The sequence below is a fragment of the Linepithema humile genome, chromosome 7 (assembly GCF_040581485.1).
Source record: "Linepithema humile isolate Giens D197 chromosome 7, Lhum_UNIL_v1.0, whole genome shotgun sequence".
Taxonomy (NCBI): domain Eukaryota; kingdom Metazoa; phylum Arthropoda; class Insecta; order Hymenoptera; family Formicidae; genus Linepithema; species Linepithema humile.
In genome coordinates this window covers 14,119,908-14,191,996 of record NC_090134.1, presented here as the reverse complement: position 1 = coordinate 14,191,996, position 72,089 = coordinate 14,119,908, and the positions used below count along the sequence as shown (strand labels likewise).

The 72,089-nt window shown below is 37.1% G+C and overlaps 4 protein-coding genes across 4 annotated transcripts; 1 reads left to right on the top strand and 3 right to left on the bottom strand.

Annotated features, from left to right (window-relative positions):
* Positions 1-5,734: 5,734 nt before the first annotated feature.
* On the bottom strand, positions 5,735-15,891 carry LOC137001259 (uncharacterized). The gene is made up of 2 exons (XM_067359812.1): positions 15,133-15,891; positions 5,735-8,530 (listed from the first exon to the last, which is right to left on the bottom strand). Exon 2 carries the CDS (start codon positions 8,474-8,476, stop codon positions 7,790-7,792), a length of 687 nt encoding a protein of 228 aa, XP_067215913.1. The 5' UTR covers positions 8,477-8,530; positions 15,133-15,891; the 3' UTR covers positions 5,735-7,789.
* An 8,608-nt stretch (positions 15,892-24,499) lies between these two features.
* LOC137001023 (uncharacterized) lies at positions 24,500-30,037 on the bottom strand. Its single transcript, XM_067358927.1, has 8 exons — positions 29,124-30,037; positions 28,824-29,036; positions 27,967-28,700; positions 27,048-27,734; positions 26,418-26,805; positions 26,132-26,337; positions 25,550-25,923; positions 24,500-25,490 (listed from the first exon to the last, which is right to left on the bottom strand). Exons 3-8 carry the CDS (start codon positions 28,425-28,427, stop codon positions 24,889-24,891), a joined length of 2,718 nt encoding a protein of 905 aa, XP_067215028.1. The 5' UTR covers positions 28,428-28,700; positions 28,824-29,036; positions 29,124-30,037; the 3' UTR covers positions 24,500-24,888.
* A 2,918-nt stretch (positions 30,038-32,955) lies between these two features.
* On the bottom strand, positions 32,956-42,085 carry LOC105677363 (uncharacterized). Its single transcript, XM_067359021.1, has 11 exons — positions 41,856-42,085; positions 40,149-40,447; positions 39,304-39,562; positions 38,954-39,016; positions 38,392-38,595; positions 37,013-37,328; positions 36,802-36,943; positions 36,444-36,523; positions 35,798-36,022; positions 33,784-34,007; positions 32,956-33,670 (listed from the first exon to the last, which is right to left on the bottom strand). Exons 2-10 carry the CDS (start codon positions 40,445-40,447, stop codon positions 33,841-33,843), a joined length of 1,755 nt encoding a protein of 584 aa, XP_067215122.1. The 5' UTR covers positions 41,856-42,085; the 3' UTR covers positions 32,956-33,670; positions 33,784-33,840.
* Positions 42,086-44,313: 2,228 nt separating this feature from the next.
* LOC136996928 (uncharacterized) lies at positions 44,314-47,796 on the top strand. Its single transcript, XM_067359915.1, has 10 exons — positions 44,314-44,582; positions 44,722-44,784; positions 44,858-45,061; positions 45,177-45,501; positions 45,612-45,756; positions 45,843-45,922; positions 46,216-46,287; positions 46,493-46,588; positions 46,739-46,876; positions 47,005-47,796. The coding sequence occupies exons 1-10, from the start codon at positions 44,373-44,375 to the stop codon at positions 47,307-47,309; spliced, it is 1,638 nt and encodes a 545-aa protein (XP_067216016.1). The 5' UTR covers positions 44,314-44,372; the 3' UTR covers positions 47,310-47,796.
* Positions 47,797-72,089: the final 24,293 nt, after the last annotated feature.

Genomic DNA, 72,089 nt, shown 5'->3' with positions numbered 1-72,089 from the left:
GGATCATTTCAAAATCTGGTATAATATTTAACAACCAAATGAGCGATTTTTCACTTCCAAATAGGATAGACGCCGGTCATCTCCCTCCTGCTAAATATAATTTTCCAGAGCCAGGAAAATATCCTATCTCGTCTATTGCAACTAGTATTTTAAGTGAGTTAGACAAAAAGACTAATAAATATAATGCCAAATACGTATTAGGAGCAGCTGGAGGTCCTAAATTAATATCATCAATAGTTCAAGTGTTAAATAATATTATAAACAAAGATATGAATATAGTTGATGCTATCAAAGCTCCGAGATTTCATCATCAACTCGAGCCAAATTTATTATTCTCCGAAAGAGAATTTAGTAAAAATAATCGTGAATTATACAGAAGATATAACTACCACGAATCAATACCATATATGAGGGGAGATTATAGTGCAGTTACAGGAATAAGTATTGATAATGGTAAAATTTCTGCAACATTTGATCACAGAAGACCAGGAGGAGCATGTGTGTTCTAAAATAATTAATATTGTACATTTTTCTAGTCGTTAATCTTTAAATATTTGTATAAACATTAATAATATTAATTTATTCCAATCTTAAAACTATTTATAATTATAATATAATAAATAAAATTATTAATTTTATTAGTTATAATTTTTTCTTGTAAATCAGAACTTATTGTATTCAAAGAATCAGAACATACTGATTTAAGTCATATATATAATTACTTCAACGAAATAGATAAAATCATAACTCTTAATAATAGCTTCGATAAAAACACATTCAGATCGTATGACGATATATACAACATAACAGGATATATACTACCAGAAGGAAAGTCAAATTTTTCTGATTACAAATCCAAGTATTGGGAATATACAAATTTAGTAATGGAAACAAATAAACCAAAAATATGTATATGCCTCGGAATGGAACATGTCGTAAAATATTTTACAAACGTTACTTTTTCAAGATGTTATATATACAGAACGATGTTAGATAACGAATATCACAATCATAAATGGTGTATAAGAAAGTCATTATTACATAAAAATTTATATAAATTTAATGATAAAAACATATATATATAATATAAAAGATACTGTTACGTCCTGATAGATGTAGAATTTTTTCGTTGGGCTCGGCGATCGACGTAAACGGACCTGACCGCACGAGCCGAGCGGCACGTTTAGGACTTGCGACGGGTCAGCGACTGGAAGAGTCGTTTTTACTCCGTCAACAAGTCAACCGCTCGTGGTTCCCTTTTTGGGTCAAGGAATTGAATCCCTATTACCCGGGGCGGAACCTTTGTGCGCAATTTGAGAGGGAAGGTGTGAGGGGGGTGACGAACGAGGAGGGTGTGGTTAAATGAAAAAGAACAAAAGTTTAATTTATTAAAGACAACATTTTAATTCGATTAAATTTATAATTACGATACAAAACTCAACTCTTATTCACACGTGTTTTATATTTCTATTAGTGTATTTTTCACAAGTGTGTGTGTGTGTGTGTGTGTTATTCCTCAGGGGAGAGGACTAAGTTTAGGAAATCAAACCCTGTGAATTCAGGGTTAGGAAGATGGGGAGGAGCCGCGACGTATTCGATGGTAGTGGCTTCGGAGTTGACGGATATGTTGTCGAACTCCGGATCGTTTCGTGGGAATTCCTCCAGTTGAGCCTCTACTGGAGGAGGAATGAAGCAGACAGGCGAAGGGGGTCTGTACTCCAGGAACTCTTCAAGAGACGGAGAGATAGACCTAGGAGAAGGAAGTAGAGGAAAGTCGAACACGGGAAAGGGTTGAGGAGGTGGTTGAGGAAATTCCTGAGGAATCGGTGGTAATGGAGGAGGTTGGTCTGTTTGCGTGTGAGTGCTTGTACGGGCGTTATTAAATGGGGTGTGTCGCCTAATTCTAATGGGTCTTACGGTGACCCTCGCAGCGTATCTAACGTATGGCGGGAGGAATATAGCTAAACAGAGAGCAAATGCCGAGAGATCCGAGCGGTTCCGACGATTGTTGGGTCGCGGCGAATGTTTAGTTCTCACTGACAAATAACACAAAAAAGATTTTTAACCGAAAAAGAACGGATTACATAAAAAGAAATAAGAGAATACTAAAGAGAGGAGAAAAAAAAAACAAATGAACTAACTTACTCGTTGTAGGATAGTTTCAAGTCGGGTTGACTATGTTCGGTGGTTCTGAGCAGGCGCCCCGTTGAGGGAAAGCGTTATATGAGCGTCGGACCCCTTTTTTTTGTAAACGCGTGGGCACCCTGCTGCGGGATGGTGTCGTCAGGGTGATGGGCCTTCTACTTGAGATGCACCACGAGACGATCGCGACAAGGTATCAACTGACTTTACTCTTTGATTCGCGCCCCCGAACTACTCGAAAAACTGTTTGAGTTAAACGGAATAACTGCGCAAAACTGCTTAAAAAACTGTGTGTGATTGTGTCCGGAGCCACCAGAACACGGGTTTTTATACTTTTTCTTTGGGGTAGATCCCTTTGGAAAATCTTAGGTTTTTGGAGCGGGGATCGAATAGGAATTAGTCTTGCGAGAAAATTTTTAATGTGGGGGAGGATGGCGTCATTTTTAGCTAATAGGATTGGGTTTAGATGATTAGGTTACTTGAAATGAGATAGGAAGAAAGAGACCCTAACGAATAAGGAATAGCGTCGTTTCGGGTCCATATATGATGGGGGTAGGTTTTTGAGGTGGCGTAACCCGGTTGGTGTTAATTAGTATAGGTGGGGTGCATCTCAGTGTCTTAAGATCTGGGTGGGCGTAGTCTTTAGACCATACGATGGAATGATGGGTGGTCTATAGAAGTGCTTGCCCCGATTCTCGGCTTTCGGATTGGGTGATTAAGAATCGGTATATAAGTTCGCAAAGCCTTGGGTCACTGATCTAATAAATTTGACAGTTTACGACTGTCGCGTGCCCTTGGTGTCGCGTGGAGAGTGCGACTAATGCATCTCGGTTTCCCAGACCTACTAAACACGTGCGCCGTATCAGGTGTCGCGCCTTCTCGGCATTCGACTGCGGTCATTCCCCGATCGTTACTCGGTAAAACCCTATCTACTAGCTAGAGTTCCCGTAGGTGGAATCCAAGAGTATGACTAGTTGGTGCCAGTTTTTTCTTTTTATCTCTTACTCTAACCGTCTGGAGTCGGTTAAGGACTCCAGCTACCGCGAAGTTTTGACTTTTACGGTTTTTCTGGCGACGATAGGCACGCTGAGCGGCCAAGGTATTTTGAAATATCCATGCTATTTTTCTCCGTGAGAAGATTCGAGCTCCTGGTGTCTCATGAGAAAAACAGCTCTGGCGTTATAATATTTCTTAAGAGTTTTGTTGATTCCGCGTTTACTAGGTCTGGTATTTAATGAAAAGAAAAGAATCGTGTAGTCTGATCAGGACGTAACAATACAATAACATGACATTCTTAAACGAAATTAAAAGCTATAAACATAATATGTACGGATTCGCATACCATCCAGAAAAAAAAATTCTATCGTTAAAATCGAAACATTTAAGTTCTAAAGATAAAAATACTAAAATTAAGATTAAAAATTTTATAAAAGGAATGTAACTTACTATTTTATTCCACTAGATCCAAATCTTTTTGATCCTCTTTCTGTATTATTGATATCTAATTCATTTTTTGTAATCTCTAATAATTCAACATTTTCTATCTTCTCACATATAATTTGAGCAATTTTATCTCCTTTATTTATTACAAACGGAGCATCTCCATAGTTATACATTATTACAAATATCTCTCCTCTATAATCACTGTCTACAACGCCTCCTCCTACATGTAACAATTTTAAAGCCAGTCCAGATCTGGAAGCAATTCTTCCATAACATCCGTTTGGTATTATAACTTTCAAATTAGTCGGTATAGGATTATTTTTATTTGGAATTGGATAGATAATATGATCTGAGGACGCTCTTAAGTCATATCCAGCAGAACACATCGATGCCTTAACTGGAGCATAGGCATTATCTGAAGTCTTGTAAAACAGAAGATGTCTACAATTTGCCTTATCCATTTTACATACAGCAATAAAATTTCAAATTATAATCAAATATTAAATATATAATAAACAAAATAAAAAATTATATTTAAGATGAACAAGATTCACATAATTCCTTAGGTTTGATATATTTTGTCTCTATTCTTAAGTAATATAATCCTGTCTTTAACTTACATTTCCATGCTTTGAATATCAACCTATTTATTTTGTTATATATGTGGGAAGGAGGTAAATGGCAGAGTTGCTATCTGCACCGGCAACCAGAGAGGGAGTTAGTCGAGACTTCTTCTTTAAGTCTTCAAGAATAATGACAGACACGAGTTACTTTTCATTAATTACATTTTTGTATTTTCTTTATATTCAATAAATACTCTTTCATTTAAACGGATCCTACAATATTGGGGGCTCAGCCGGGATTTGGCCGAAGTGAAAGAGCCGACTGTAGCAGTGCCACGACGACAAGAACTTCTGACAGATTTTAAGGTTAGATTGGCGAAACGACTGACGAGAGTGAAAGCTTTTCTTTTTCTGTTTAAGGTAAAGACGATTAAGACGATGGAAAGGCTTGACCAAATAAAAGTTATAGCCAATAACCTTAAGACACATTCTAACAAGGCCGTAGGAGCGCTACATAAGTTAGTGTTTGAACAAGAAGGGGATCGTGGCAATAGGAAACGGCTACGCGAATTCAACGGCTTCGCGTTTGCTAGTGGATCGGAAGAGCACAAAAGTAAGCTAACGTACGCGGATATATACCTTGGATGGGGTGATCTAGTAGCGATCTGTAACATCTTAGCAATTGACTACGCAGGAACAAAAAAAGAGTTAAGCCAGCGAATCTGTGACTATTTAATGGACCTCGATTCGCTTAGCAAAGCAAACGAAGATAGAAGAGATGCTGAAGAGGATGCTGTAGAAGACGATAACGACAATATCAGCGAGGAAGAAGAAGTAGGAGAGGTTCGCGAAAATGAAGACGAAAATGAAGTGAATAACGACAATGAAGATGATAGACGAACAGGTAGGATGAATAACGACGATGAAGATGATAGACGAACAGGTAGGATGAATGACAACGATGAAGATGATAGACGAACAGGTAGGATGAATAACAACAATGAAGATGATAGACAAACAGGCAGGAGGAATAACGACGATGAAGATGATGAACGAGCAGGTAAGAATAGAGATCCGACGATGAAGAATAAATTCGCAATGACATTTAGGGACGTAGAGGACTCGATCCGACCTTTCACTGGGGACGAGAAGTATCCGGTGGCTCGATGGATTGTGGATTTCGAAGAGGCAGCCGAACTTTTCGGATGGACAGATATGCAAAAGATGATATTTGCCAAAAAATCACTACGAGGACTAGTTAAGCTATTTATTCAAGGAGAACGAGGCTTAGATACTGCGACGACTTTTCCGTCGGGCAGAAGTACACCCGCCGGTAAGCGTGTCAAACCTCGTTGCTCTATTTTATAGATCTTAGTAATTATCGCGAAACTTATAGTTGGGCGCCAGGCGCGGATTAACGCGCCGCACGAACAAATTACGTTAGAGTCAAATTTTTGCTTTAAAGAGCAACGGCAATAAGCGCGACTAGCCCACTCTACAAATGGCAGAGGGGCGAGGTTCTTTAGAGATGCTAACCTGGTTTGGAGAGAGGAGTCTGAAATAAACGGTTATTAAGAACACACTAATCAGTAACAAATAACATTTAATTATAAATTAGATTAAGTGAGATTGACGCCGGGTGACGGGCGTCTTAACAATTCCGCGGAGTGGAGACATGTTTTATTTCAGTGAGAGGCGTTATGATTTCACTGTTCAACTCGCGGAAATCCGCGTACTTCCGCCTCACGCGGTATAAGATTCGGCGTACAAATTCAGTAACTTTCATTCGGTGCGGTTGTTACAATTAGCTCTACTTCAATCTTTCTTCATAACGGTTAGCCTACAATACGAACTCTATCTCAGTATTATTCTGACGGTTCTGAATGTAAACGCTCGACCGAAAGCCGAGGCGAGAGATACGCGATAGGCTAACTCCACAATTCTAACACTCGGTACAGCAATACATCAATAGACGCGAAATTATCATTCATGAACGAGAGACATTACTTAATGCAAAACGACTGTCGGCTCGGCAGCCCCGAGGGGGATAGCATGGTGAAATCTTATTCTATAGAAGCGGTAGTCAGCGGGGCCCGGCCTAAATCTAACCTCGCAACATATCGCGAGACATTTCGGTACTCTTAATACACTTTCACGAAAACCAGGCGGGTTCTTATTTCCGCGAGGCTCGGGCCGCCTACTGATACCGCTCTTACCGCGAAGTCGAAGTGGTGGCCTTACAAATCGCTGGTACGCCCGTGGTAGTCCTCGAGGTTTTTCCCAGGTCGCCGACTCGCCGAACAGTGACGACAGCGAGGCTCGCCGGACAGCGGTGACCTTCCGCGCATCGTCCTGCGCATGTAGATCCGCGCTATCGATTAGCGCTACTTGATCCTTCGATATCTCTAGCGATCTCGATCCTCGCGTCGCTCCTCGATTTTTCGGCCCGCGGTGACGCTTTTCCGAGGTGACCCCGGTCTCTCTCTTTTGGCAGCTGCCGTTAACGCCCTTCGTGGCCTTCTCCGTTTCCAGATCCGAGCCTTCTTTGAATCGGTCGTGAACTGGCCGGGTTCCGACCGGATTCCTCTTTCCTGGCTCGTTACAACAGCTCCTTGTTCGGGTACTCCACCCCGGGTCTTCGGCGTGTGAGAGCGCGCTTCCCTCTCGGGCGTCATCTCTCTCGGTGCGTTCACCGGCCTCGATATGCTCCGTATCTGAAATCGTAACTGCGGTAGCGACTGTGTCTGGAATCGAATGATATTGGCAAGGGTGTTTTTACTTGCCCTTATCCTGGATCCGTCTGCACGCCGTCCGGGCCTCCGTCGTCCTGCCTGCTGAGTCCCTCGCAGGTCCCACGAAGGCTGCTCCACGGTAATTCACAATATGGGAGTTTGGCCACTCACCACGACTCGCTTAATTCGCTATAACGCAAAATCTAAAATCTCCAAAAAAAAGGAATTAAGAGGGAGAGGTCGTCGCCCCCCCGCGGTGGGGTCTCCGACCTCAAATTTCCCTCCTCGATCGGGCTTTCTCGCCCTTGTGACGGACGTCAAAAAAAGTCACGTCACAACTCCCCCTTCCCAGGAGAGGACCGAGGAGGTCTTGGACATCGACGGGCGTCGATGACCACCAATCCGACACACTAAATGCATTACGAGAAAGTCACCAAAGTCTTATGATCCTTAAAAGGACCCACAAACAGATTCCACCAGCCTGGGGGGTTTTAAAGCCACCCTCTCTCGGGTTTTGCCGCCTTGTCGTTTTTCTTATTGGATTTCTATCGAATGTGGATCGAGGGAGGATTGAAAAGGGGAAGTATTCGTAATGACTGTCTTTCGGTCATACCCTTTATTTTTGGGGCTCTTTCCCCCTTCCTCTCTAATCTTATAGTGGTACCAGAAAAAAAACAATAACAAAAGAAAACGAAATCAACAGACAAAACAACAAAACAAAAAAAAAACTCCATATTCGGTACATACAAAAAAAACGTCGGTACGACTAGAAACTTGTACGAAAAGAAATTAACGGCTCTCGGTATTATGGCCGAGCCGGCACCAGGATAGAAAAAAAAACATTGGGGGGGGGGGGAAGGAGACGTCGAATCTCCATGGCGGGGTTCTTCGGCCTCGGAGTGAGGTCTCTCAAGCCCTTCCGATGCTCCTCATCTGGGCTGAGACTCGGCCTCGGCCTCTTCCCCTCCTCGGGAGATCGATGTCTCGGGCTGGAACCCTGCCCCGGCCTCTGCCTCTCCTCGGGAGATCGCCGTTCCTCTTGCCCGGCGTCTCTTCTTCCGAGCTTGGCGGCTCCCAGTCCTCCATGACAAAGTAGACGGTCTCGGCTTCGGAGTCACTGATGGAGTCGCTGGTGGAGGCCGTTGCGGTCGTCGCCTCGACGGTGGGGCCCCGGGTGGCTCTGCGTGGCCCCTTCTGTGATTGGTGCGGGGCCTCCGGATCGTAAGTAGGGCCGCAGTTTTCGCAGGTTCTTACTGTTGCGCCCCTTGTCCCACAACCGTAACAGAACCTGGACCGGGATTCCCAACAGCGGGCGTACCTATGGGGGCCCCCGCAGTTCCAACACCCGGTTGGAAATCGGGGTTCCACCCCTGCCCTCGGTATGGGCTGTTGCCGGCTTCGTTCCTCCGTCTCGACCGTCTGGCCGGTTCGAGTTTCCGGGACGTCCGGCTCCCTTGCCTCTGGTGCGGTGGTGTTCGGCGTGACCGGCCTCCCCAAAGCCGCGGCCAGATCATCCCAGAAGTCCGGGAATCGGCGGGAGATCCAGGCCGCCAGGTTCCAATACCTGTCTATGAATTGCTTCGTCGCTTCCTCCATTCTGCCTCTTCTCGGTACCCCAAGATGTTCGGGTTTCTTCTCTTGAGCGTTGAGCTATATAGGGTCAGGAGGGTGATAAGGTTTTAATTCCTGTACATGTATTTTTCCGACAGAGGATCCGTCAAGACGGGTTAATTCATAAACTACGGAGGATAATTTCCTCCCAATCCGGAAGGGACCGTGGAATTTTGGTGCCAGCTTAGCTGCGAAATTCTGTGCGGCGGACGACAATGTGTGTTGTCGTTTTAATACAAGTTCCCCGGGGCTGAAGGCACGGTGTCTTCGCCGTAGGTTGTACCCGGTCGCCTGCTTCTGATAGGCTTTTTCCAAATTCTCCGTTACCCATGCCCTGATCGTTTCTAACTTTTTCATCCGATTTGACCAGCTGTTTCGGTCTCCCGGTTCTACCTCGGTAACCTTACCTCCCTTCTCTTTTAAGGATCTTGTCGATTTTAGTTCCCGACCTAAATTTAGGAAAGCCGGTGAGGTGCCTAACGACGAATGGGCCGCGGTATTATAAGCTAATCGGAAATCCGCGAGATGCTTATCCCAGTCTCTATGATCTTTACCAATATACGCGATAATCATTGTTTTGAGAATCCTATTTACGCGTTCGACCGGGTTAGCCTGTGGATGATACGGTGGCACGGTAGTATGAGTGATTTTATTTTCCTCCGCGAAGTCCGTCATCACGCGATTCACGAACTCGGTACCATTGTCGGTGAGGAGGAATTTGGGTGTGCCCCAACGCGTTATGACTAGATCTTCCAATGCTTCCTTGATTTTTGGACCTTTAGCCGCTCGAAGGGCCTTACATTCGATCCATTTCGTAAATAAGTCTTGTATGACTAATAAGTATTGGAAGCCATTTTTGCTACGCGGCAACGGACCGACAATGTCCGCGGCGACCACCGTCCACGGGCCCTCCACTACGCGGCGACCCATTAATCCTGCCGGACTTGCTTGTTCTACCTTCGTCCTCTGGCAGATATCGCACGACTTCAAATATTTCACAACATCTCTAAACATATTAGGCCAAAAATACGTGACAGCTAATCTCTGATAAGTCTTATCTATTCCTAAATGACCAGCCTGCGGCTCGTCGTGTGATTCGCGCAGGGCCTCTTTACGTAATTCGTACGGTAACACTAATTTCCATCTATCCAAATCTTCTACTATCTCGGATATGATCGGTTTCGGCCTTAAAAAATACATCTGTCCCTCTATTATTTTCCAATGGGCGTACCGTTTCGGGTCCGTTTCGACTTGCGCGTATCGTTTCCTATACCATAGATCTGTGGTATCAATGTCGACGGTATCTCGATTATCTGTCCCAGCGGCAGCCATTATAGTCGTATCCGTATCTTTCTCGAACATACGCGACAACGCGTCGGGAACGTGGTGTAAGGCCCCTTTTCTATGTATTACCTCGTAGTCGTATTCGAGTAACTCTAGGGCCCACCGGGCTAATCTACCGGTCGGATTCTTTAAATTGTGTAACCACCTCAGACTACTATGATCGGTAATCACCGTAAATTGATAGCCCTCTAGATACGGTCGAAATTTCTTTATGGCCCATACCACCGCCAGACATTCTTGCTCGGTAACCGAGTACCGTTTTTCCGGATCCGTTAAAGCACGTGACGCGAACGCGATCACTCTCTCCTCCCCCCCTAAGAATTGTGTTAACACAGCGCCTAACCCTACCGAACTAGCGTCCGTCTGTAAGGCAAATGGCTGCTCGAAATTAGGGCATGCTAATGTTGGGGCGGTGGTGAGGTGTTCCTTGATGCGTTCAAAGGCTAATTCCTGCTCTTCTCCCCAATCCCATCGCTTATTCTTTTTCAAGAGTCTCGTTAGTGGTTCACTCAAAGTTGCGAATTGGGGAATGAAACGACGGTACCACGACGCCATACCTAACAATCGACGCAGTTGTTTAATGTTTCGCGGAGCCGGATATTCTAAAATAGGTTGCGTTTTCTCCGGATCGACGGCGAGTCCTTCCTTTTGTACTACAAAACCTAAATATCGTACTTGCGTTCTACAAAACTCGCATTTTTCCGGGTTAATCGTAAGCCCTGCGGTAGTGATTTTTGCTAGGACTCGTTCCAACCACTGTAGGTGCTCTTCAAAAGTGGGTGTCGCTATAACGATGTCGTCTAGATACGCGAACGCGAACGGTTCCATTTCCGGTCCGATTAATTTATCTAACAGCCGTTGAAAGGTAGCTGGGGCTCCTGTTAATCCGTATGGCATACGGGTAAAGTGGTATAACCCTTTTCCCGGTACGCTGAAGGCGGTAATTTCTCGGCTTTCTCTCGCTAACGGTATCTGAAAGTAAGCTTGACTTAGGTCGATCGTTGATATGTAACTAGCCGAACGTAATTTATCCAAGATATTGTTCATATTAGGCAGTGGATACGCGTCCTTTTTCGAGATACTATTCACTTTACGGAAATCTAGACAGAACCGATATTTTCCCGTAGGTTTCTTTACCATTACAATGGGGTTCGACCATTCACTGTAGGAAGGTTCGATTACCCCTGCGGCTAACATTTTGTCTACCTCCTCTCGGATCGCTTCCTGTACTCGCGGCGAAACCACGTAGCAACGCTGTTTTATGGGCCGGTTTTGTCCTACGTCTATACGATGTTCCGTAAGGGACGTGACTCCCGGGTTCTCGGTAGCTTTCGGTACCTTATTCAGAAAGAAATTCTCAAGCCTTTGTTGCTGTTTATCTGTAAGCTCCGGTAGCCCGCTACATATGCGCTTTGCGTCATCCGCGGCATCAAAACAAGACCTAATTTCCGGCCTATCTGCGAAGTACCACTCAGAGGTAGCAAAATCCATGCCTAATCTAAATTCGTGGAGAAAGTCCACTCCAACGATGCACGGGACAGCTAATTCCTTAAGGAGTCCGACGGAAAGAGTACGTGTAGCGCCCCTAAGTCGAAGCGGTAGGTCGGCCCTTTGGCCGATTGTCGCGATTTGTCCGTTCGCCGTCCTGATACGGCTTGTTTCGTCCCGTACTATCGGTATTCCTAAGGCGCGAATTATCTTAATACCTTCGTTTCCCATTAAGGTACGGCTCGATCCGGAATCCACTAACGCAGCTAAAGGTCGCCCCTGAATATAAATAGTAAGATATTGTAAAGAGGGTTTCTTTATTGGGTTTAAGGTAACGTACGAGTGGGCGGTATGCGTGAAAAAATTTTCCTCGCGGGTCTCGGTAGCGGTGTTCAGAGTCGCTAGTGCCCGCCCTACCGACTCTCGGTCTCGTTTCCCGAACACGTGGGACACGTCCGAACCGTATGTTTCGGTTTTCCGCAACGGTAACAGTGCATTCTCCGCTCCTCCGTGCAATCTCGCGAGCGATGTCCCTTTTTCTCGCAATTCCAACATTTAATGTCGGACTCTCTACTCGGGTATTCAGCGGCGTCTTTGGATCTTGACGAGCTTCCCGTTTTGTCTCTAGTTCCCGCCGCCTTTGGCGATTTTGCTCTATCTTTTACCGGGGCTTTCCCGGGGCTTCTCGCGTTCACGCCTTTCCTCCTTACCGCTTCTCCCGGTAAGGTAAGTCCCGCGGCACTGACCGAGGTTGCCGATTTAGAGCCGCCTTTAGGCGGGCGGTAAGCTAACTCGGGAAACATGGAGCGATCCGGAGCCGGAGGGGCTCTAAAATTCTTCGCTACGCTATAACTACGCTCTACTCGCGCTGCCCAGTTTTCTAAGGACGGAAAATCGTCAATAGTTTCGCGGTGCACTGCCACCTGCAACCGCGGCAACATATTCCTATGCGCGTAATTGAGCTGCTCTTGTAGAGGCCATTGCGGGTCTAAACGATTAAACAAAGCCTGTAAGCACGTGAGATAGTCGGCTACCGATTCATTCTCACCCTGCGTTCTTCGCAATATCTCATCCCTAAGCGCAAACTGGAAATCCGGGTCGCCGAATCGAGAACGCCATGCCTCTTCGAAGGCCTTCCATGTCCGCCACCTACCCCTATTCGTTCGGAACCAGTGGAGGGCGATTCCCGTTAGGAAGAAGGGTAGACACTTAAAAATATCTTCGTCCCCTACGGGGACTAATTCACGCCCTTCCTCTATACGGATCAGAAATGCTTCCGCGTCGCCCCCGCGGGCCCCTGAGAAACTGAGGTTCCATCTCCTCATTATATTATAGACGTCGGTAGCGGAGTTATTATTATTACGGTTTCTAGTCCCGCGACTAGCTATTGGTCCTAAGCGTGACGTAGGCGGAAGTGAGATTAGGCTTTCCTTCATCTCGGTAGCCTCCTCCGCTTCGTCCCCGGACGAGGCGGTGAGTTCTGGTGTCCGGATGGGATCACGCCCGATTCGTACCGCCTCCTCGTAACGGAGCAAACGTTCGCGAAGCGTGGGCACTATTCCCTTAATCGACAGACCCCTTTCTTTAAGCTGTTCTTTAAGGGCGTCCTGTGTAAGCGCATTAATCCAACTAAAGGAGGTATTGGGTTCGGTCATCTTGCCGATATAGTTTTATGCAACACGGAAAAAAAAACTATTCTTTACACACAACAAAAAAAAATTCCGACTGTATCGCTATAATTACTGAAGAGCACCACAGAGCTCACGGTACGGGGAAGGTAGATTAGGTCAAACGCAAAAAAAAAATCCTCACAAACGCAAGAGAGATTCCCGCAAAAGCAAAAAATCCTCACAAAGTAGAAGAAAAAAAAAATTTTCTCACTAAGCGAACGAATCCTACGCGAGAAGAGATCTGGTCAATTTAAAAGTTTATTTGCCTTTATTAAGGTAACTATTATCTAGACTCTTCACGAAGGCCAAACAATATAGGAACGAAACGGTAAACACGCGCTCTAATGTACTCAATCACAACTTACTAATAAGCGTGTTATCGTATTGCGAACTTCCCGAATATTTATTTTGAGGCTTATACGCGGCTACTAAGAAGCCATCAAGGTCTCGCTCGGAATATCGGCCCTTATTTAGCGCGATTATTACTGGCGAACCCTCAAGCTACTCTATTCACCGCGAAAAACGCACAAAACGTCGTCGATAAGGAGAATATACACGAAATCACCAAAAAGCTACACCAAAAGTTCCCCCCCTATCTATTCGACGTACTTCGGTAAGGATCGCGACACGTTACTCGTAATCTCTATTCAATGGTCATAACACGAACGAACTTAGATTCGCGTCGTCTTATTATGAACGGACTTTATTCATCCGTGCGCGATGTTTACATCAGCGCGCCGCTACACACGCACAACACAATAGCGCGGCAGAAAAACAGCTGTGTGGAATTCCGACGCGAGCGGCTACACCGCGCGACGCGCTATACACACGGTAGCACCAAAATTCACGATTCCCTCGGGATCGCGCTCATTCACTAGGGGTCGGTGGAAATGCGTTAATTTCGGACCGCTGTATACGTTATCTTAATATTTTTCCCACCCACAATACACAAATAAATCAATCAGAAAAAAAAACAATAAATAAAAAGAATATATCCTGAAAGAAACGGATTACACAAAATAGCGACATACAGCAATATACATATAACACAAATATCCACATATAATCATTGATATTCAATATTATTCTTTATTTCAACTCATTTTCTTTCTCTCTCTCTCCAAAATCTCAAAATTATCTTTAAATTTTTTACGACTTCTTAATCTCGGGCCCCACGTTGGGCGCCAAAATTTTGCGACGACTTTTCCGTCGGGCAGAAGTACACCCGCCGGTAAGCGTGTCAAACCTCGTTGCTCTATTTTATAGATCTTAGTAATTATCGCGAAACTTATAGTTGGGCGCCAGGCGCGGATTAACGCGCCGCACGAACAAATTACGTTAGAGTCAAATTTTTGCTTTAAAGAGCAACGGCAATAAGCGCGACTAGCCCACTCTACAAATGGCAGAGGGGCGAGGTTCTTTAGAGATGCTAACCTGGTTTGGAGAGAGGAGTCTGAAATAAACGGTTATTAAGAACACACTAATCAGTAACAAATAACATTTAATTATAAATTAGATTAAGTGAGATTGACGCCGGGTGACGGGCGTCTTAACAATTCCGCGGAGTGGAGACATGTTTTATTTCAGTGAGAGGCGTTATGATTTCACTGTTCAACTCGCGGAAATCCGCGTACTTCCGCCTCACGCGGTATAAGATTCGGCGTACAAATTCAGTAACTTTCATTCGGTGCGGTTGTTACAATTAGCTCTACTTCAATCTTTCTTCATAACGGTTAGCCTACAATACGAACTCTATCTCAGTATTATTCTGACGGTTCTGAATGTAAACGCTCGACCGAAAGCCGAGGCGAGAGATACGCGATAGGCTAACTCCACAATTCTAACACTCGGTACAGCAATACATCAATAGACGCGAAATTATCATTCATGAACGAGAGACATTACTTAATGCAAAACGACTGTCGGCTCGGCAGCCCCGAGGGGGATAGCATGGTGAAATCTTATTCTATAGAAGCGGTAGTCAGCGGGGCCCGGCCTAAATCTAACCTCGCAACATATCGCGAGACATTTCGGTACTCTTAATACACTTTCACGAAAACCAGGCGGGTTCTTATTTCCGCGAGGCTCGGGCCGCCTACTGATACCGCTCTTACCGCGAAGTCGAAGTGGTGGCCTTACAAATCGCTGGTACGCCCGTGGTAGTCCTCGAGGTTTTTCCCAGGTCGCCGACTCGCCGAACAGTGACGACAGCGAGGCTCGCCGGACAGCGGTGACCTTCCGCGCATCGTCCTGCGCATGTAGATCCGCGCTATCGATTAGCGCTACTTGATCCTTCGATATCTCTAGCGATCTCGATCCTCGCGTCGCTCCTCGATTTTTCGGCCCGCGGTGACGCTTTTCCGAGGTGACCCCGGTCTCTCTCTTTTGGCAGCTGCCGTTAACGCCCTTCGTGGCCTTCTCCGTTTCCAGATCCGAGCCTTCTTTGAATCGGTCGTGAACTGGCCGGGTTCCGACCGGATTCCTCTTTCCTGGCTCGTTACAACAGCTCCTTGTTCGGGTACTCCACCCCGGGTCTTCGGCGTGTGAGAGCGCGCTTCCCTCTCGGGCGTCATCTCTCTCGGTGCGTTCACCGGCCTCGATATGCTCCGTATCTGAAATCGTAACTGCGGTAGCGACTGTGTCTGGAATCGAATGATATTGGCAAGGGTGTTTTTACTTGCCCTTATCCTGGATCCGTCTGCACGCCGTCCGGGCCTCCGTCGTCCTGCCTGCTGAGTCCCTCGCAGGTCCCACGAAGGCTGCTCCACGGTAATTCACAATATGGGAGTTTGGCCACTCACCACGACTCGCTTAATTCGCTATAACGCAAAATCTAAAATCTCCAAAAAAAAGGAATTAAGAGGGAGAGGTCGTCGCCCCCCCGCGGTGGGGTCTCCGACCTCAAATTTCCCTCCTCGATCGGGCTTTCTCGCCCTTGTGACGGACGTCAAAAAAAGTCACGTCACAATACATGGAAGAAACTGAAAAGGGCACTCAAGGACGAGTTTAGTGACTCGGTGAATAGTGCAGAATTGCATAGACAGATGGATAAAAGAAAAATAAAAAAAGATGAGTCAGTACGAGCATATTTTTTCGTCATGAAGGAAATAGCAGCCAGAGGAAAAATAGAAGAGGAAGCATTATTTCAGTACGTCATCGATGGCATAGATGATCAGTCAATGAATAAGAGCATTCTATACGGAGCAGAGAATATGAAGGAGTTCAAAGAAAAGTTGAAAATTTACGAAAAGGTAAAAACAAAGAGTGCAGGTATCAATAAGGCGTCGAATCTCATCACGGGTAAGAAGACCATAAAGCCGAAAGAAGAAGTTCGATGTTTCAATTGTGGCGAATTAGGTCACAAGTCGACGATGTGCGAAAGTAAGAACAAGGGCACCAAATGCTTTAGATGCAACGAGTTTGGTCACAAATCAATAGATTGTAAGAAGGAGAAGCCGAAAAAGATAAAGGATGACACCAATGAAGATACGAAGAAAATCGAAGCCGTAAATAGCCTTAGTGCTCCCAGGGGCATGTATAAGATAATAGAAATTAAAGGCGAGAAACTTAATGCTTTAGTGGACACTGGTAGCCAATTTAATATCATAAATCAAAGCTCGCATAGTAAAGTGGGTGCACCGACATTATCGAAGTCTGCACTACACTTCTCAGGATTCGGTGGAAATAAAGTAATACCGTTAGGGTGTTTCGAAGATGTTATCGCGGTTGACGGTGAGCATTTTCAGGTAATGATCTACGTGGTAGCCGACGATGTCATGTTAATGGAAGCCGTTGTCGGCAATGAACTACTATTACAAGCCGAAGTCAATATAACACAAGAAGGCATCACTATTAGTAAAACGTCCGAAGTAAGTAGAATTCTTTCTCCAAGTTACGCTATTGAAATAGATATACTTTCCGTAGGACATACCGTCTGCAAGGAAAAAAGAGAAGAAGTAAAAAAGCTTTTGGATAACTACACACCAAAGAAGATTAAAGAATCTAACGTCAAAATGACGATCACTCTAAACAACAATCAGAAGATTTTCGCGCGACCAAGACGTCTGCCATTTCCCGAAAGGAAAATTGTGACTGAACAGGTGGAAAAGTGGGTCAACGAAGGGATAGTCGAGCCGTGTTCCTCAGAATACGCTAGCCCGGTTGTAGTAACTAGGAAAAAAGATGGAACACCAAGAATTTGTATAGACTATCGTGCAATAAACAGGGTAATAATGAAGGATCGGTACCCCTTACCTCTTATAGAAGACATTTTGGATCGATTGCAGGATGCCAACGTGTATAGTTCTCTAGATCTGAAAAACGGATTTTTCCACGTTCCTGTACATAAGGATAGCCAGAAGTATACGGCGTTTGTGACGCATGGTGGGCAGTATCAATTTCGAAGGGTGCCATTTGGCCTTTGTAACTCACCAGCCGTTTTCCAGCGGTTTATCAATAAAATCTTCAGCGATATGACAGCGAAGGGAATCGTATTACCATATATTGACGACCTTATAATACCGGCAAAAAACGAAGAAGGTGCTATTGAGAGGTTAAAGCTGGTGTTGAAAAGAGCAGAAGAATACGGGTTGGAGATTAATAAAAAAAAGTGCCAATTATTAGAAAAACGTATTGAGTTTTTAGGACACATCATCGAAGACGGGAAATTGTATCCCTCGCCAGAAAAGACGAAAGCAGTTTTAAAGTTTCCGGAACCTAAGACTGTCAAGCAAATACAAAGTTTTCTTGGGTTAACTGGTTACTTTCGGAAATTTATTCCGCAGTATTCCAGAATCGCTAAGCCATTAAGTGATCTGCTAAAGAAGAATCAGGTTTTCCGATTTGGAAAAGAAGAAACAGATGCCTTTAGAAGACTGAAGCAATGTCTAACTGTAGAACCAGTTTTAAGTATCTACAATCAAGAGCACGAGACGGAAGTGCATACTGATGCCAGTCAAGATGGTTATGGAGCCGTGTTATTACAGAAACTCCCCAAGGATGGTAAACTACATCCTGTACATTTCATGAGCAAACAAACGTCGGATGCAGAACGAAAATACTCTAGCTATGAGCTTGAAGCATTGGCTATCGTGGAAGCTCTAAAGAAATTTCGAATCTATCTTTTAGGTAGGCCATTCAAGATCATTACGGATTGCGCTGCCTTCCAACAAACCATGCGGAAGAAAGACCTTACACCTCGAATAGCCAGATGGGCTCTGTTCTTAGAAGAATTCAATTATAATATTGAACACCGGCCTGGCTCACGATTAAAACATGTGGATGCACTCAGCCGCTATCCAATAATGGCAATAGAGTCTATTCATGACATCATTCCTAAAATGAAGAAGGCACAAGAAGACGACGAGACTATTAATAGCGTTAGGAAGCAGCTGGAGGAAGGACCATGCCAAGGATACGTATTACGTAACGGGTTGGTTTACAAACAAGCGCAAGGATACGAGCTGATTATGGTTCCTGGTGCTATGCAGAATGAAATCATAAAATCTGCACACGAAAAAGGACACTTCGCCGTTAAGCGAACTGAAGAGAAAGTGAAACAGGAATTCTTTATTCCCAACCTTCACACCAAAGTCGAGAAGTGTATTGCAAACTGCGTGAAATGCATTTTAATTAATAAAAAATTAGGTAAGCAAGAAGGATATTTACATCCATTAAGCAAGGGAGACACTCCACTACACACGTACCACATGGATCATCTGGGGCCATTGGAAACGACACACAAAAGTTACAGACATATTTTGGCAATTATAGACGCATTTACCAAATTTGTCTGGCTGTACCCTACGAAAACAGTAACATCAAAAGAAGTCATCGCGAAGTTGAAATCACAGAAGAATATTTTTGGCAATCCAAAACGAATTATCTCCGACCGAGGTACCGCATTTACATCAGCTGAATTCGAAGATTACTGTCACGACGAAGACATTGAGCATATCAAAGTCACGGTGGGCTTACCCCGAGCCAACGGACAAGTGGAACGACTAAATCGGACAATCATCCCAGTGCTCGCTAAAATGTCAATAGATGAGCCTACAAAATGGTACAAACACGTTGCGAGATTACAGCAAGTTTTAAACTCCACCTACCAACGCAGCATTAACACCACACCATTCGAATTGCTAGTGGGTACCAAGATGAGGACTAGAGACGATGTCACCATGAAGAACGCGATTGAACACGAGATGATTCACTACTACGACGCCAACAGGAAGCAGTTAAGGAACGATGTTAGGAAACAGATCGAGAAAATCCAATGTGAGAACAAAAAACGATATAATTTACGACGAAGAGATCCCAACAAGTATCATCTCAATGATCTTGTGGCCATCAAGCGCACTCAATCAGGACGTGGGTTAAAGTTAAAACCCAAGTACCTAGGACCGTATCGTATCATTAAAATAAAACCTTATGATACCATACAACGTTATGAAAGCCGGAAGTTGTGAGGGACCGACACAAACTACTACATGTGCTGAATATTTAAAGCCGTGGTCCGGAGCGGACCTAGATGCAGAGGTATCATCCGAGACGGACGATCATTCAGGACGGCCGAACTGTGGGAAGGAGGTAGATGGCAGAGTTGCTATCTGCACCGGCAACCAGAGAGGGAGTTAGTCGAGACTTCTTCTTTAAGTCTTCAAGAATAATGACAGACACGAGTTACTTTTCATTAATTACATTTTTGTATTTTTTTTATATTCAATAAATACTATTTCATATAAACGGATCCTACATATATATCTTCCTCGTTACTATTTATATAAATATTCATAGATTGGCTTTGATCTATAAACGGAGCCCTGTCTATATAATAATCAATTAATACATCACTGTCCAATTCATATATTGTCTTATATATTCTTCTTATATTTTCAGGTATTGATAAAATATTTCTTATAGATCCGTTATTATTTAATATTTTATTCTTCATGTTATCATCCCACAATCCAATTTTTTTAATATCATCATACATTCTTCTATTAACAATTTTAAAATTCCCATTTAGCACTTTTTTATAGTATATATTACATATCCAAGGTTCAACACAATCGTAATTCCCTAATATCTGAGATGTAGTTGCTGTTGGCATTTGAGCAATTAACAAACTATTATATAGTCCAAATTTTCTAATCTTTAATCTAAGAGAATCGAAATCATTAATAAACTTATAATCGTTTAGATCATAGAAATCGAAATGAAGTAATCCTTTTGAAACAAGAGATGTACTATAATTTTTATATGTTTTATTATATTTTCTAGCCAAATTACAACTTTTATTTAATGCATAATAATATATAGATTCGAATATATTCTTGTTTAACAATTTAGCCTCTTCGTCTTCGTATGAATATTTCATTTCATGAAATAAGTCAGCTAAACCTTGAACTCCTATACCTATAGGTCTATTTTCTAGATTTGATAATGATGCACTATCGGACGGATAATGATTTACATCTATAATCTTATTAAGATTTTCTACTATCAACTCAACAGTTTCTTTAAGTAAGTTAAAATCAAATTTATTATTTCTTAACATCTTTACCAAATTTATAGATGCTAAATTACAAACTGATATACTTTTGGATGATGAATATTGTATTATTTCAGCACAAAGATTACTACATCTAATTGTACCAAGATTATTTTGATTAGATTGTATGTTACACGTATCTTTAAATAAAATATAAGGACCTCCAGTTTCTATCTGAGTATCTATAATTTTATCCCACAAATTTCTAGGATCTATCTGATCTGTATACATACCTTTGTTTTCATAATATTCATACAGTTCCTCGAACTCTTTTCCGTGTGTATTGTGTAAGTTCTTACATACGCTAGGATCAAACAGCGACCACTTACCTCCTGATTTAACTCTTTTCATAAATATATCAGGAATCCATAATCCATAAAATAAATCTTTTGCTGAAAATTCCTCGTTTTGTAAAAATCTTTTAGCGCCTACAAATTTTAATATATCAGGATGCCATGGTTCTAAATATACAGCAGCAGATCCTGGTCTTTTACCAGATTGGTTTACATAATTGACCGTTGAATTAATATTTTTTAAAACTCCTACTATACCATTAGATATATCAACCTTTCTTATCTTAGAACCTTCGTTTCTTATACCGGTTATACCAAGTCCTACACCACCGGCTCCTTGAGATATCTTTGCAATGTCCTTCAAAGAATCATAAATACTATCTATACTATCATCCATCTGTAATAAATAACAACTAGATAACTGTTGGTTTTTAAGTCCAGAATTAAATAATGTAGGAGATCCGTGTATATAAAATCCATTCAATAGTGACTTATATGTCTTCTTTATACTTTCAATATCTGAGTCATACTTACTATTTATAGAAATAGATACTCTCATCCATATATAACAAGGATTTTCTATCTTATTGTTGTACTTCAACAAATAAGATGTCAATGTTTTAAGTCCTATATAATTAGAAACATATTTATTATGCAAAACTATTTCGTTAATATCGTCCTTATATCTATTATATGTATCAATAAAATCATTATTAAATATATCAACAAAAAAGTTAACATATTCATCAAATGTTTTAAAACCAGATTTATTAATATTAAACAAAACAACTCTAGATGCTAAAACTGCATAATCGTAATTATTAAGTACTTTTTCGTATAAATAACCAGATACATAATCAACTAATTCTTCTGTTGTTATATTATTAGTTATATTTAATTTATCTATAAAAGAAGTTAGGTTATCATTAGTTATATCTAAATCATTAGATATTTTTCTTAAAGAATTAAATAATTTTATCTTACAATATTCTTCAACAGACTTATTTCTCTTAATTAAGTTCATTTTTATACATAAATCTATAAAATTTCAAAAACTTTACTATTTTACATATACAGACTCCCTTATTATAGTGTAATAATCATCCAAATAGGAAATAACATCATTTATAGTCTTAAATTTTATGTAACTCCCGTCTTGTTTTGTAAATATATAATACTTTAAGCCTTTCTTGCTTCTTCTATATAACATTATTAATAAACTTGTATCATTTAAATTAAAACAATCAATTATGTCGCTATTAAATATGTAAACATTTCCAAACGATACATCCTTTATCTCGTTTTTAGAAACTTCAAACAAGTACTTATTTTTAAAATCAGTTACATACATAATACCTGAATATTTTTCACTCTTGAATTTAAGTAATTTTTTAATGACGATATTATCTTCTTTGAAAATATATGATCTTTAACTACATAATCTATATCGTCTAAATGTTTCAACTCTTTAATATTTGTAGAATTGTACAATAGTAATATAGTATTTTCCATATCTAGTAGATATGGAATATCACTAAGTTTTTCATCAAGTATTTGTACAATTCCATTATTCAATTTTAATATAATCTTAATTATATTCTTACCATTGTTTAAACTTAAAAGTAAGTTATTTTGTATCATTATATAATTACATATATCCAACTTAAACTTTATTTCATAAAATATTTCATCAAAACAATTATATATATATAATCTTTTAGGATATATAACACTTTCAAAAATTAAATTCTTAAATATATCTACATTCTCGTCTATAGATGTTATTTTCAAATAATTATCTGATAAAGTATTTGTAACTTGGTTTAAAAATATATGATTATAATTTATAAAACTTCCTGACAAATAATAATAAACGTTATCCATTTAAATGACTATTATATTATTTGTTTTAGTTTTAATATGTTTTACTTTGGGATTGTTAGTATTTTATTTCAAATTTAGATCTCTAAACACAAACGACGAATTTATTAAACAAATAGATCAAATCATAAATTCAGACAACATACATACATCGAGTGATATCGAGTTATAATTTTCCATTGTATATTGAGAATTCTTTTAAATATATGTTAATGATATTAAAATAAAACAACATAATCTTTAATATTAAATTATTAAATTTAATAATCAACTTTTTTGATAGTAAATTTGACATATTATTGTAATGTGCAAAAAACTAAAAATGCAAGAAATAGTTGAATTTTACAATATACCTTACTTAAGAAAATATATAGAAAAATACATTATATCTACAATAATAGACTGGAAATATATATCTAAATATATAAAACTACAAGAACAATTTATCAAAGGATTTCAAGATCAGTTAGATTGGGATCTTATATCTATATATCAAAATCTTACAGAAAATATAATTAGAAAATTTAATAATAAAGTAAATTGGACATATATAGTAAAACATCAGACATTATCAGAAAATTTTATCAGAGAATTCGAAAAAATATTTAATCATAAAGTATATTGGACGTTTATATCTAAACGCCAAAAATTATCGGAAGATTTTATCAGAGAATTTAACGACAGAGTCAATTGGGAACTAACATCTAAATACCAAAATTTATCAGAAAATTTTATCAGAGAATTTAATGATACTGTAGATTGGAAATGTATATCAGAATACCAAGAATTATCGGAGGATTTCATCAGAGAGTTCGAGAACAGAGTCGATTGGAACCTCGTATCTATGCATCAAAAACTATCGGAGAATTTCATTAGAGAATTTAACGACAGAGTCGATTGGGAACGTACATCTAGACATCAAAAACTATCGGAGAATTTCATTAGAGAATTTTGTGACAAAGTTGACTGGAAATCAATATCTAGATATCAAAAACTATCAGAAGATTTTGTTGTAAATTTTAAGAACAAGATTAATCTTGATTATATATCTGTATACCAAAAACTATCTGAGGATTTCATCAGAGAATTCGAGGACGAAATTGATTGGGAATTAATATCAGAATACCAAAAACTATCTGAGGATTTCATCCGAGAGTTCGAGGACAGAGTGGATTGGGATTATACAGGGTGTCTGGCAATAATCGCCCCACCGGTCATATACAGGTAGAGGAGGTCAAATCGAGTAGAAAAGTCCTTTACCATTTTTTAATTTTCATAATAAGTACTGAGTAATTAACGAAAAAAGATCGGCGAATCCGCGCGAGTAAAGCGCGCGCGGTGAGAAGGACATCCCACTGCTATGCGATCACTAGGCGCGCGATAAAGCGTTGGGAGGAGCGCTCTACAAATGACAATGGCAACATACGAGCGGCGCGTAACGCTAGATCCTTGTGTCCTAGTGATCGTGTAGCAGTGGGACGTCCTTCTCACCGCGCGCGCTTTACTCGCGCGGATTCGCCGATCTTTTTTCGTTAATTACTCAGTACTTATTATGAAAATTAAAAAATGGTAAAGGACTTTTCTACTCGATTTGACCTCCTCTACCTGTATATGACCGGTGGGGCGATTATTGCCAGACACCCTGTATATATTTTAATAGTTCGTTATAAAATTCATGAGGTTTGAACATTAAGTAATCGATGTTTTTATGAAAGAACAACCAACTTATAATTCGATAACGCTACTTCTAATGCGCTTGGTTGCATTAGCCGTAGTTGTAACGGCGCACTTGATGAGGAATAAAACACAGGTACTAATGACGAATATAGATACAGATGCTAAATTAATTTGGAACACTTATTTAAAATTATATTCTTTTTTCATAAATATGTAAATTTATAACTATTAATTTGTTTTCCTTCTGCAATCATAACAATGTAATTGATAGAATTTATTTTTTATGTTGATAATGTTACGTATTTTTTATAAATTTGATTTTTGTAACAAAAAATAGATTTCTTACGTAAAATAAAAAGTAACATCGCTTGTTCAACGGGCTCTAGAATTGATGCTTAACAAATTGTAAATGATTTCAAATTGATTTATGCGTATTTGCAATTTTATTTTTTCTTAAATCCTACTCTACACATATCAAGAAGCTCTCGACAATTATTCTTGGATTGAGTAGTTTTTCGGTAGACAGTAATGCTGGAGGCAGTAATAATTCTGGCCATCTTCGTAGTGACACCGTGTCCCATCTGGAAAGTATGGGTCGATATCTAAGTCGAGCATTTCCAGGCGTACCACATATTCATATTGCTTTTTTGCAGCAGATACAATTCGTCGGCAATATACGGTACAGGCTATCCACGGTTTCGTCTTATCATGAATGACCTTCCATCCCGGCCCATTTTCTGGATCATAGTTGAAATATTTTCCGCCTCCCTTTTTCACCTTTAAATTGTATTCGGTGCATTTTATGGTAGCATATTCGGTAATTCTTTTGCGTTTTCCAGTGCAAAGTCTTGAGTCATTGCAAAGAACCACGTCGTAATATGGTCCATTACAACTAGCCGTTTTGTAAGTACCATGTGTGCAAAAACGTCGTTTGATTACCACGCCTTTGGATTGCGTCAAGCAACTGCTTTTACAGGAATCTTCTTTCCATTCACTCCAATTATTGTCTTCACAATACGGAAAAATGTATGGTGGTTCGATAACGGCCACGCATTCTCCGCCGCGACATTCTTTCTCGAGTGCACAACGTGTTCCTAAAAAAAATTTAGTTCAAAACTTTAGATTGAACTCCTTAATTACAAAAAAGACATACCATCCAACGCAGGTCCGGCAAAGAAATACTCATTTTTGCGAGGCGTTTCGCATTGTAAGACTTGACATATATCATGCAACGTGACTACGTTTGCATCTTTGTCGCGTAAAAATAATTCACATTGCTCTTTGGCGGTCCATTCTCTTCCTGGCAAATCGTGATAACGCGAATGGCCCAGTGCATATGGATTTTCGGTCTCTTCTCGTCTTGTATGATCGAGAAGACACGGTTTTCTTTTCCTGAGATTTTTTGTAATGTTACGACTACACTCGGACCATGTTACTTGTCCCCGCAAATATTGAAAATCTGTCATTATGTATCTGCTTTTCGCACACGTCGAATTGATGAAGTCATTATCGTGTTTCATTCCTAATCTTTTGAACAATTAAATTATTACTTTCGAAAATATGCCTTATCTGCAATATTTTTAAATACTTTGTAGTTACTAAGAAGTTTTACACCTTAAAAAACTATATCTCTTTAAAACTCTGAGTAGTTTTATCTTATAATTGAACAAATATGAAAATTTTTCTAATAAATATTATATACTTAATTTGTATAAAAAAGTATACATAAACTTACAGATGGCCGATTTCATGAGCAGCAGCACGAGACGTCGCAAAACCCGAGACTGCGTTAGGACCGGTAGAACTGATTTCTACTAAAGCGCACGATAAAATCTCGGTACACGAGTAATTGACGAAAGAACTTCCTACAACACTATAATGCTTTCGTTCCTTTTCTGACTCATATAGATTTATTCCGGTCAGGTAAAGGCCAATGTCCCACTGAAGCGAATCAATCCCGTCTTTAGGATACAAAAAATTCAAGTAATCGCAGAATGAATTGATCATCTTTGTATGGTTACCGTCGAAGTAGACAAATTTGATAGCTGTTTATCCATTATTACCAACTTTACCAATGAAATATCAACAAGAACACCAAAACTTGAATGATGCAACAAAGCTTGAATTTGGTTCACGTATGCTAGTATCATATCGCGTAACTTATCCTCATCATTGTCCAGAATAGGCATGTACATATGATATGCTGCTTCGTCGAAAAAAACGGCAAGTTCTATGATCAATTTCTTTTGCGTATTATCAATGTTTTCCTTTTTAAAGTTCATCCTTTTTGCTTGATCCCTAAGACATGTTTTTCTTTCCCATAGTGTTTCCATTTCATTACGATTATACTCGGGCCATGTTATATTCCTTTCCAAATTGCTAGAACTTTGCTCTGGTATTAATCCTAAACTGTAAAACAGATAAATTATTAATTTTAAGTATATGCCTTACTTTGCATTGTTTAATTAAAATATTCTTAAATATCTTTTAGTTTATTAATAGTTTATATAACAAACAATTAAAGAATGAAATTTTTTTAAAATGATTGTTTACTTGTTGATTTTATTGTACAATTCTACAATTAAATAAATTCCATTATATAATGTTATTTATTTTCAATTTATACGTAAAACTAGTTCTTAAAAACTTACAGCTCTCCGATCATCTTAATAGCAGTAAGAGGGTATTCGACTTCAGATTTGTCACGGAATTCTGCTATCGCGCATGAGAGAAGCGGCTTACATACGCTATCGAAGTAAGTATATCCTGTAATCTGAAAATTCTTCTCATCTCTGTCATGCATTTTAAATTTTACCATAACATTTTCATAAAGTTTTATTCCGGTTAAGTAAAGGGCAATATCCCAGTGATGCGGATTATTATCGTTCGGAAAATTTAGAGAATCCGCGTATGTGCAGAACGAAAAGAGCAATTCGCCAGCATTGCCGTCAGAAATTGGCAAATTTGACGGCTGTTCTCTCAGCATAATTAAACGTATTAACGTAATATTCATAAAAACATCCAAACTCGGACGATTAAAGGCAGCCTGGATGCGATTCACGTACGCTAATATAATATTGTGTAACTTATCCTCATCATTGTCCAAAATAGACATGGACTTATTATATGCTGCTTCGTCGATAAAAACGGCAAGTTCTATGGTTAAGTTCTGTCCCGCATTGTCATTATTGATGTTTTCCGGTTTGGAAATCATTGTTTTTGCTTGATCTCTAAGACACGTTTTTGTTTCCCAGAGTTTTTCAATTTTGTTACTATTCTTAGACCATGTTACGTACTTTTGCGAATCGCTAGAACTTTGCTCTTGTGTTAATCCTAAACTGTTGATCAGATAAATTATTAATTTTAAATATATGTTTTACTTTGCATTATTTGATTGAAATATTCGTATTTATCTTATGATTTAGTTAACATGGTAAACAATTAAAGAATAAATTTTTTTAATAATAACTGTTTACTTGTTGATTTTATTGTGCAATTGTACAATTAAATAAATTTTATTATAAAATGTAATTTATTCTCTATACGTAAAACTAATATACAAAAACTTACAGATTTCCGATCTTATAAATAGCTTCAAGAGATGATGTGATTTCAGATGAATCACGGAATTCTACTATTGCGCAAGATAAAAGCGGATTGCATGCGCCATCTTGGTAGGTTCTTCCCTTAATATCATAATTCTTTTCGGTTCTATAATACGGTTGCAATACGTGAATATATTCATAAAGATTTATTCCGGTTAAGTAAAGGCCAATGTCCCAGTGACGCGGATCATTATCGTCCGAAGGATTAAGAAAATTCACGTATGTGCAAAAAGAATTGAGCAATTCTTTAGCGTCGCCATCAGAAATTGGCAAATTTAACTGCTGTTCTTTCAGATATTTTAAACTTATTAACGTAATATTGAAAAAGGCATTCAAACTCGGACGACTGAAAGCATTTTGGATACGATTTACATAGTCTAATATCATATTGTGTAACTTATCCTTATCATTGTTCAAAATTGACATGGACGTATTATATGCTGCTTCGTCATAGAAAACGGCAAGTTCCACAGTTAAATTTTATTGCGCATTGCGCACGTGACGTCGCTTTAGTTTAAACATGTCCCAGTGGTAAAGACTTGAATCAGCAAAATATTCCATTGATTTTTTAATAACATAAGGTTTGCCAAGTGAAAGATTAGATTGTCCTCTAAAATCGTAGATTAAACACATAGGCATGAAATCGTTCCGCAAAGGCTGTATCTCTAACGTGTTGTTCTCCACAAAAACAAATCCTTCCTGCTTTTAAAAAGATATATTTATTCTTTATGTGTCATTGTATATAAAACGAAAAATAATAAAGGTCACAAGTAATCACATAAAAATTTAAAAACTGTTTGTTTTTCATGTGATATTACTGACCAATCCATGTTCATGACAAAAGTTAATAACCGCAGAGCTGATATGATCTTCATGATAATAAAAGCAATGACTTGATACGTTTAATTTAAACAATTTCTCTGTCACGCCTTTCGCATTATATTTCCATTCTTTGAACGCAGGCGATACAATTCGATCACTTCTACGCAGATTCAGTTGAATCAATCGTCCGAAAACTTTCAGTGTTATTGGTATCTGTAATTTGAATGACAATTAAAAAAGAAATTTGATAATTCTCGAATAACGAGCAACAAATAGAATTATACTGTAAAACGCACGTACCTTTATTGCGCCTGTCGGATTCGATGCCGGCAGTAATATTGTTTCAATATCATGCGTAATTTGCGCGTACGTTTCATTTAGTAAAATTATTATCATATATTTCAATAAAAAAAACATTTTATTTTCTTAAGTTCTCGTTCAATTTCAAACTATTAAACTATTAATCAAATAATTTATATACTCGCACTAGCACTGTCGCGTTCGTTATACTTGATATGATCACGAATGAAACCCGAACTGGCGTATGAGGAATATTTTTCGTGTAGTGTGACACCTATTGTATATTCTCTCTTTGCTACATGTATATGTATAAATATTTATGTTTTTAAATCCAAACGTTTAAATGTAGTATTTACGATGACGGTATAAAATGTAGGTTTATAAAATGTAATTTATCACTAATATGTATAATATGTAACATTGATCGGAAACGTAAAAGTTTAATTTTTAATAATTTGATTTCAAAATGTTGATAATTATTGTTGGTATATAAAATTGTCGTTTATGCGTATTCGTAATATCTTGTAAGTTACGTTAAAATTCAGGATCAATAGAAATCAAAGAAAAGAAACAATTAAATAAATATATACATATTGCAACAGACATTGTTAAGAATTAATATTTTTATACAATTATTCTGTCGAATAAAATTTGTTGGTAAAAAATATTAAAAGTTAAAAATATATATTGAGTAGTAATATTCAGTTAATAAATATATCGAAATCAATTATTTGTAACATCATTCTAACGTAATGTAAATTTAACAATGTGACACGCTCATAAGTGCAATAAGGGATTCTTTATTGGCAATGAATAATTTGAGAAATATCCAATCATGTGATACGTTGTACAATACAATTATAAATATATATACAAGTATAACTATAGAGAAAGCAACACTTTGTTTAAGTAATATACAAGTAGTATGTTGGGGCAGGTATGGGCCGTCACAACAAACCCCCACCACCTACCCCGTCTAGGCCCCCCGCGGTGGGTCTGGCGCCAAAACATTCCCCCACTTCTCTCTGACGGGATGGGAAAAAAAGATGGCGGCTACGGGTAAACAAGATGGCGGATGTTGACAAGATGGCGGAAATTTTTATTTTTCCGAATTGAGAAAATCCAAACGGGGTTCGAACCTGGATCGCTGGATTTCTAGTCCTGGTCCTAGTCTGCTGGGCTACCTATAGATCTAATGAAATAAGTCGTAAGGTCGTATTTATGGCAGGCGCGGGATGACGTAAATTTTTTATTTTTTTCCGAATTGAGAAAATCCAAACCGGGTTCGAACCTGGATCGCTGGGTTTCTAGTCCTGGTCCTAGTCCGCATGGCTACCTATAGATCTAATGAAATAAGTCGTAGGGTCGTATTTATAGCTATGGGGCCTGGCAGGTATGGGACCTGGCAGGTATGGGGTATCAAAACAAACGACGTCACACAGTCGCCTCTAGTCCGTGAAGGGAAGGGACGTATTTATGGTGGAGCCGCGTCTACATGAGGTACCCCGGACTCTCAGGCAGGTATGGGGCATCAAAACAAACGACGTCACACAGTCGCCTCTAGTCCGTGAAGGGAAGGGACGTATTTATGGTGGGGCCGCGTCTACATGAGGTACCCCGGACTCTCTGGCAGGTATGGGGCGTCAAAACAAACGACGTCACACAGTCGCCTCGCGAAGGGTCGTATTTATGGTGGGGCCGCGTCTACATGAGGTACCCCGTACTCTCTGGCAGGTATGGGGCATCAAAACAAACGACGTCACACAGTCGCCTCGTGAAGGAGCGTATTTATGGTGGGAGTGGTTCATTGGCACACAGTACAATTGGACACGTTGCAATTGCACACCGTGCTATTAGACACATAAGATTGCGCACCGTTTTTTTGCGCACCGTTCATTTGCGCACCGTACTTTTGCGCACCGTTCTTTTGCACACCGTTCAATTGGACACTGTTGCTTTTGGACACAACACATATTTTTGGAATACAATTATGATTTGGAATCACGCAGTCGTATTTATGCATGTAGAAGTCTTTTAAAAATTTTGGAAAATTATTTGTTTACGCAATTCTTTCGCCCACTGTTCTTTCGCGCACCGTTCTATCGCGCACCGTTCTATCGCGCACCGTTCTATCGCGCACCGTTCTTTCGCCCACCGTTCTATCGCGCACCATTCTTTCGCGCACCGTTCTATCGCGCACCGTTCTTTCGCGCACCGTTCTATCGCGCACCGTTCTATCGCGCACCGTTCTTTCGCCCACCGTTCTATCGCGCACCATTCTTTCGCGCACCGTTCTATCGCGCACCGTTCTTTCGCGCACCGTTCTTTCGCCCCACCGTTCTATCGCGCACCGTTCTTTCGCCCACCGTTCTTTCGCGCACCGTAATTATAAGAAGAAGAAGAATCTTATAATCATGTTTCTGCTTTTTGCATGATGTTTCGCATACTGTCCGTAAAATGATAATTTCCATCCGTCATTGATAATTTTATTATATTCCGTATCTTTGCCTTGCACATGGTTGTTGACAGATTTTTCAATTTCTACAATAGAGTTGTAGTCGTAAGTCGCAGGTAAATTGATCGCGTAATAATCTATTTTTTATTTTTGAAGAGTCAAACTCGACTGTAAATTTTCTAAATCTTTTTCCGCATGAATTGTTATTGCACATATAACATATCACATTGTGTGTCCAACGTAATGTAATCAGAGCAAGTAAGAAAACATTATTGAATATATAGATAAATTAATTGTAATTTATCTGAAAGAAATTTTTTTTTGAGCTTTATTAATTAGATATATCACAATTTCAGTATATATATATATATATATATATATGTATATACTTAAATTTACAATGCATTTACAATGCAAGTTGCAGTTTCCGTAAGGTAAGTAAGGCTATTTAATAAACTGTATATGTGAACTGTAATGTGTATATTCATGAGATTTGATAACATTTCTACTAAATTCTGTATTACTCTGTATGCATGTGAAATTCTAATATATTACATTATTTATAATAATAACATTATTAAACCTCCTACTTCAGATATAACAGAGCCACATATTCCTATGCATCTATAGTAAATGACACAGCAGGTTATCAAGCACTAAAAAAGAATTTATTAACAAAGCATGCAATTCTTTTAAGCGAGTTTATTATAATTTTCTCCACTACCAGAATCATATGAAGTGCTATGAAAACATCAAAAATCATCTATTTACCTTTCTAACTTTTTGAGAAATTAATCCTTTACTCTCAAAGTATGTTTGTAAAATGCAACTTGTTGATCATTCACAAGCAACAAAAATCTACAAAAAGCAACATTTTGTACTAAATATAATGATAAAATTAAAAGTTTGTTCTCTCATAACAGTAATAAATGCAATAAAAATTCAAATTATTGTTTGTGTAAATTATGTTTGTATAGCGACTTATGATCCGATTTAATACTGCCGATACTACCGTATCCAAAATTTGTCTTTCTTTAATTATAACAATCATTTAAGTATGAATTTTTTTTATACTTAAATTACAATTTTTATTACATATAATTAAAAAAGAATGTAAAATTATGTTTTCTTAATAAAGCCCTTTTTTTGTTGATTTATAATTTATATCTTTATTGAACTCTTTTTATAAAATGTATATCATGTTATATAATCGACATTTATGAAACAACGCTATGTAAAAATAACATTACATAGCAGCGCATTATACATTTAGATATACATACATATAAATATAAAAAGAAATTATCAAATTATGTCTTTGGTAACATGTATCACACAAGATAAAATCTATGTATTTAAGTACAATAAACATATATTACGTATAAACGACTTAAGAAACTTTTAAATCTTTTATAGACATTTTAAAGGACACTTAATCGTTATAAAAATCAAATAGGAAACGAAAAAAAAGTCTTTCACTCTGAACAAACTTACAGCTAAATTTTAAAAATAATTTGAAACAATGAATCAGCATTGCGAAAGTAACATAAATTCACGTTTGTAATATCGTTACCTCTTATCTTTTTCTTAGACTATTTCACAAAGATAATAACATATAGGTAACAAATTTAAACTCATGTGAACATCAAACACAATACATAACTGTGCTTTAAAAACGAAACTGAATCATATAAGTATAATTGCACAAATGTGAATATTATAAACAACACAAACAATAACAATATAGGAAATACTTATATTGTTACTAAATACTAAACTAAATACTATACTAAAAATTTTCAGATTGCAGCTTGTCTTAACGAGAAAAGATTGCTTGAACAGCTTTTTATGGTTTTCGAACTCTAAAATATTTTTCATAAGTAGTATTGCACACTGGACATCGCTTATGTTCCAAACGTCCGATGCATTCAGTGCAACAGGCAAAATGACCACAGGGTACAAAAATATGTGTTCGCTCATTGGTAAAACACAGCGTGCAAATATCTTCGGAAGACTTCTCTCTTGACACATTCAGCAGTTTTGAAGATCCCAATTTATAGTGTGGAATAAATGTTCTTTAGAGATATTACATCTGTACAGAAGAAAAGGCAATAAAATTTACAATATTGCTTATATATGTGTGTGAAAAAAAAACTTTTATTTTAGTTTATCAATTAACTACTAATTGTAAGTGAATAAGATTACCTCGCGTATTACTGTGTTTAGTCTTTGAACTGAATAGAAATATTATAATTTTTGGTATTAAATTTGAGACTTTAAATTCTGTAACTGTTGTAATGCTTTCTGTTCTTTTGTTTTTAGCTGTTGATCAATTCTATGTAAAACCAATTTTGGTAACTTTATTACTCCAGGATTTCGCTCATACATGTTTCCGTAAGTTTTATTTCCATTTTCATTGTAAGAGTTTTCTATTAATGAGAAATAATGCATTTAATGCAATTAGTCTATAAGGAAAAATTTTAAATAATGTAATAGATTCAAAAAGATAAAATTTGAAAATTGAGATGTATATTACAAATTAAGAGATTTATCTAGAAAAATGGAAAAACAGAATTATGTTACCAATCTCAAAAATATTCTTTTCCATTATTAAACAATATAATATTATTCTATGAAATATATTAAATATTTTAAAAAAGAAAAAAAACAAAAAGTTATATATAAATTTTATGTTTCTCCTGCTCCGCACTAATAAAAAAAGTATAATTTTCTCAAATTATTGTACAAAAAGATAGGCTACGTATTTTACAAGTTTTTTTAATGTCTACGTCATAAAAAATTTGAAAATACATATAACAAATTTGGAATATCCTATTTTTTATTGTATAAACTGATTTGATTCATTATTTAGCATATATATGTGTCAGAGTATAATAATTAAAAATTGAATACTTTTGATATTTTGCATTTTATTTTGATATACTAGCGTAACAGTTTAAATAATGTAAAACGCTTATTTTTGGACGCTTTTATTTCAGTCCTTTTATAAATAAAAATTCCATTATAGACAGAAGAAACTGTCTGATGATACTAATCTATGTAGTTATACAACTAATAGTTGTATAATTGGAATTGCAAATTGTAATATAATTCTTTTCGATATTTTTGTATGCTTTTTTTCATAAACTGATTTTTCTTATCAGTTTATATATAAAAGTATTAAAATAACATCGTCGAAAAATGAGTACTGTACGAAATATCTTGCATTTTATGCTGAAAAAAATGTAAGATGCAAAATACCTTATAAAGTATTTACTTTTCAAATATCTCATCCGAATAATTTTATATTATAAATAAAATTAATTTATACAAAAAAATTAATTAATAATTAATAATTTATACAATAAATAATTTGCATAAAATTGTTATTTAAAAAATATGAGGTAATCTTATGACATCTGCATCTACAGTTCAATATATGCAAAAAATTTTATGCCAAATAATGTTTTGACAAAACTTGTAAAAAAAACTTTTGTAAAAAAATCACTGATTTAATGTATTATTTTTATAGGAAAAATCTAATTTAAAAAAATATAATTTTTATATAAAAGTATAAATATAAATATAAAACTATAAGTATAAAAAAAAGTATAAATACAAACACATATATAAATCTTATATAAAAGTAATGTTATCTGCAAATAAAGACAAATGAAAATCGAGGAAATAAAAAAAAAACAAAAATTTATGAAATGTTCGAAGAAAAGTAGTATCAAAAAATTCTGCAAACTGAAAACTGAAAATTCTATTATTAAAAAATATATAAACGTAAACAAAGATGACTTAAGAAGCATATATTGTAAATAGAAATTAATATTTAATATAAAAGGCCACCAAAGTTTTAGAAAATATTTTTAAATTCGTATATTTTCTACAAAAATAATGATAATAGTTAAATCAACGGCAAATAAAAACTTAGACTTTTTCAAAAAATAATTATGTCAATAATGTTTAGAAAATTATTTTTTTCAATATACATTTTTTTATATTTTAATATAAAAAAGAATATATAAAGGCTGAATTATGAACACTAAGACTGAAGTTAAGTTTCAGAAATACTTCGTGTGCTCGGATACTCAAGTTCATTTTATAAGTCTATGTATTAGTAATAATCAAGAAAATGATTTTAAATGACTCAATAGTGTAGTACATAATATTACTAAATTAATAAAAATAAAATATTAAAATTATACATTACCTTTGTTAGTGGTTAACTTTTTTGTTCTTTTCATTTGTTGTGTTCTTTTTGAATGCTTTTCGAATACACCATTCTCTTCTTCATAATTAAATAATTCTTGTTCTGTTAGTTTTCTCTTTGTTATGTTTGTGTCAACATTATTGTTAGTAATACACAATGTATTTGATTTTGTTTCAGAGACCACATCTTGTTCGTCAGATCTCGATGTACATATTTGATTGTCACCTTCAATGATTGAAATAAAATGCAATTAATATTAATTGTTATAATAACAAATCGAAAAAAAGTTGTAAAAGATTAAAAACAGAAAATTTTTATCCTCTATTAATAACCGTTAAAAAACCAAATTTTTAAGACTTGTATTTCATTAATAACATAGATTAGGGTTTCTAACCATAGTACTGCAAGAAACAAACTAAAATTAGTATTTAATGTACATGTTTATTTAAATTCGTACTAAATTATATGAAATTTGATTTGAAAATTTTAAATATGTTATGCATTCCATATAAATTTATTAAAAATTTTTAAACATTTTCAACTGAGCGCGTTTATAAATATTTGTACATTATTATATTTATATTAATTTTGTTTAAATGTTAACTATAATATTATTTATTTATATAATATATTTATAGTGACGTACCTTTGGAAATTAGTTTATCATTCAGAAAAAAATTTTCACATCCATTACTGAACATATGTAAAAAGTATTGAAGACTTATCCTACAAACAATAAAAAGTAAGTACAATTTAACATATTATTCATGAAGTATAAAAATGCATAGAAGGAGAAAGAGAGAGAGAGAGAGAGAGAGAGAGAGAGAGAGAGAGAGAGAGAGAGAGAGAAATGTATAAAAATGCATAGAATATACGTGCATCTACGCATGCAATGTACAAAATTTTCAAATAAAAGTTATTCTAGAAACAAAATGTTACATATATCAAAATATACTTTAATAATTAATTACATTAGAGGACTTTGACACAATTTTATTACAAACCTGCCATTTGCAAAATTTTCTTGAGCTTCTCGTATTTTCAGATCTCGCCTTTTATTTTTAATAGTACGATATCCAATATTCTCGCCTGCCTGTAGACGTTTTAGTTTTATTTCTTCATCAACAATTATTTTTTGTAAATTATCTGTAAGTAAAACATGTGTTAAAATTTGTTCATTTTATAACGTAAAACAAAAAAAGTATTAATGATTACCTAAGAAATTCCAAATATTTCCTTTTCTGAATCTTTTTCCTACTATATTATGAAAACTCTCTGTTATATTATTTGTTCTCACCGGACAATCATAAACACTAACTTTTGACGCTAATGGTAGCCAAGTTTTGCGAACATAATTTAAAAAGTCACAAATAGCAGGATATTTATTGGAAATCTGATTAGCTTCCAGTTGTATTAAAGAAAATGCTTCTTGAAAGCAGTCAGAAGGAAGCAATGCCATCGTCATAGTCATGGACAGAACATTTCTTGGTGTATCTGTTAATCCTAATCGTCTCCAGTAACGCGAAAGTGCCTGTAAAAATATGTGTATTCTTTTTTATCGTAACGTCTAAAAGCGTTAGCGACCTCTCTGTCTTGTTAGTATACTCAAGATGTACCATTCCAGAAAAATTATATTAAAGAAAGAAACTCTCGCTGGTTTCCCATTATTTTGCGAGAGAAGGACCATGTAAAGCATTCTGTCCATTTTATATAATAATAAGCCGTAAGTCGTAAAATCATAAGAAATTGACCAATCACAGTCGATAAATTCTTTTGTGATTTATCTGTAATTGGTCAATTTCTTATGACTTTACGACTTACGGCTTATTGTAGAATAGCCATTCAACAAGCTACAATGTCCTCTACGTATAATAATAATAATTATTATTAATTATTATTAATAATAATTTATTGGTAAACAAAACGAGCTCAAGGAACCAGGTTGATTTATATATATATATACAGAATGTGTAATTAAAAAACCATCGCATAAACTCTACACTAATCGGTAAAGCAAAAATTTTTAAGACAAAAAGCTCTTTACAACTTTCCAATCCGATCAATAATTGAGATGCAATTGTTAATTGAATGTCGGAGGATCCAATCAATTACTTTCCACTTTGCTCGCCGCTCTCTCCGGTTTCCGCCGGGGCTCTGCGTTAATTGGTTGAATCCTCCGATTTTCAATTAACAATTGCGTCTTAATTATTGATCAGATCGAAAAGTTATAAAGAGCTTTTCGCCTTAGAAATTTTTACTCTACCAATTAATGTAGAACTTATGCAATAATTTTTTAACACCCTGTATAGCCCCAATAGATTATATTTTATTATTTACATTCAAATGTTTTAGCCTAACATCTGGCCTTCTTCAGTAAATAGAAATAAAGTTACGTACAAAATTCGCATACTAAATTTTTATATTAACAATTTTCCTCAATCAAAAATGTTGGAGTAGCGTAATATTAATTGTTATATATATTGTGTATATGTTGTTGTTTATATATATAAACTGGCTTGAGCTCGTTTTATTTATCAATTTGTATTTCACAATCTTTTCTAATGTTTAAATAATAATTTAGTAAACTATTATACCTGATTAAAGTGAAACCAGCATCCATGTGCATTTGCTGTTGGAAATTGTTTACTCATTACCTTCATGGCAGCTGGCTCATAATCGCTCATTAAAAATTTCACATTTTTTTCAAGTGTTGGTACCAATTCTACAATTTTTTTCCATATAGCTTTATACATATCACTAGAGCGACATTCACATAGAACAAAAATCATAGCAACACCCTTAAAAATTTAAAAAATTTTACTATAGGTATATATATGTATATACTTTACTTATATATATATATATAATTACTTACTATATATAATTTATAACTATAATACTGTATAGTTCATTGAAATATATACCAGACTGGAAGGCGCACAGGCTACCCCCTCCATTCGACAAAACAGTCAGACAAGGCAGTGACTCGGTACCGGATTTCTCTTTCTATTTCGTCTACTCTCTTAGCTGAAAACATTCCGAGACTGTTGGTTAGATAGAGAGATCCGGGTCCTATCTCCATCTGACCGGTCGAGAACAAGGCGTGCTCGTTCCAGTATGGTATATATTTCAATGGTATAGTTACAATGTACTCACTACGTTTATATGCCGATTATGAATAGTGTACATTTGACTCATTTGTGGCACATATGGAATAATCTGAAAACAGAATATCATTAATAATCTGAAAACACAGAATATCATTTATATATCACGTTTATATTATTTGTATCACATATTATTATTTATGAAATATTTTATCTAAGATTATTTTCCAGCTAATAAGACAAGTCAACACAAGTATTGACAATTATATTCTGTCTTTGTTAAATATCCAACAAGCAATAAATATAAAATAATTCTTATGTCGACTTATGATTAGTTAAAAAGCAGCTTAAAAATATAAAAAAATTAGTATTTAATTTTTCTATTGCACATAAGCTTACATTAAATGTTCCATCTACATAAAGTTCCGTTGACTTTCCTAATTCATGTAAGAGTGTATCAGTTGTAAATATTAATGCTATTTTTCCATCATTAGAAGTTACACTGCCTTTATAAAATCCTTCAAGAGATACATATGTTGATAAGCTCACAGCAAGAGTCTTCATGTCTTTTGGTAAACTTGGGCGAAGTTTAATTCTTTCACGATACAATGTACACCTTAGTGTAGCATAGGACAATGTTATGGCTTCTTCAGGATATCTGCATATTAAATTTACAATAATTACAAATTACATTATAACTAAGGAAAAATTATTTATTTCTAAAGTTAATAAAAAGAATGAAATTTATGCATTATATTGAATTATGAAGAAAAAATCAAATAAAATAATTAAAAATATTAAATTAAAAGAAACATTTAAAAACATTTAGAAACATAATAAAATTAATATTTAGTCTTTATATAAAATTAAATTGTATAACTTAAATTATATTTATATTATATAACTGACATGTGTAAAATTAATAGGCAAAAAAAATAAAATTAAATATTATGAGAGTGAAATTCCACAAAGCAATTTTCATACAATACGTCTAATATCTGTCTATTAATAATTAGATTAATTTAAAGGATTTTGCTAAATTTTACTCTCATAACATTTTTCGTAAATTAATTTCACACCTAACAGGTGGCATAAATAAAATTTTTGACAGGTTAAGTTACATAAAAGTAATATCTTTTTATAGAGCATTTTTTTCACATATGCATCTGATATTTTTTTAGCTTATTTAAAAATTGTCTTAATAAGATTAAAGAATAATAAGACTAAAGAAAATATGTACTTACTTTCTACAGATACTATCAAATATTTCTTTTAGAGGCAAAGTTGTCTCCCGGCAAAGTTGTAACATTTCTAATATCATAGCAGACTGTTGTATTTTCCATTGCGTCTTATTGTTAGTATGGTTATGTTCTTGATTTAAATGTATTTCACCATTCTTATCAATGATTATAGTACCAGGACATCTTGAAGAACGACGAGTACTGCATCGCAAAATATGATTATTGCGAGAATCTTTGTTATAAGTGTAATCATTGTACACATAAACTGTTGTACCAGGCTGCTTTCCAGGTATTTTGTTCATCTAGAAAAAATTAATGATAAAATAAAAATCAATATTACAAAAACATTTGAGAAAAATGAAACACTCTTCTTGATCATAAATCAATAAATAATATTGATTAAATAAATTATATAAAATTTTTAAGTTTATTAAATGGAGGAGAAATTTGTCAAACAAGTATGTTACAATTAAAATATATTTATTGAGCACACTTGTAAATACTTTATTTAGAAAATTCTTGGCATATATTATTTCTTTAGTATTACACGTGTGAAAAAGGTTTTCTAAGATTATATAGTATACAAAATACAAAAAATATTTTACACTTATATACTTTTCTGTCAAAATAATTGCAATAATTATACGATATATACAATGAATTATTAAATTATATATTAGAAATATTTATAATTTATAAAATATATATATTATGATTGTAATGCTGTACTATCAAATTTCTTGTAATTTATAATAATTGTATTTACAAAAGCATCGTAAGATGGTAGTTATCGCGTATCCACGTTTTATATACTTCAGCCATAAGCAATAAACTCGGATCTATAATAGGTAATTCAAGCTTTAAGCCATAAAAATTGATCAATCACAAACGAGTATGAAAAAAATAATCGACTACAATCGGTCAATTTCTGACGGCTTAAAGCTTACGATTCTATTGTAGAAGACCTAATACATCGCATGTTGCTGTCGGATGTTGAAACGCAGTCAATAGCTGTTTTCCATTTACGCCAAAACTCAGATAATTCTCATTTGTGATATGTCATAACGTTATAACGTAGTTGAATGCACGTTCCTTTTCATTTTAAGACAAGTAAGATTTAACTGAGTTTTTATCTACAATCTGCACAACCTCAAGATCTTGTGCTTTACTGAGTCTTGTTGACTCACATTAAAAGTGAGATTATAAACCTATGTGTTATAAACTTACGTATTCTTTTAACTCACTAAACAATGACGTCATTACATTTATTACCTGAGTATAAAATACTCACATAATTTTAAACTCAGTATCACTTGTGTGAAAGTGGAAAGCAACTAATGATCCAATGAGAAAAACTCGAAATTCTTTTATTCTCACATCCGACAGCAACGTGTATCGGATGTGGAACAGGCCTTTTTTCTTACTGTAAACTCTTACGGCTATTGTAATCTTACGGTCCATAATATAACCTAAACACAAAGATTGTTACATCTTTTTTCCGACGGAATCGTAAACGTAAGTCAAAGTCGAAAGTACATGTCCCATTTCCATCATGTTGCATGTAACTTCAATGTCACATACATTAACGCTAATTTTTGAGCATTTACTCTAACGCTGATTTACTTTTGTGACTTCATTGGAAACGATTATGACAATCTTTATGCTCAGGTCCAAACGCAGTAAATATTTTTTTCATTGCGTTGTACTTACACTGATAATGATTCAGCAACCAGATTGATGATTCAGTAAAGCGATATCTTCCTTCTTCTCCTTTGCTACGACAACCATTGACATAAGAATTTGTAGATGGTATAAGAGGCGGTATTTATAGGACGGTATTCATAATCCGTTCTTATATTCAAGATTGTCTTAAGCATGGACTTATATTTGCTCTCTTCGTCACATAGGACGGTATTCATAAGGTACGTTCCACTTGGCGATCGCAACACTTGTGGAATCATTTTATCTTTGTTTTTCATCGAAAGTTAAAGAAAAATAGATAATGTTCACGAGCGTTGCGATCACCAAGTGGAACTCAGCCATAGTCATTTCTTATATTTAAGATCGTCTTAAGTCGTCGTCATCGTCGTCTTAAGATACTAATATGGCTTTTTGATTGGTTCGTAGCATTTTAAGACAATATTTAAGACAATCTTAAATATAAGAACGGACTATGAATACCAGTCATATACAGATTGTGTGTAACGAAGAGAGTGAATATAAATCTATGCTTAAGACAATCTTGAATATAAGAACGGACTATGAATACCGCCCATAGTCTATTCTTATTTCAAGAACAGATAATAAATAATGTTTTATTTAAGATATCAAAAAATTGAATGCCGTCTTTTAATTGAAAAATTGCATATAAAATTTATTTTAAACTACAAAAAGCAATTTTTCAAATAAAACTAAACTTTTTCACATAAATAAACAAAAAGTACTACTTAGGGCCTATTCAGACTTTAACATTGGTTTATAAGCAAATGCATAAGGAAATTGATTGATTTCCTTATGCATATGTTTATGCAAGTTTGTTTGGATAGGCCCTCAGAAAACCAATTATATTAAGAATCACTAAAATTTCACTAAATTAAATTATTTTATGAACTCTGCCATATTATCAATTGCAATACAATTATAATTGTAGTGTGACTCTAGTAATCTTCAATCTTTAATTTTTAATCTTAATCTCCAATATGTAATCTGAAACCGGCTTAAGTGTGCGTGCGTATGCATGAATATGCGTGCATGCGTGTAGCGTGTTTGTGTGTGCATGCATGCGCATGTATGTGCGTGCGTGCATGTGTGTGTGTGTGTGTGTGCATGCGTGCGTATAGTCCATAACAAATAAATAAGAAAATTTCTTTATGCATATGTTATGTACTTGTGCAAGTTTGACCCAACTATAAATACCGACCATGAAGTCATTCTAAAGCCCGCGTATCAGACTAATAAGGGCCGTTAAAGGCAAACTACAGAAGAATTTATCGATTGTGATTGGTCAATTTCGTCATTTTTCTATAATTTGTCTGTGAGTGGTCAATTTCTTATAGCTTAAAGCTTACTACATCTATTGTAGATCCGGGCTTATTATTTTCTGCTCATGTATCAATTATGCTCATGTCGTTTTGATTTGCTCGTGTTATTCTCTTTATACTTTTTAAACTATTTTTGTAACTTAATATTCTAAAAAAGTTTGCAAGAAGTAACATCGTTTCCTTGCAAACTATACACTCCTTTGCCTACAAAATGGCTACTAGTGTAAGTATCTATATTACAATAAAAAAAAGTTTTTGCTATTATATTTATGTGTACAATTAAAGCATTAAATATCTTGGTTAGAAAATCACTTTTATTTTGACAAAATCGATTGAATTTGTAATTTGAAATGTGTACATAATTAGGCAATTATTTCTTTTTTACAGTTGGAAGTCATATCTGGAAAAAAAGAAGGATCGCTTCTTTATGTTCATGATGATTATATTTATACCAAGGATAATCGTAATGACTATATTTTTCGATGCAATACACGCCGGACAACCAAATGTCGAGGTGCAATAAGCATTAGAGATGATAATGTAGAAATTTTAGAAACGCATAATCATGCAAAATCACCATTCATCGTATTGCAACATCAAATGAAAGAAGAAATGTTGAAACTCTCTCGCGAAACTTGTCAGGATCTAAAGGAAATATTTGATTCAGTATGTAGAAGGTAAGAATGTTTTACATATGCATCATTTGTACATATGTATACTTTACATATATCTAATCACTTATTAGATCTAGGATTAATAAACATTTTTGACTAACTTTATCGTTTATAAATATTTATATATTTTGACTATTAAATAAAGAAGTAACAATTGTGTTTTTAAAGAGTATTGTAAAATATTACTGCTTTTTAAGATTTATCAATACTCATATGAATATTTATAAACGATGCACTTCTTTATTAGCACTTGATTCATTAGGTTTGATGAGGCCAAAATGATGCACTTGATTAAAAATATTTAGTAATCCCAAGGATATCAGGCATATGTGATGCTTATTAAATGAACACTATCGACATAACCAAAGCAATTTTCATTCGAACCTATACTATATTTTATTCAGATTTTTTTATTACTTTATTTATATTGTATTATTTTTAGAAACCTTTTTTTAATTTTTAGTAATCCAAGTGTTGGGCAATATTTGAGTTTTCCATCTATAAGATGTTCTATGCATCGTCAACGCGTTAAAGCCAGACCAGTTGTACCCGAGACATTGGCATCATTACGTGATATTATCGAAAATTCTGACGTAATAAAAAATATCTATCAAGGGAGTGTAACTTCAAGTAATGGCAAAGTAGCAATCATTTTATCAACTACTAATTTATTAGAAAGTTTGTCATCAGCTACTGAAATCTATGTGGATGGAACATTTTCTGTAAATCTGTTTTTCATTGATAATTTATTGTAATTAATAAAATTTATATCGCAATATTTATATCATAAAATTATATTTTTGCATATAATATAGTTTTAAATCAAAATATAAAAAAATAATTGTATTTATTTTTTTCAAGGTTCTTCCTCGCACACCACACATTGCACAACTTTATTCAGTACATATACGATATATGGATACAGTAAGATATTTATTTAATTTTATATTTATTTGTGTTCCAAAAGTAACAATAATAGATAACTTTATCTTTCCAGGGCATTGCAACTTTATTTGTATTGTGTGATGCACGTACAACAACTTTTTATGATGCTTTATGGGACAAAATTAAGCAGCTGATACCGCAGCTTGAACAAAATATTGAATTTATAATGAGTGATTATGAAATGGCTGCAATTAAGTCACTGAGTAATAAGTTTCCCAAAGCGAAATTAAGTGGATGTTGGTTCCATTTTAATCAGGTTCGGTTCATTATATATTTATTATATGTTTATATATTATTATAATTAAATATAGTCACACACACACACACACACACACATTAAATTAATATAACATTTTTTTTTTATATTTTAGGCTGTACTGCGTAAATGGCGAAAATTAGAGCTTTCTCCACAAACTCCACAAACTATACTTTCAATGACAATGACATTGCCTTTGCTACCAGCAGATATGTTTCACGAAGCCTTGCTTATTATACAAGCTGAAGCTGACTTACTTTCTCGTGAGCATCCAAATGTCTTACAATTTATGTCTTATTTGAGACTTACCTGGTTACATATGGCGTCAAAAATTAGCACTTATGGCTGTCCCATCCGCACTAACAATATAGTGGAAAGTTTCCACAACGTTGCAACGCAGAAATTAGGCACAAGAAACATAAATATTTGGACATTTTTAGGTAATGTTAATAATAAAAAGTTATTTTAGAATAATACTTGTTTTTTATTTTATTTTTAAGTATTTACTAAATTTTATGTAATAATATAAATTATTTATCTTTTTCTATAGAAAAATTTAAAAATTTAATTGCTGATCAAGAATTGGATCTTCGACGCTTGAAAAACGGTATTCAACCCCGGCGAACCCATACACGGACAAATAGAGAGCGAAATACGAAAATTATAAATGCGCAAAAAAACTTAATTGAAAAAAGGTATTATTTTGTATGCATAAACACTGGACCAAATAATAGATTATTACTATAACTTACAATTTTAATTATTTTATTTTATTTTTTAGGTTGCCATTAAAGCAATTTTTATTGATGTTTAACAGAAGGAATGATATTTTTCAAATTGAACAATTGGCATCATTTGATGGTATTTAACCTATATTAATATTAGAATTATGTTTCTTACCGCATATTTTAACACATTTTACAATAAATGCAACCATTTGATTCTCAATGTCACACAATATACGTTTCATCTACGTATAAGACAAGATTTAAAATAAAAAGGACATGTTTATTGTTACATGTGTTAATATGTGGATTTAGGTGTCCGTAAATAGTTACAATTTTACTTTTATGATATTCAATCATAAGCAACTATCTATTAGATAACAAACTTATTCTAAACATGTATATAACTACATTTTCTTTCAAATAAAGCATTGTCATGTGACGAACAAGTTGCAGACAGGACATTCTTTGCGGATGACTTTAACGTATCTATCCAAACAGGTAAATTTTATTAACTTCTTTTGAATCTCGCAAGTATTAAGTTTATAAAAATTTTTTTAATTTTTTAAAGATTTAGAGATTAAACAATTATCTTATTTTCAATATATTAAAATGAAAAACAATAGCAAATTAGAACTTTTTAATAACGATATATATGGATTTATAATATATTTATTTAAAAAAAAATGTTATTTTTTTATTTCAGAGAAGATTAACATTAGAAGACGCAGATCTCAATGCAGAAATAGGATTATATTATCTAATCCAAGAGAGAAAGACAATAACTTAGAAGCAAACACAGGTAAAAAAATATCATTAATTTAATATTTTTTTCAAGCAAATTTTTTTAAGTTTTTATTTATTATACAGTAATAATATTTGCATATTCCTTGAGATACATTCCTTCAGATATATTAAATAAAGCAGAATAAAAATAACTTTTCTTTTTCAGAAAAGGACACAGAATCTGAATGCAATGATAGCAGAGTGACAGCATCTACGCAGGAAACAATTTCGGCAGAACAAAACAAAACATCAGAAACATTATCCAATATAATTATTTTCGAGAATGTTCTCAGCAATACACAAGGTAATTTTATTACTATTGATTTACAATCAGTAGTACACAGTTACTGTAAAATATTAAGTCAAAGTTAATTTTTTTTACACAGAGATATAATCAATATTGCAAATTTAATTTCCTTTTTTATTTTACAGATGATGAATCAATATACGAGGTGCCGGATGATGATTATGAATATTGGTATTCGGATGACAGTAATGTTCCTGAAGAACATCCATTCCACATTGTAAATTGGGATCTTCAAAACTGTCAGAATGTGTCAAGAGAGAAGTCTTCCGAAGATATTTGCACGCTGTGTTTTACCAATGAGCGAACACATATTTTTGTACCCTGTGGTCATTTTGCCTGTTGCACTGAATGCATCGGACGTTTGGAACATAAGCGATGTCCAGTGTGCAATACTACTTATGAAAAATATTTTAGAGTTCGAAAACCATAAAAAGCTGTTCAAGCAATCTTTTCTCGTTAAGACAAGCTGCAATCTGAAAATTTTTAGTATAGTATTTAGTTTAGTATTTAGTAACAATATAAGTATTTCCTATATTGTTATTGTTTGTGTTGTTTATAATATTCACATTTGTGCAATTATACTTATATGATTCAGTTTCGTTTTTAAAGCACAGTTATGTATTGTGTTTGATGTTCACATGAGTTTAAATTTGTTACCTATATGTTATTATCTTTGTGAAATAGTCTAAGAAAAAGATAAGAGGTAACGATATTACAAACGTGAATTTATGTTACTTTCGCAATGCTGATTCATTGTTTCAAATTATTTTTAAAATTTAGCTGTAAGTTTGTTCAGAGTGAAAGACTTTTTTTTCGTTTCCTATTTGATTTTTATAACGATTAAGTGTCCTTTAAAATGTCTATAAAAGATTTAAAAGTTTCTTAAGTCGTTTATACGTAATATATGTTTATTGTACTTAAATACATAGATTTTATCTTGTGTGATACATGTTACCAAAGACATAATTTGATAATTTCTTTTTATATTTATATGTATGTATATCTAAATGTATAATGCGCTGCTATGTAATGTTATTTTTACATAGCGTTGTTTCATAAATGTCGATTATATAACATGATATACATTTTATAAAAAGAGTTCAATAAAGATATAAATTATAAATCAACAAAAAAAGGGCTTTATTAAGAAAACATAATTTTACATTCTTTTTTAATTATATGTAATAAAAATTGTAATTTAAGTATAAAAAAAATTCATACTTAAATGATTGTTATAATTAAAGAAAGACAAATTTTGGATACGGTAGTATCGGCAGTATTAAATCGGATCATAAGTCGCTATACAAACATAATTTACACAAACAATAATTTGAATTTTTATTGCATTTATTACTGTTATGAGAGAACAAACTTTTAATTTTATCATTATATTTAGTACAAAATGTTGCTTTTTGTAGATTTTTGTTTTGACTGCTTGTGAATGATCAACAAGTTGCATTTTACAAACATACTTTGAGAGTAAAGGATTAATTTCTCAAAAAGTTAGAAAGGTAAATAGATGATTTTTGATGTTTTCATAGCACTTCATATGATTCTGGTAGTGGAGAAAATTATAATAAACTCGCTTAAAAGAATTGCATGCTTTGTTAATAAATTCTTTTTTAGTGCTTGATAACCTGCTGTGTCATTTACTATAGATGCATAGGAATATGTGGCTCTGTTATATCTGAAGTAGGAGGTTTAATAATGTTATTATTATAAATAATGTAATATATTAGAATTTCACATGCATACAGAGTAATACAGAATTTAGTAGAAATGTTATCAAATCTCATGAATATACACATTACAGTTCACATATACAGTTTATTAAATAGCCTTACTTACCTTACGGAAACTGCAACTTGCATTGTAAATGCATTGTAAATTTAAGTATATACATATATATATATATATATATATATATATATATACTGAAATTGTGATATATCTAATTAATAAAGCTCAAAAAAAAATTTCTTTCAGATAAATTACAATTAATTTATCTATATATTCAATAATGTTTTCTTACTTGCTCTGATTACATTACGTTGGACACACAATGTGATATGTTATATGTGCAATAACAATTCATGTGGAAAAAGATTTAGAAAATTTACAGTCGAGTTTGACTCTTCAAAAATAAAAAATAGATTATTACGCGATCAATTTACCTGCGACTTACGACTACAACTCTATTGTAGAAATTGAAAAATCTGTCAACAACCATGTGCAAGGCAAAGATACGGAATATAATAAAATTATCAATGACGGATGGAAATTATCATTTTACGGACAGTATGCGAAACATCATGCAAAAAGCAGAAACATGATTATAAGATTCTTCTTCTTCTTATAATTACGGTGCGCGAAAGAACGGTGGGCGAAAGAACGGTGCGCGATAGAACGGTGGGGCGAAAGAACGGTGCGCGAAAGAACGGTGCGCGATAGAACGGTGCGCGAAAGAATGGTGCGCGATAGAACGGTGGGCGAAAGAACGGTGCGCGATAGAACGGTGCGCGATAGAACGGTGCGCGAAAGAACGGTGCGCGATAGAACGGTGCGCGAAAGAATGGTGCGCGATAGAACGGTGGGCGAAAGAACGGTGCGCGATAGAACGGTGCGCGATAGAACGGTGCGCGATAGAACGGTGCGCGAAAGAACGGTGCGCGAAAGAACAGTAGGCGAAAGAATTGCGTAAACAAATAATTTTCCAAAATTTTTAAAAGACTTCTACATGCATAAATACGACTGCGTGTATTCCAAATCATAATTGTATTCCAAAAATATGTGTTGTGTCCAAAAGCAACAGTGTCCAATTGAACGGTGTGCAAAAGAACGGTGCGCAAAAGTACGGTGCGCAAATGAACGGTGCGCAAAAAAACGGTGCGCAATCTTATGTGTCTAATAGCACGGTGTGCAATTGCAACGTGTCCAATTGTACTGTGCGCCAATGAAGGCTTCTCTTTATGGTGGGGCCGCGTCTATATGAGGTACCCCGGACTCTCTGGCAGGTATGGGAAATGTAAACAAACATCGCCAAGGTGTCGAGCGGGGGATGATAGAACTACGACCTGTGAGCGGGCAAGTATGGGAGAACAAAAGAACGACGGAGTCAAACGGTGGATTCTGCTAGACCGATATTCGACGAGATGACGACTAAGGGGGTGCAAACGGTATAGAGCGTGCGCCAGTATAGCGAACAAAAGAACGCAGCGACGAATGATCGGACGACTTTTAGTCTGATATTCGGCATGCTGGTTAAGGTGGCAGCGATATCTCGTGAACGGAATGAGCCACCCCGCGGATTGAGCGCGCTGTAAGGATTGTCGAGTGCAGGAACATGCGAAAAGAGGAAGGAAACAAACACGAGAAATGGAATACAAAATCGTTTATTTGGAATTTTTTCTTAAGAATACATAATTGAACTGACAAAATAAAGTTTATACATTTTATGATTTTCAATAGAATCAAATTTAATTATAAATGATAAAAGTATACATTAATGTATGAATTACAATTTTCGTTGAAATCTAATTATATGTACAATTTGATCGAAGTAAAGAGCAATTAATTCTAAAAATACAATTTCAAATTGATCGTCGAGAAATGTTAAATCTTTTAGTTGCGTACGTACATTAGTTTGTATTTCGCGACAATTAGATTTGAACGCGAGTTTTATAATATCGTTTTCGATATAACCCACGATAGGTAGTCTTATTTGTATTTCATTAATAAGATATTTAGCGCAATCATTGGCACTAGTGGTGATTATATTCAGTCGATTCAAATTAGCGTTTACACATTCGAGTATATTTTCTAGTCCCAGAAAACTAGCTCTCTGCATTGCTATAGCGAGCAAAGAAGTCCGGCGTTTCTTTGGAGCATGAATTTCTTCTTTAGTCGTGGTATTTTCCAAAGGTTGAACTTCTTGTCCGTTTTCTCGATATGTCAATAACAAAGCTCTTGCTCCATAAGCAGTGGTGAAATTTATAATTATCTTGTTGATAATAATCGAGTTTGCCGTAATACTATTTCCATTTAAGTAATCCGACATTTGCTTCATATTTTCTTGAAATTTTTGCCATTCCGCCATGTTGAAGCAAATACCATCGGCTCCCTTGGATGAAAATTTAACGAAAGGTTGAAAATCAAACTCGTCGCTGTTGATTGAAGTTTGCAGTCCAACATGAATTTTCTTCGTATAAGAAAAATTCAATCCATATGTTGTAGATAATAGCATGCAATTCTGCACAATTTTTTCGGTGATGTCGCATCTTGCTTTGGAAGTGTCGCTGCACTTTGTCGGTTTTTCGGATTTTACAATTTCCCGGCGTTTATCCATGACACTGATTTTTATACGCAGACGCAAAACGAAAACACGAAAACTGAAACTTGTTCGCTGTTGATCTTGCAGGTTCGAATGCTAGGAGACGAATGAGAAAAATGTTACAATCTTCCGCGTAATAGAAAATCGGAAAAACGGTGGGGGAAATTTGAACACATAAACTTTTAAGCACTATGATTGGTCGCAAAGGCGAAGCATTGACAAATATTACTTTTCCGAATTCCCACGAAAATTCTACTAGATAAAAGAAAGTTTCGATTTTCATGTCGCGACATGTTACGGAATAAATTTTCATGATTTTACAACGGAAAAATTTTTGCACTCTATTGTGGTTTTTACTACGCAATTGTTATATAGAGGATTATTCTTATTCAAACAACAGAATTTCCACCCGTTGCGTAGTATTTCTTAACAAGTTAAGCGTCGTCGGAATTTTTACTACGTGTTCAATACTATAGGATTATTCTTATCCCGATTCGATTATTTGTTATTTTTATTTTTTCCGAGGCGCCTCGCTCTCCTATCTTGAAGTACCGTTCGTTGAATAATAGGATTATCGTGAAAAGTACGAGCGAAACGTTGTACGACGAAAGGACCTGGACCGTTGTCCGGTTTCAAAGGAAGTGTAATAAAAATATTTGAAAACAAACAATGCTTTTTTCCTAAATTTTCTCAAGGTGGGGAAAACTGGTATAAAACGGGAAGACGCTAAAAAATCGCACAGTTTCACATTTTCTCGCGCATTCGGGATCATAGCGATCTGTATTTCCGTCTTCGTGTGATTTCACCGCGTATCGAAGCCACGTTGAATTAAAAATGTCTAGTTTGCGGGAAATTATCGAATCGTGTTTGCGATTGACGCGTAGTTTAAACGGGCTCTGCATCGATAATTATTTATCGTCGTTATCCGACAACGACGATAATAATTATGTTGTATTCGCAAAGTTTGCGGGTGCGTGCCCTACCGCGGTGCTCGCGGTTTTATTCCGTTTGGGGCATTTCTCGATTTACCTCCAGCTTTTGATTATTGCCGGCGAAATAATCGAGATGAGACGTGTGTTTAACGACAACGAAGAAGAGGATGCGGGAGGCTATATCGCCGGCCTGCTGAATTACTATCGTGGTGCGGTAAAAAATGGTAAGTTTCTATTTTTTATTATGAATATTTAAAACAAAATTTAAAAAAATTAAAATCATTATTTTTTAGGAACGCTACAATGTCACGAGCCGAAAAAAGTCATGGTGGTGGAGGGTGTGGTGCGTAGCGAGCGTCAAAATTATGTCGAAGAGCGAGCTACTCAACGCCGCGGGGTAAGACGACGAGACGATACCTCGCCTGAGGCTGGACCTTCGTGTAAGTAATAGACCTTCGTAAAAGTAATTTATATGAAATAACAGCATTGATTTAATATTAGGAAATTTTTCAAAAAATTTAATGTTTTAGCTCGCGCGCGAATTATTCTTACGCCGGAGCTTGTCGATCTTGTGAGAAACGAATCGACGAGTCAGTCGGCTCCTCGCGAAGTGAGCTCGTTCGATGAGGAGGAAATATTTAGTCCTTTGTACAGTAAGTGATAAAAAAAGTTATCTTAGCAGAAGCATAAAATAACTAAAAAATTTGAAAAATTAATAACGTAAATTTTTAGATAACGACCGTCAACAGAGTGTAATATTACCCGAGGCTGACGACAAAGAGGAAGAGCAGGAGGAAGAGCAGGAGGAGGAGGAGGAAGAGGAAGAACAGGAAGACGAAGAAGAAGAGCAGGAGGAGGAAGAGCAGGAAGAGGAATTACAGGAGAGGAATTATGAAGGAGAGGATGAACAAAGCCACGACGGATGGGGAATGGGTGACAGAGGTAAGAAAGATTGCAAATTTTTACAGTTGCTTTTATGCTCGAATTTTATTTTTTAAACATTAAAATTAAACATTAAAATTTTCACAGGATACAGTCCCCCTGTGATTTCTTACTCTCCCGATTACAATTATCAAACGAGGGTGTAAAATAAAAAAGAAGAAAATCTAGAGGTGAGCTGATTTAACACTTTTTCGATTTTTATTGCAAATAAAATTCGAGCATGAAGATATAAAATATAATATTTTATCAAATTTTTAATTAATTCGCTAATTTTTTAATTTTGACTTTTGCAGTTCAAACAGGTGGCGGTAGAGAAGAAGAAGAGTCGGAGGAAACTCGGTCGGGCGTGGAATCGACTGGCGAAACCGACGAAAGAGCGCCGCAGGAAGAGGAAAGAACGGAGGAGGAGGAAACGAGGCGAGCGGAGGATATCGATGCAGCATCGGCGGCGGAAAGGAATAATAATCAGGTCGGCGATAATTTTAATTATATAGAATTAGTATCGGAAAACACGCGTAGATTTAGAAATTTCGGGATAAAGGGTAGAGAAGCTAGATTCCGTATACTTCCGTTTCCCGAGGGAGGAGGGGAGGTTTACACGCGATTGGAAAACGCGTTTCGCGAAATTCACTCTTACGCGATATTTTCATGCGTACCGGGAGATTATGTTGGATTGTCTTTCGACTCTCCGGCTCTTTCTCACGGCCCCGCTGGAATATCGTTCCGTCCGGCGAACGATTTGACTCCCGAGAACATTTGGAATCTCGTGAGTTTATTAGCTCAAAGTTCAGGGGGGTTAAACGTAGCGCAAGAGTTTAATATTCGCGTTTTTCGTATTACCCCTCCCACGGAACGTGGATATAACGCTCTAGATATTGTTGGTAAACGTTCGATTTTAACAATAAACAACAACGATAATCTGTGTTTTCCTCGCGCGCTCGTGACGGCACAGATTTATAACGAGCGTGGAAATGTGCGTACGGGCGAGTTGCATGCGAGATGGAACGCGGTGAGAAAACGAAATTCGTCGTTGCAACGCGAACTCGCCGTCGAGTTGACGAAAAAAGTCGGTATCGCGATTCCGGAAGTCGGCTGCGGAATTAGGGAAATTGAACATTTCCAACAATATTTAGCCGCGGAAAATGTCGCGATAATAGTTTACAATTCCGACACTTTTGGTCGCGGGGGTAAACCGTTATTCGACGGAACAGCGGTGCTAGCCTCTCTACATCGAGAACCTATATCACGATTAAATATTTTATTTGTCGCCGAATCGCGTCATTATAGCGTGATTTTAAATTTAAGAGCCGCTGCTGGAAGTAGAGGGTATTGCATTCCGTGCAACGTAGCTTATCGCAGTGACGCGAAAGGGCATCGATGCTCTAATAAATGCCCGCGTTGTAACATGGTTCCAACTTGCGAGAGATTCGAACATGAGCGAATACGCTGCACGGAATGTAATCGCGAATTTTTTAATCGCGCGTGCCTCGAGCGTCATCGCGCGCAAAAATCGTACGACGGGCATTCGCTTCAAAGCGTTTGTAGCGTTATACGATTTTGCGGCGAGTGCGGTCGTGTAATCGAACGAAAGAAACAGCACGAATGCGGCGCGGCTTTCTGTTTCACGTGTCGTTCTCACCAACCGCTAAATCATTATTGCTGCATGATGCCGATCAATCGAGCTTCGAGTAGCATCGTGGGTCGCTCTTCGGAAGAGCATTTCGAAGATCAAAATGAGGATGAACACGTGTCGAAAACAGAAAACCGCTCCGCATTCGTGTTTTACGATTTCGAAACACGACAGGATGAAACGCTTCGAGGTACCGCTAATGTAAAAATTCACGTGCCCACTCTCTGCGTCGCGCAGCAGATTTGCGAATCGTGCGCGGAAATAGAAGATATGTCGGTGCGGTGTCGTTGGTGCGGTATCCGCGAATTTACATTTCGTCACGATCCTGTTAAAGAATTTGTAAATTTCGCGACGCGTCCGACGACATATTTTAAAAAAATAATTTGTATTGCTCATAACGCAAAATCGTTCGACGCGCAATTTATCCTCCGATATTTAGTAGAAAGCGGTATTTCGACAGAACCTCGTGTAATTTTGAGCGGTACTAAAATCATAGTACTAACGGTAGGAAATACGAAATTTATCGACAGTGTTAATTATATGCCGATGCGGTTATCCGAATTACCAAAGGCTTTCGGGCTGGCGAATACTTTGGATAAAGGCGTCTTTCCGCATTTATTTAACACGCTCGATAATCAATTCTATGTAGGACCGTTGCCGGGCGTCGAGTATTACTCTCCGGAAACTATGAATACGAAAGAACGCGAACAGTTTTTAGCATGGCACGACGAGTTAACCCGGGCGAATTATATTTTTGATTTTCAACTCGAGATATCGCGCTATTGTCGCAACGACGTGGATATTCTTAGACGAGCGTGCATGGCTTTTAAGAAAATTTTCCTGAGGCGCGGAAAAGTGTACCCGTTCGAGGAATGTACAACAATCGCTTCCACGTGTATGAGGGTTTTTAGAAAAAACTTTCTGCGTGAAAGCGAGATTGGTATAATTCCACCGGGTGGGTACAGACACGCGAATACGCAATCGCGCAAAGCACTGCGTTGGCTGGTGTGGATGGAGCGAGAGCTCGGACATCCTATTATACACGCAGGGCGTACCCGCAAATATCGCGTACTCGACGGCACACTCGTCGACGGATATTACGAATCGTTAGAAAACGGCGTAACGCGACATCACGTGTTTCAATTTCACGGATGTTTTTGGCACGGTTGCCCGTCGTGCTTTAGAATCAACCGCGACAGTAACCTCTCCGTAAACAGTGAACGTAGGGATACGATCGATTTGCGTTATGAGCATACCGTCGCAACGACATATCGTCTTAGAAAACGCGGATACACGGTGACGGAGAAATGGGAGTGCGATTTCGATCGTGCGATGGCTGTAAATAGCGTAATGCGGGAATATTTACAGCACCATCAAATGGTTGAAAACGAACCGCTCAATCCGCGCGATGCGTTTTACGGCGGCCGTACGGGGAATGTCGCGACTCGATATGAAATTACGGGTACAGAGAAGATACGATACATCGATGTATGTTCTCTGTATCCGTATGTTTTAAAAACGGGTACTTTTCCGATCGGACATCCCGAGTCGAAATTTAAAACCTACTATAAACCTCATACATGGTTATTTGTGCCTCTAATAATGTTCCTTGACCTACAAGTTCTATCTTGAAAGTGTTATGTCTTCTTTTGGCCTTTCTTTAATCTTGTTGTCCTAGAAAACCCTTATTTTTATTAATGTTAAACATACAATTCCTACTTTCGTTCTTACAACTCCTACCTCTTTTGAATCTCCAAATCTTATCGAAATTTCTAGCAATAAAAATATTAATATTCAATCTATAATTGAGTTCAATTTCTATTATATCAGATTAATATAATAAATGTTATAATCAGAGGCGGACTGGACAGGAGAGATACCGAGAAATTTCTCGGGGGGCCCTATGTTTTTGAGGACCTCAGTGGCCCCCAAATCCAAATTTTTTTTTAAAATTTTTTATGCAAGAAATTAATAATCTAAATTCTAAATTATCAGATTGCGACAGTTGAATAACGACGTGCTTTCCTTCTCTAACCAAGATAGCGCTGAGCACGAGTTAGCGTTAGTCAACTATCTGTAGTGCGTCACTGTCTTTCGTGTTCTCCTTTCATTTTTTTTTATAATTCGTCTGAAAGGTTATGGCAACTGACAATTTATAAAAGAATATTTACTAAAAGCCAAAGAAATATTATTTTATTATTAAATAAAATACATGCACTATACATGGTTATTTATTTTACGTATGCTACCTTTACTACAATACAAAAAAAATTTACAATAAAAACAACAACAAACAAATTAAAGGACAAAATATCTCCAAATTTCATTAAAACACGTTTGACCTTGAACTAAAAAAATTTTTTGCCGCGGCGCTTTAGAGTGGGGGCCCTTTTTACAAATTTTCTCGATGGGCCCTGGTGTTCCAGTTCGACCCTGGTTATAATATAAAATAAATAATAACAAATAAATAGTAAAAAATATTTTTAAAAATTAAGTGCAACTCAGTATTATATTTAGTATTATAAATAACTAAAAATTTATTTGAATAAACAAAAAACAATTAAAATTCAAAATTTTATTTAATATTTTATTACATATCTGACCTATAATTCAAAATTATTTAATATTCTATTACCACATTTACTTTATTTATATTTAATGCATATCTTAATTTCAATAAGCGCAATACATTAATTATGTAATTTACTTAACTGCAGATAGATATGTAAGAGATAAGTGAATATTATTTATATAATATTTGCTTATAGTAGCCTATTTACAGTTAAGCAAATTATAATAATTAATATATTGTTTATTAAAATCAAGATCCATACATTACATGCAAGTAGAGTATATGAGATAATAGATTATTAAGTAATTTTGAATATTTATTTTCTAGAAATACATATTTATAGAACCTGAAGCCTTTTTAGAGGTTTTCAGTAGATACTCTTTTGAGCTTCCACATGGAAAAAACGGCAATAAGTAACAATTTTTAGTATCAAAGGAGGGCAATAGCTAATGTAATGTTATATCTATATATATGAATTAAAGCTTACATTGGTTCTCCAAATTCGACAAAACTTGTAGGTTTAATCTAGGCTAAAAATTTCGACTCGGGATCCCACGGTGTATGTCGGGGAGGAATGTTCGGTGCTAATCGGAGAAGGCCCGAATTACAATTTCGACTCCGTCGAAGGCCTCGTACGTTGCAAAGTACTCGCACCGCACGATCTCTTTCACCCTGTGTTACCGTATCGCGTACGCGGAAAATTGTTATTCGCGTTGTGCCGCAGTTGCTGCGAAACATTTTCACGCGAAGATTGTACACACAGGCCTTCCGAACGTGAATTTACGGGTACATGGGTATCGTGCGAATTGCGCAAAGCGCTTGAAAAAGGTTATTTCGTGTCGGAGGTTAGCGAGATTTGGCAGTACAACGCAACACGCTACGATCACGGTACGCGGCAGGGTGGGTTATTCGCCGAATATATTAATACATTTTTAAAATTAAAACAAGAAGCCAGCGGGTGGCCGAGTGAATGTACCGATGACGAGGCTAAAGAACGATATCTTCGCGATTACGAGGGAACCGAAGGTATCGTTCTCGAAAGTAACAATATTGCGAAAAATTCGGGATTACGTTCGGTCGCGAAGTTGTGTTTAAATTCTTTTTGGGGGAAATTCGGCCAACGACCCAACCTAACGAATACCGAAATCGTAAAAACTCAGCAACGATTAGCGAGTTTGCTCACAAGCCCCAAACATGAAATAACCGAAATACTGCCGGTAAACGAAGATGCGATGTATGTTTCATGGCGACTGCGGGAAGAGGCCGACGTTCCCTCGCCTCTTACCAACGTCGTTTTAGCGGCGTACACGACGGCGCTAGCGCGATTAGTGTTGTATAAATATTTAGAACGCTTAGATCGACGCGTTTTATATTACGATACCGATTCTTGCATTTATGTAAGCAGCGATGATCCTTCCGAATACGAGCCGCGTACGGGTAATTTTTTGGGCGATATGACGAACGAACTCGAAAGCTATGGGTCCGGTAGTTACATCGAGGCGTTTGTATCCGGTGGCCCGAAATTTTATGCTTACGTTGTTCGCACACCGGAAGGACTCACGCACGAAGTTTGCAAAGTAAAGGGTATAACCCTAAACTTTGCAAACTCATGCTTAGTCAATTTTAATAGTATAAGAGAATTAATATTGCAAAAAGAGCGAGAGGGACGAGAAGAAGAAAGTGAAGAAGAAGAAGAAGAAGAAGGAAAGTCACATAGAACATCGATAAATCTACGTTTCAGAGCAATTCGGCGTACGGCTTTTTACGAGTTAATAACTCGCGACGAAGTGAAAGCTTGTACTCCTGTGCTATTGAAACGTAGATTTATCAATAGTCGTTGTTCCGTTCTTTACGGTTACGCGATTCGATAATTTTTACAGAATTGTTCTTTCGCTGTCGACGGTTAGCGTGTGTTTTCCGACTTTATATAAATAGCTTTAAGTAGATTTATAAATTTTTGTAAAAGTATAAATAAAAAATTTTTTTATTTAATTTAAGAAAATATTGCTAGTTTTAAAATGTAAAATGTATAATTGTATAAAAACCATGTAAAAACTATGAAAAATTTAAGAAATAAAAACGAATATTTTTATTTTTCTCAAATCATGTACTTTTATTCGTAAAAATAAATGTTTTCTCGCATAATTTTTCTTAAAGATTTTTCTTCCTCCTAACTTACTTTCCCGTATAAAACCCTCATTTTTTCCGAGAAAAAAAAGCGTTTCATCGCGCGAAGTAGCGTTTCCACTCTTGGACGCTGGCGCGAGCAATTTCGGTGGTTGCGCTTGTCCAGCGTCTCCGCGGACCGAATCAGCTTGTTCGAGTCCGCGAGTTGTACGCTAGCGCGGTTGCGCTTATCCAGCGTCTCCGCAGACCGAATCAGCTTGTTCGAGTCCGCGAGTTGTACGCTAGCGCGAGCAAGCGGTCGCCGCCGCCACCGCCGCCGTCAGTGGGCAGTAAGCTTATCGCGTCATAGTGTTTCGCTGATTTTTTTCGTTTATGAAGGCGCGAGCGAACGGCGAAGAGTTCATTTCGCAAGATGGACATACGCTGGAAACATCCTTGGACGTCTATCGTCAGCGGTCCCACTGGATGCGGCAAAACGGTCTTTGTAAAAACTTTTCTCAAATATCTATCCGAAATGGCCGATGTTTCTTTCCAAAGAGTTTTATTTTATTACGCCGAATGGCAGGATGCTTATCGACAACTTCAATACGCGTTTGAGAAAAAAGAAAGGAACGCTGCGGGAAAAATAAAGAAAAATGCAATCGAGTTTCGCGAGGGGTTGCCACAAGCGCATGATTATTCCCACGATCCTCTCACACCAAAGTTGGTGATAATCGACGATCTTATGAGAGAATCATCCTCGTGCGACGTCATCGTGGATCTTTTTACAAAGGGTAGTCACCATAAGAATCTCAGCGTTATACTTATCACGCAAAATCTATTTCACCAGGGACGCTGTCAGCGCGACATATCGCTTAATACCAATTACATCGTCGTCTTCAAGAACCCGCGCGATCGCGCTCAAATTCGTCATCTCGCGCGACAGGTGTACCCCGATGACCCAAAGTTTCTAGAAGAAGCATACTTTGACGCAACCTCGCGCCCCCACGGATATTTATTACTCGATCTGAAACAATCGACTCCGGACAAATATCGATTTCGGACAAGCATCTTTCCCGACGATGCGTTGCGTTACGTCTACGTACCGCGCAGATCCAGCGTATAAAAAGTATGCACCATCGCTCGCGAGACGACAGTTGCGAGTGACTTTCTCACGATGAAAGTAGCGGCGTCGGACGGTGCAACGAAAACCGCTAGACGTTCGATCGGAAAGAGAAACGTTTGTCTTCTAGAAGCGCTGTGTCATCTGAACAAAAATCAACGCAGCTCCTTCCTGCGAACCGCGGACGAAAAATTTATTCGCTGTATTTGCGAATGCGTTTTCAACACGCTCAATGGTAACGTTGCGCTCGAACGGCGCGAAAAAAATCGTCTGAGCAAATACAAAACGACGCTACGTCGTATCGCGTCAAAGCGCGGAAATTGGAAGAATAAAAGAAAGCTATTGGTACAACGAGGTGGATTCTTATCCTATATTATCGTTCCTCTATTAGAGGCCTTATTTTCGCGAATCATAGACAAGGTGACGGCTTAAAACACAAGAGAGAAAATAATATCGAGTGTTATGGAAAGAGCGAAAAAAATGGTTTTAATTTCTACGGAAAATCTCGAGAGAATGCAGCGTCAATTGCATCAACCGACTACCGACTACGGCGCACCGCTCGTGGAAAACACACCGGACGAAAGCGTTAATAATAATAATAATAATAATTATAATTCCGTACGAACACCCGGAACCGCTCTATCCAGACTCGATGCGGAGATGAGTCGAATTCTTAATTCGCCCTATCCGAACGACGAAGCCGAGAGATGGAAGATGTACAAAGAGGCTCTTTGGCGATATCTTCACTTTGTACGAGTAGCACACGGACGACGAAATCAAGACGCGCGTAACGCCGAGGAAGAAGAAGAGGAAGAAGACGCGATGGACACTCGCGAAGAAGAAGTACCGCCGAGCGATCTCTCATTCGCTCCGGGCTCTAGTCGTGCGAGAAGCCTCCCGAAAGAACACGACGCGAGTCTCGGGGTGATGAAAAGCGTCGAAAGAATAGTGGAAAGCGTACCGAAATCTTACCGTGACGAAGCTCGCTTACTGACGAAACGCTTGCTCGATAAAGCATCGTCGACTAGAATTAACTGGGACGAGTACGGAGTCGTGACCATAGACGGTAACGTCGTAAAAGATTCAAATATCTCAGACCTGATAAACGAGGCGATGCGCGATAGAAAAACCGTGAAAGCCGCGGGAAGAGTTCAGTTCGCGCGATTACTTCACGACTTGAACATTCCCTCCGCACTAGTGAGAAATAAAAAATTATTAACAGCCGGTTCTTCGCAAAATATCGCGAAACTTACCGGCCCTGCGGCGAGTTTCACTCCTCAGAGAAACACGGATTCTCCACCAGCGAGACGCCTGTTCGAATGGAGTAAATTGGAATGACGGCTCTTGAAAAATTGTACTACGATCCCGCGCATTATGCCGGCTATTCGGCTGTCGATAATCTGTTTCGCGCGGCGAATTTGCCCCGTAACAATGTCGAGTGATGGCTCGAAGCGCAAGACGCCTACACGCTGCATCGTCCATTGCGACGGAAATTTCCGCGAATGCATTACAACGTAACGAATATCGACGATCTGTGGGAGGCAGATTTGATCGAACTCCGAAATCTCAAAAGTTACAACGAGGGATATTCGTATTTACTCGTGATTATCGATGTACTTAGTAAATACGTCTGGGTAGAACCATTGCGCGACAAAACGAGTAATTCCGTAATGAGAGCTTTTCAGAACGTGCTCTCGAGAAGTAACGGACGCGCGCCCGTATACCTACAAACGGACAAAGGTAAAGAATTTGTCGGGCGATCGCTACAAAAGTTTTTGGAAGAAAATGACATTCGTTTTCGCGTAGCCCGCAATCCGGATGTCAAAGCAGCCATCGTCGAGCGCTTCAACAGAACGTTGAAAGAACGAATGTGGCGTTATTTTACGCATAAAAATACACGACGCTACATCGATGTTTTGCAGAATATCGTAAACGCCTATAATCACACCCGTCATTCGAGCACCAGAATGCAACCGTATGCTGTTACGAGAGAAAATGCGCGTATCGCGTGTGAAAATATAACGCGCCGATGGAGGAGCAACGGCGAAGCGAACGAAAAACGCCGAAAGGCTAAATACCACGTCGGTGATCACGTTCGTATCAGTAGAGCAAAGGTCGTCTTTGAGAAAGGATACGAGGCGCGGTGGAGTGAGGAGATATTTCGAATTCATCGCATACTCGATTGGCGAAAACCACGTGTGTACGAGCTGAGCGATTTAGCGGGAGAAGTCATAGACGGTATTTTTTACGAACAAGAATTGGCTCGGGTTGAGAAAAACTTGCAGGAGGAGGAGTTTATCGTCGACCGTGTGATAAGAAGCCGGGGTCGCGGTAATAATAAGCAGGTGCTGGTTAGCTGGCGTGGTTATCCCCGTAAGTTTGATTCTTGGATCCCTGCTTCGAGTTTAACCCCGCTTGTTCAAAATGAGGACGGATCAATTTCTCTTGATTCTTCCCAGCAATAGCAGTATGCGTTATTTTCCGCACAATGCAACCACTTCCTTCACCACGGAATTACCTCAATCTATACACTTACACGGCGAATGGGAAGTCGCGCTTAACGAGATCCAATTTCCCACTACTTTTTTACACATAAACCACGTTGAAAATGTCATTAGATTCGTCGATATTGAAAATGGACACGAGACGAGGAAAAACGGGGCGCCGTTAACGTCGACGGAAGGCGTAATACCGAATGGTATTTACAAAAATATCGAGGAACTTATCTCCGCTATTAATTCGTCTTGCAAAGATGCGAATTCGCATATTAAATTGAAACTAGAAGACGCTAGCGGCGGTAAAATCTTGTTCAACATTACATGCGATGAAAATAAATGCAATCTGATTCATCATATGAACGTTTCCGATAATCTACTACGAATACTCGGCTGCGGCGGGGCCATACCAACGCCTAGCAATCGCCTACAAACCGCATATTATACCACGCTCACTGCGACTAAACCTAATTCCAAAGATATTTTTACAGCGCCTTTTATTAAACTCGGGTTTAAAACGGAACAAGGAGTGCGCGCTGGAAGTTTCTATACCGTCGAACCGCACGGATTGCTGCGCGGTATTCCCGATAAACTCTTTGTTTATTGCGATATTTGCGAACCTTATATAACCGGCGATGTGCAAACTCCACTTCTTCGAATAGTACCGGTCGAGCTGCAACATTACGGACATTATTACGCGTACGGCGCGAATCAAGTGAAACATTTCTCCGTCCCGCATTATATCCCATTACGACAAACGTATTTCCGCAGAATTGAAATAGATATAAAAGATCAATTCGGAAAAAGAATACCATTCCAATCGGGAACGCTAACGGTGACGTTGCACTTTAGACGTTTCCAGTAAAAAAAAATCAGTCGGAAAAGCCGCTCGCTATGGCTAGACCGGAGGACCACGAATATTACGATAGCGGAGGTAGGAGCGGAGGAATCACGAGGGTTTTCGTCGGAGCACCCTATCAACGAGGACACGGAATCGGTAGTTTTCTCGGAGGATTATTCAGGAGGGTGCTTCCTTATCTGAGTAAAGGTGCACGAGCGGTTGGTAAAGAAGCTTTACGAGCCGGCGTTAACGTGATGGAGGATGTCGAAAATAATACGCCGTTCAAGGAGGCGGTCAAATCTCGTCTCAAGGAATCGAGCGGAAATCTCAAAAGAAAAGCCAAAGAAAAAATAACTAGCTTGATGAAGGGAACAGGTTATAAAGTATCCGCGAAAACAGCTGCGCTTCAGTTTCTTTTCTTCAGTTACGTAAGACGCAACGCTGTTTCTAAGCGCCGTCGTCGTCAGACGAACAAAAAGAAATCGTCGAAGAATAGCAATGCGCGAAGAAAAATCACGAACAAAAAAAGGGCAACGAAGAAAATACGCACGGCAGGTAGAAAGACCAACAACAAAAAAAAAGCCATCCACAGGACGCTGCCGTCGAGTCAAGAAACGCAGTGTAGCCGACATATTCTCTTAATCGACGTGTGAATTAGGAATTTACGGAGCATGTCCTTTCTTCATACACATTCAAACGAGTGCTTAAAGAGTGAACTCGATCTCTTTTCTTTACCGCCTACACAAACCAGCATCGAGAGATCGCAATGGATTTATTACAAACCCGTAACGTCGCTCGCGGACGATGCGCCTATAGAATTCGTCATACCCGGCCATGGGGAAGATTATCTAGATCTCACACACACCATGTTGAGTCTTCGCGTACGCGTAGAATCTTTCCCCCTAGCAGGAGGCGGTACCGCCGCTGGCACCCCCGAGTTCAAAGTAGGCCCTGTAAATCATTTACTGCATTCCATGTTCAACCAAATCGACATATATTTCAATCAAAAACTCGTGTCACCCCCAAACAACGCTTACGCGTATCGGGCTTACATCGAGGCGTTATTAAATTATTCTTCACCCGCAAAAAACTCCCATCTGACCTCCTGCTTGTGGGACGCGGATACCCCGGGCTTAATGGACGCTCTCCTAGAGTTGCAAGCCACGAATCAGGCACTCGTGAGACGCTCGCGTTACATTCGAGACGGACAGGCGTTAGATCTCATAGGGCATCTTTACTGCGACGTTTTCAATCAGGATAAATTCCTAATCAACGGGGTGGAAGTTAGAATGAGGCTCGTTCGCTCGAAAGATTCGTTTTGCCTCATGGAATCTAATTCGGTGTCAAAAATACGTCTTCTAGACGCTAGTCTGCTCGTTAGAAGAGCAAAGATAAGCCCCGGTGTGTTACTCTCGCACGCGAGAATGTTGAGTAAAACCACCGCCAAATATCCTCTCACAAAAGTCGAGGTTAAAACATTTACGATTCACGCCGGACTCGTAGGAGAATCGATAGATAATGTAATACTCGGACAACTGCCGAAACGTGTAATAGTCGGCTTTGTCGATAACAGAGCGTTTAATGGCGATAGAAAATTGAATCCGTTTAATTTCAAAAACTACGGTATAAATTTCTTTTCTCTGTATGCCGATGGTATGCAAATTCCTAGTAGGCCGTTACAACCGAACTTCTCGAAAGACGAAAAGCTTTACGTCGAAGCCTACCACACGCTCTTCTCGGGAACCGGCATTCACTTCTTGAATGAGGGAAATTCTATAAGTAGAGAGGATTATGCCCAGGGCCTACACTCTTTTCGCTTTTGATCTTACCCCCGACTTGTCCGCTCATTGCGCCGGACATTGGAATCTCGCGAAACATGGTAGTTTGCGATTAGAAGTGAAATTTGATAAGGCGCTTACCACGACCGTTAATTGTATCGTTTATGCTGAGTTCGACAATATTCTAGAAATAGACTCCTCTCGACAAGTTATCGTCGATTTTGGCGGTTAGGTTTTTATAACGTCAAACCCCCCACCTCTACTACTACTACTACGTACATTTTTCCCTAACGTCTGTTTTCTTATGACGTGTAAAGCAACGGAAAGAGATTCAGTTTTGTTCGAGACGCGAACGGCGTCGCTTCGTTTGAAAAGAAAGAGCGAGTACTTGGACATAACCATGGATATAGTCATCGATATACAGGGTTTCCGCGATGCCGACGAGAAGTTTATTCCGAAAGAAGTGGCTGTTGTCGCGCTTAACTCCGCAATCATCGGACACTGGATTATGACGCCTCCCTATCCCTTTGACGATTTATCTGAAAAATCGAGACGAGAAAACAACTGGCTTTCGCGAAATTATCACGGAATCGAGTGGTTCGATGGCGAAACCGATCTTAAATGTTTCGTAATACAACTGCGAGAAATAACACGTCGAGTGCGCTACATCTATAGCAGGGGGCAAGAAAAGGCCCGCTATCTGAGGCGTCTACTTTCCAGAAACGTATATAATTTAGAAGGAATTTCTCCGGCGTTTAAAAATTTGCCGGAAGACAAAGAGAGCGGACATCGGTGCTCTCACCACGGTTTTCGATTTTGCTCTACAGACAAATTTCTTTGCGCGTTACGCAACGCCGGCAAATTGAAACGTTGGATAGGCGCTCAAAACACCAGCAGTGAGTGTAGCATCGTTTCGAGCTGCGATAATCTTTCTCGTGAAAATTGGAGCATAAGCGAAAAAGCTGACAGCGGCGTTTTTATAAAAAAGAATAAAAATCTCGATATAATTCGCAATATCGAGGCGTGGCGTGCGGAAAAAAAGAAGAAGAAGAAGAAGAAGACAAGAATCAATCACGTAATTACATTGCAAAAGATATACCGTGTGTAAAGAAAGAAGAATATCCTACCGATAGCAACGCTCAACAAACCATCTCCGCACAATCATTCGAGAACGTCTACTCTACGCGTAAGGAGATAAACCCCTGCGACTCTACTATACAAATAATTCCTCGCGCACGAGCACCGTCTTGTTACGCGACAAATGAATTCGTTGGAAATCTTACACGCGTTGCGTCGTTTCAATGTCAGATATGTGGGAGTCTATCCTGCCGACAGACTACCGAGGGTGTGGACGAGGTCGACAGCCATTGTCGCTAATACAGACGAGCATGATCGCCCCGGAAGACACTGGGTCGCCTTCTACATCGACGAGCACGGTACCGGCACATATTTCGATAGTTACGGAATCCCGCCACACTCGGATCAACGATTTCATCTGCGACTTCAACGAAATTCCACCATGTATCGATGGAACACCGTGCAGCTACAAGGATTTTTTTCGCAAACATGCGGCCAATATTGTTGCGTGTTTCTTTACTATTTGTCTCTTGGTTACAACCTTGAGCAATTTCTTCGTCTTTTCACCGATGATTATAACCAAAACGACAGACTGATAGTATGCTTATATCGCAAAATTTTTCATTGTAAAAAAAATGAGCAAACGAAAGTACGTACAAGTACTTGTTGTAATATTCAACGATGTATTTTTAAAAATTTCAAATAAAACATTTTATTTTATATATTTAACATTTCTCGATGCATGCTTTGAAATAATATTTGTAATTCATACATTAATGTATACTTTTATCATTTATAATTAAATTTGATTCTATTGAAAATCATAAAATGTATAAACTTTATTTTGTCAGTTCAATTATGTATTCTTAAGAAAAAATTCCAAATAAACGATTTTGTATTCCATTTCTCGTGTTTGTTTCCTTCCTCTTTTCGCATGTTCCTGCACTCGACAATCCTTACAGCGCGCTCAATCCGCGGGGTGGCTCATTCCGTTCACGAGATATCGCTGCCACCTTAACCAGCATGCCGAATATCAGACTAAAAGTCGTCCGATCATTCGTCGCTGCGTTCTTTTGTTCGCTATACTGGCGCACGCTCTATACCGTTTGCACCCCCTTAGTCGTCATCTCGTCGAATATCGGTCTAGCAGAATCCACCGTTTGACTCCGTCGTTCTTTTGTTCTCCCATACTTGCCCGCTCACAGGTCGTAGTTCTATCATCCCCCGCTCGACACCTTGGCGATGTTTGTTTACATTTCCCATACCTGCCAGAGAGTCCGGGGTACCTCATATAGACGCGGCCCCACCATAAATACGCTCCTTCACGAGGCGACTGTGTGACGTCGTTTGTTTTGATGCCCCATACCTGCCAGAGAGTACGGGGTACCTCATGTAGACGCGGCCCCACCATAAATACGACCCTTCGCGAGGCGACTGTGTGACGTCGTTTGTTTTGACGCCCCATACCTGCCAGAGAGTCCGGGGTACCTCATGTAGACGCGGCCCCACCATAAATACGTCCCTTCCCTTCACGGACTAGAGGCGACTGTGTGACGTCGTTTGTTTTGATGCCCCATACCTGCCTGAGAGACCGGGGTACCTCATGTAGACGCGGCTCCACCGTAAATACGTCCCTTCCCTTCACGGACTAGAGGCGACTGTGTGACGTCGTTTGTTTTGATACCCCATACCTGCCAGGTCCCATACCTGCCAGGCCCCATAGCTATAAATACGACCCTACGACTTATTTCATTTGATCTATAGGTAGCCATTCGGACTAGGACCAGGACTAGAAACCCAGCGATCCAGGTTCGAACCCGGTTTGGATTTTCTCAATTCGGAAAAAAATAAAAAATTTACGTCATCCCGCGCCTGCCATAAATACGACCCTACGACTTATTTCATTAGATCTATAGGTAGCCCAGCAGACTAGGACCAGGACTAGAAATCCAGCGATCCAGGTTCGAACCCCGTTTGGATTTTCTCAATTCGGAAAAATAAAAATTTCCGCCATCTTGTCAACATCCGCCATCTTGTTTACCCGTAGCCGCCATCTTTTTTTCCCATCCCGTCAGAGAGGAGTGGGGGAATGTTTTGGCGCCAGACCCACCGCGGGGGGCCTAGACGGGGTAGGTGGTGGGGGTTTGTTGTGACGGCCCATACCTGCCAACATACTACTTATACATATATATTTAAGTAGTATATTCTAAATTTCACGAGATTTAAAGTTTACGTAGTCGATCTTCTTATGGAAGAAGAATCTACTAATTAATTCGATAGCAACATGTAATGCATTGGCTGTAGCTGTAACGGCGCGTCCGACGAAGAAGGAAAGCAGGTACCAATGACGAAAATCGATTCAGATGCTTAATTAATTCTGAGCATTGATTTATCATTATATTTTTTTCAAATCCCTGTCAACTAACAAATATTTATTTTTTTCTTTATGCAATTACTAACTATTAAGTTATTTGGATTTTGGATGGAATTTTTCATGTCGATAATTCGACGTATTTCTTCTCGTATAAATTTACTATATGCTAACAAAAAATGGATTTATTGCTTAAAATAGAAAGTAACGACGATAATTTAATGGATCCTAGATTTTATACTGAACAAATACTAAACATTTCTAAATTGAATTACTTTTGTTTTGCAATTTTATTTTTTCTTAGATCCTTGCCCACACATGTCGAGAAGCTTTCGGTAATTATTCTTCGATTGAATTGTTTTCCGGCAGACAATAATGCTGGCGGCAATAATAATTTTGCCCATCTTTCTCGTGACACCACGTTCCATCTGGAAAGTATGGTTCGATTTTTAAGTCGAGCATTTCCTGGCGTGGTGCATAGGAAAAAAACAGACTGTAATTAGCAGATATTTCTTCTTCACGTAGGCAGTGTATGGTACAGGCTCTCCACGGTTCCTTGACGACATGGGAGGCCTGCTTTCCTGGCTGACCCTAACGGTTCGTACTTGAAATATTCTTTGCCCTGTCTTTTTATTTTTAGGCTAAGTTCAGTACATTTTAGAGCAGTATATTCGGCAATCGTAAAGCATTCTTCAGTGCAAAGGCTGGAGTCATTACACAGAACCACGTCGTAATATGGCCCATCACAACTAGCCGTTTTGTAAATACCATGTTTGCAAAAACGTCGTTTGATTACCACGCCTTTAGATTTCGTCAAGCAATTGCTTTTACAAGAGTCTTCTTTCCATTCACTCCAATTATCGTCTTCACAATACGAAAAAATGTATGGTGGTGTGATAACGGCCATGCATTCTCCGCCGCGACATTCCTTTCCGAGTGCACAATTAGTTTCTGAAAAAAATTTAGTTCAAAATTTTAATTAAAGTTTTTAATTACAAAAAAGACATACCATCCAACGCAGGTCCCGCGAAGAAATTCCTATTTCTGTCAGGCGTTTCGCATTGTAAGACTTGACATACATCATGCAACGTGACTACGTTTGCATCTTTGTCGCGTAAAAATAATTCACATTGTGCTTTGGCAGTCCATTCCCTTCCAGGTAAATCGTGATAACGTGAATGGCCCAGTACATATGGATCATCGGTCTCTTCTCGTCTCGTGTGATCAAAAAGACACGGTTTTTCTTTCCACAGATTTTTCGTAATGTTACGACTACATGCGGACCATCACTGCAAATCCAAGTGTGTAAAAAATACACACTTAAAGTGTGTAAAATCATGTAGTCACTTATTACGCATTTGTACGCGTGTTATTTTTTTACACGTTTTATCTGTGTAATTTTACACAGTTAAATGCGTATTTTTCACACGCTTACACATTAAATTATATATTTAAAATGTGTAATTTTTTGATATTAGAAATAGGTCACTTATTGTCGTTATAATTTATAAAAACATAATAATTTTTTATAAATTATAACGACAATAGGTGTATTCCTAATATCAAAAAATTACACATTTTAAATATATAACTTAATGTGTTAATTGATTAATTATTTATTATTAATTTTGTAAATTAATAACAGTTATTAATTTTTATAAATTATTTATTTAATATCTTTGGATTATATATATATATAATGTCTTTTATATGTTATATGTATGTAAAATTACAATATATAAAGAACATCTGAAAACAAATTCTTTCACATAATATAGAAAAAAAGAAAACAAAAAAAAACAATACTGTTTGTTATGATCTTATCGTACACACAAGAATGACTTAGATTTTTTATTGTAGTCTTTGGTAAAAAAATTAATGGTAAATGAAGAATAAGCAATAATATATATAATATGGTAACTCATAAGTTAAGAGGTATTCTGTGAGTTATCTATAGTGCCTAAATCTTTTAAAATATTATCGCGAGAACGAATAAACTTTTGAATAGTAGTAGTAGTAGTTGGCAGCGGAGACTTCAAAAGCTCATAACTTATAAAATTTAAAACATTTACATAAGCTGCCGGAAATTTCCTGTTCCACACATAGTAAGAAGCAAACAATCCAGCGATAATTTTTTCTATTGTAGGTTGAGGAATTTGTGTTTTTATTTCAGCATCTGCTATCAAGTAGGCAATTATAATATCTTGACCATCTGTGTACATAACTACACGAGGTGCATTGCCTTCATTTGTAGTTAAATTATTTATATCTCCCAATACCTGAGAACAAATTTGTTTAAAGTTAAATATTTTATTAAATAATTATTTTTCATAAAAAAAAGCATAACAGTAATCAATATTATATATAATCAATACTAACGTCTTTTACAGTAAATAAAGCAGGAAAGTTTTTGTTTCTCTTTGTGAGATCAGCACATAAATTTTGCATGATAAAGACTTTATTATTATTAGTTTGGTTTGGTTTTTTTATTAAGTAATATTTCGTCAATTTCTCAATCATTTTTTCAATTTTGTCAAACAGCGCTTTTTCTGTAATATTTTTTAACTCTAAAAATTCCGAAAGTATCTGTACACAATAATAGAAAAAAGTATATAAATAAATAATATTCAATTAAGAATTTGATAAATAAATATATGTTATACAAAACATACCAGCTCATAATTGTTTAATTGAGGATACTTATGCACAATGTCAACTATTCGTTTCGCTTCATCAATCCATGGCCTTCGATGAGATATTGTTATCTTGAGGAGATGCTTCATGTGAGAAATGTTTTTGTTTCCAACACATTTTTTCTCTAGTTCTTTTAAAGCATTTTGTATATCTGTGTTGGTAACATAATCGGTCGCTCTATAAACAAAATTTTTTTAATTATATTATGTATTATTTTTTGTCTCAAATTTATTAATGTAAAATATGTAATTATTTTCTAACCGATCAACATTTTTAGCAATACTAGCTTGAACAATTACAAATAGAATTTCTCCCTCCT

Bases quoted from the DNA above. Each gene is read 5' to 3' on its own strand.
- LOC137001259 (XM_067359812.1), bottom strand. From the start codon at position 8,476: ATGGAGGAAGCGACGAAGCAATTCATAGACAGGTATTGGAACCTGGCG.
- LOC137001023 (XM_067358927.1), bottom strand. From the start codon at position 28,427: ATGTCAATTTTGAACAATGATAAGGATAAGTTACACAATATGATATTA. The intron at 27,735-27,966 runs GTAAGTTTTTGT...TCTGATCAACAG, and splicing joins ATTTATAAGATCGGAAATCT to TTTAGGATTAACACAAGAGC. The intron at 25,491-25,549 runs GTATGTCTTTTT...AATTTTTTTTAG, and splicing joins TGCCGGACCTGCGTTGGATG to GAACACGTTGTGCACTCGAG.
- LOC105677363 (XM_067359021.1), bottom strand. From the start codon at position 40,447: ATGAACAAAATACCTGGAAAGCAGCCTGGTACAACAGTTTATGTGTAC. The intron at 37,329-38,391 runs GTATAATAGTTT...ATATTTTTACAG, and splicing joins GCTGGTTTCACTTTAATCAG to GCACTTTCGCGTTACTGGAG. The intron at 36,524-36,801 runs GTTTGTAATAAA...TATTGTTTGTAG, and splicing joins GAAAATTTTGCAAATGGCAG to GATAAGTCTTCAATACTTTT.
- LOC136996928 (XM_067359915.1), top strand. From the start codon at position 44,373: ATGCATCGTCAACGCGTTAAAGCCAGACCAGTTGTACCCGAGACATTG. The intron at 45,923-46,215 runs GTATTTAACCTA...TTTCAAATAAAG, and splicing joins ACAATTGGCATCATTTGATG to CATTGTCATGTGACGAACAA. The intron at 46,877-47,004 runs GTAATTTTATTA...TTTATTTTACAG, and splicing joins TGTTCTCAGCAATACACAAG to ATGATGAATCAATATACGAG.